General features: G+C 38.5%; 5 protein-coding genes across 6 annotated transcripts in view; 3 read left to right on the forward strand and 2 right to left on the reverse strand.

The window, feature by feature from the left end:
• The first annotated feature begins 9,326 nt into the window (after positions 1–9,326).
• LOC128469226 (hexokinase-1) lies at positions 9,327–34,378 on the forward strand. The gene is made up of 18 exons (XM_053451056.1): positions 9,327–9,717; positions 18,386–18,548; positions 23,472–23,620; positions 25,591–25,710; positions 26,245–26,340; positions 26,456–26,555; positions 26,659–26,842; positions 27,468–27,623; positions 27,751–27,984; positions 28,357–28,661; positions 29,144–29,292; positions 29,640–29,759; positions 30,941–31,036; positions 31,389–31,488; positions 31,913–32,096; positions 32,567–32,722; positions 33,426–33,659; positions 33,876–34,378. The coding sequence occupies exons 1-18, from the start codon at positions 9,655–9,657 to the stop codon at positions 34,018–34,020; spliced, it is 2,754 nt and encodes a 917-aa protein (XP_053307031.1). The 5' UTR covers positions 9,327–9,654; the 3' UTR covers positions 34,021–34,378.
• Positions 34,379–38,318: 3,940 nt separating this feature from the next.
• RUFY2 (RUN and FYVE domain containing 2) lies at positions 38,319–49,364 on the forward strand. The gene is made up of 14 exons (XM_053451063.1): positions 38,319–38,413; positions 39,371–39,484; positions 40,178–40,351; positions 41,201–41,318; positions 41,999–42,100; positions 42,382–42,505; positions 42,739–42,803; positions 43,118–43,183; positions 43,873–43,942; positions 45,278–45,379; positions 45,915–46,028; positions 47,499–47,663; positions 48,310–48,401; positions 49,023–49,364. The coding sequence occupies exons 2-14, from the start codon at positions 39,409–39,411 to the stop codon at positions 49,129–49,131; spliced, it is 1,377 nt and encodes a 458-aa protein (XP_053307038.1). The 5' UTR covers positions 38,319–38,413; positions 39,371–39,408; the 3' UTR covers positions 49,132–49,364.
• A 3,187-nt stretch (positions 49,365–52,551) lies between these two features.
• HNRNPH3 (heterogeneous nuclear ribonucleoprotein H3) lies at positions 52,552–57,734 on the reverse strand. 2 transcript variants are annotated; one of them, XM_053451065.1, is made up of 12 exons: positions 57,601–57,734; positions 56,373–56,461; positions 55,903–56,058; positions 55,674–55,817; positions 55,210–55,348; positions 54,724–54,908; positions 54,380–54,466; positions 54,152–54,261; positions 53,876–54,011; positions 53,700–53,780; positions 53,523–53,612; positions 52,552–52,934 (listed from the first exon to the last, which is right to left on the reverse strand). In XM_053451065.1, exons 2-12 carry the CDS (start codon positions 56,449–56,451, stop codon positions 52,924–52,926), a joined length of 1,218 nt encoding a protein of 405 aa, XP_053307040.1. In that variant the 5' UTR covers positions 56,452–56,461; positions 57,601–57,734; the 3' UTR covers positions 52,552–52,923. The 2 variants fall into 2 exon arrangements, with proteins under 2 accessions (XP_053307040.1, XP_053307039.1); XM_053451064.1 differs by lacking the exon at positions 52,552–52,934 and adding an exon at positions 53,066–53,344.
• A 1,026-nt stretch (positions 57,735–58,760) lies between these two features.
• On the reverse strand, positions 58,761–63,915 carry BLOC1S2 (biogenesis of lysosomal organelles complex 1 subunit 2). Its single transcript, XM_053451069.1, has 6 exons — positions 63,774–63,915; positions 62,579–62,711; positions 61,544–61,660; positions 59,910–60,029; positions 59,003–59,107; positions 58,761–58,915 (listed from the first exon to the last, which is right to left on the reverse strand). Exons 2-6 carry the CDS (start codon positions 62,661–62,663, stop codon positions 58,884–58,886), a joined length of 459 nt encoding a protein of 152 aa, XP_053307044.1. The 5' UTR covers positions 62,664–62,711; positions 63,774–63,915; the 3' UTR covers positions 58,761–58,883.
• Positions 63,916–67,690: 3,775 nt separating this feature from the next.
• The window catches only part of SLC25A16 (solute carrier family 25 member 16), an 11,017-nt gene continuing 6,864 nt past the window's right edge, over positions 67,691–71,843 (forward strand). The window contains exons 1-3 of the mRNA XM_053451067.1: positions 67,691–67,814; positions 70,666–70,758; positions 71,186–71,319. Coding sequence (XP_053307042.1) covers positions 67,721–67,814; positions 70,666–70,758; positions 71,186–71,319 — 321 coding nt within the window. The 5' untranslated portion in view covers positions 67,691–67,720. The remainder of the gene's footprint in view (positions 67,815–70,665; positions 70,759–71,185; positions 71,320–71,843) is intronic.

A 71,843-nucleotide genomic window follows, 5' to 3' on the forward strand; every position in this document is an offset into this window, starting at 1 on the left:
GTTATACATCCTCCATAGCATTTTATCTGGTCAGTAATATGTAAAATGTATGTGTGGCATGGAAAACATGGCTGATGTGGTCACTCTACTTTGAAGGGTATGAGAACCTAAGAAATACTAGTTTACATACTGAAGCTGGTGGAATTGCAGTCTAGTTCACTTTAGTGAACACCCAAGTTTGGTAATTTCATATTGCCATATGATATTTGGATAATCTAATAAATAGGGAAATTGATGGGATGAGTGGCCAAATGTAATCTGGCCACCATAACAATTTACTATCAATAGAGGTACCAACATCTAGACAGGATTAAATTAAATGATTGATTCAGATGAAATTCATTTTGATACTGAGAAAGTGTCACTTGGAGAACCCAAAACAGAATGTGGCACTAAAATCTTTGAATCAAGGTCTTCCAACCGTCCTAAATGAAGTCGATCAGCCATCCTGTCAGCATGTGATTGTCCTGCAGTGAGCCTTCTACATTGACTGGAATTAGGCACCATTACAAATCTCCAATGCTACCCCAGTAACAAAAAACATTCAGGCCTGGTCTAACTCTGTATACACTGGGCATGAATTGTGTTGTTATAAAATGTATTCACAGCGAGGCTGAAATCTGGATAATTTGCAAGGTCATTTATTTTACACAAAAAGAAAATTCCATTCCAAGCAGAGGACTGAACAGCTGAATTGTTAAAGAATGAACTCTGTCAATTCAAAAAGAACACTTCAAGGCAGCTTACAGTGGCAAAATAAAGGTTGTTTGCAGTATGACAAGTGCAGCTGAACAGAGTTTTCCTTAGCGAAGCGGAGATCAGATCTCGCCGGCCTGTCACATGACAGAGAAGGTAAGTCTTCATGTTGCTTTGAGTCAAAACAAAGAGTTCCATTGTTTGGCTTTTTCTCAAATGATGCTGAAATCTCTTCATAATTACTGGGCTGTACTCTCATATCTTGACAGTCTCTTAAGAAATGTTCCAATAGCTCACATAGACTTACTTGGACCCATCTGAAAGACTCTGATTAGCTGCCTTCATCTAAGGAGATCACATGATAATGCCTTCTTGGATGCACGGGAGGTGCCAATAGTGAGGAAATGCAAATTAGAAATAAATAATAAATATAAAATAATTATTTAAGCTTTGTCTTGGGAAAAGAAGAGGGTCTGTTCAAGTCCGGCGGGCATTGCCCTGGCTCAGGCTTAAGGCAGTGACTCCCATAGATACATTGCTGCCTGAGTCTATTTATTGAAGTGTCACATGTATGGCCAACAGTCATTAAAGACGGAGCAAGGATCAGTGGTTTGTTAATATCAAAGTGAGATATTCTGATGTAAGACGGGAGCAAATACCTCAAAGAATCTAGTTTTTTTCTCTTGCAGCATGGGTAATGGGGTTTCTGGAAACTTTTACAAGAATATCACATACTTCTGAGAGTAGGCAGCAAAAGCGTGAGTCTGATGAGCGCTTAAAAACTCAGGCGTACATGTTATACAAGCTCACTTTCATAATATTTCATGTCAGTTTAAATCTCCTATTTTTTAAGGCCACCATTTTATTACGCAGGAGATCATACAGAACAGCTATGTGACTGATACTCAACATACTTAACTGTAAGAGCAGACCTGAATGTTCTATTACTGATGAGTGAATACATTATCATTAACTCTGTGATTTTGTTAAGATGACCATGAAAAGATGTTTTAATAATGCATAACATTTTAAAAGATTTACAGTAAAAGAGATGGAAGCATGCACAATATTTGGCGTAATTACAAAGCATAAGCATTATCTAAATATTTTTATCAAATGCAGTTAAACAAAAATAAAATATATCATTAGTGGAATTCATTAACTGTAAGCCCCATCTCATTAAACATTGTCTTAGTACCATTTAATTCCTAATTACTGAATAATTCTGTATGTGGAATTAACAATCCTGCCAAAAGCAGAACTAAAGTAGGAGATCGTCATGCTTTCATTTGGATACCATGTTTCTATTTCATTAGGTAAAAGTAGGCATTAACGGGAAAACATTTTTACACTGTTTTGGTGCATAGAGATAAAATTCCCACTTCTCATAAAACCAAAACCTTTGTGGGCTTTTGTTTTTATGTCCACTTAAGAGACCCCCCCCCCAAAAGTGCTCAAGGAATGAACTATCGATGGAGGATGGAGATTGTCCTGCATTCAGACAGTCACAAAGAACACCCAGATACACATGGTGTACAAGACTGAAGAAGTTATATTTTCAGTGTCCAGATCTAGTCCTCAACCAACACTCCTTATTATGGTCGGTCTCACATATTACTGGTTTCACGTCCCAGCTATTCATCAATTGGGTTATCACACTTACAGTGTTTTCCTTTTCTACGTTGTGATTAATTTTGACCCTACCAATAAGCACATTTTGTACCATCAAACCGGCAACAGAGCTACCGTAACTCAAGTTAATAGCGTTTTCTAAGCAATGTGTACATTTAACTTATGATTGGAACCATGTTGTTCTGTCATAAAGCTTCTCCTTGGAGTTGTATTCTTGCCAAAGGCTCAGTTGTCTACAGTGCAAGGGAGACAGTTTATGGTCAGTATCAGTCATTTGGAAGACAAACCAGTTATCAAGAACAAAGCACTAAGAATTGTTCGTAAAGTATCTGAGTCTCTTGCAACAGGATAAAAGATCTGGGCAAATAGAACCATATAAAACAAAGCAAGAATATAGTGCATGCCCAGTGAACACCATGCGATAAACACATATCTAAGGCATAAATATTTGAGATTCCCTCACACTATATGCCCATATATTGCTTATCCAACCACTACATCAAAGTTTGGTGAGTCCTGTCTAATTTTTCATGGCCATATTGCTTAAGAAAGAGCTCAATCTGCATTTTAACCCAAATGAGACTCTCAAGCTAGAATAATAATGATAATGAATATACTTTGAAGATACTTTGGTTAGCATACAGTATGGCCATATAGCATGACAAAATCCCCAATATTTGTGCCTTAGATGTTCGGTGTTTTTCTGAATGGTATTCAATGAGCATGCGTTGAATTCTTGCTTTATTTTGTGTACTTATTGGTCATTATTATTCTAGCAGCAACCCGGGAATCCAAATTTTTGTGCCTTTTATGCTTTTTAGAATGGAACCATACAGCCCACTACACTTCCAGAGCATAAAGGTAAATTAGACACAGGAGGTGGGGACCCTTAACCATTTGAAGCATGGGTTTCATTTACACAGTTACCCCTCTAAATAACGTACACACATAGTAATAATATGTATACACATCTGCAATAAAAATTAATGTACAAGACACTCATTTAACTGTAGTAGTTAAGTAAACAGAAAGCAAGCAAACCTACTGTTTTAGCATTAGGAGTCACTAAAGTGAGGTTAACGTCACTTGAGAAGAACGATTAGAAAATGATTTGCATTACCCCACACAGCTGCCGCGTTACTGCTGTCACCCGGCCAAAGTCATTTACTAGAAAGGTCACAAAGCTCACTTGTCATATTCCCCAGGCCGCTAAATTATGCATAATATAAAGTCCAAATTTAGCACCACTTCATGTAACAGCAAACATCTAGCTAATACCATTATTGACTAATATAAGACTTTGACAACATACAGGTGTTTTTTTGTTGTTTATTTTTACATTTGATGCGTCAGCTCATCCTTCTCCAGGATATACTTTTTACCAACAATGACAAAAATAATATATAATGTTTATAATAGCAAACATATGCAATTCTATATAATTTTATATTTAATGTATTTATACATTCATTCATCCTTCAAATGCAGAAGTGAGAAAAAGCACAAGGGGAATTATAAATAAAATCTGATTCCGGTTCTAACCTCGGAAAAAAGTGATATCATCGTAGCAATCAATGAAGGTGTCCGGTCAGAAAGGATGTTCTATCATGACAGGACCAAATTTTAAATGTAACCAAAAATATAGCCAAGTAATAGCGATATTGCCCACCTCAATACAATTTTCCAAAAATATTCAATAGTTCCTTTCCACAGAATACACATTGAGATTGAAGTAGAGAGAAAATCCTCGCATCCTCAATCCTCAAGTGAGACAACTTATTAACTAAGAGGAGACAAATTGTGTTGCAGAGTTGTGCTTCTCAGCCAAGACACAATATTTAAATATCTCTATTTCTAAGTGAAATGTCTTCCATCAATATTCTTCCTGGAAATCATTTGCAATTATCAAGACTGATAATTGATTCATCTACTTCAGAGACATATTTGTGTGGCCCTGGGGATGTCACCAAATGGTGATCTGCCAATACACAGAATTGCATTCACACTTTAAACTGAACTTGTTCTCAATACATCCAGCTCTTACGCAATCGGTTTTAGAGGGGTCAGTGATGAAGAGTGCGAAATATTGGGTTTAATGTGGATAGTTGAAGCAGAGTTGCCTACAAGATGCCAAAAATAAGGTCCCAAAAATGCTACTGTATTTACATTATTAGTTTAACATACAATGAACCATGTGCCAGGCTTTAAAATGAACTATGTCCTCTCTATTAAATAGATAGAAAGCACTGAAAGCACTCCAGTGAGTAATTGTTTAATGTTGAGATACACAATGGTATCATGCTTTTGTGTCTTTTGCATGCTTATTTTGTGCCCAAAAAGTTGGGTTTTTTTTTTTTGCATGAATCGTGGTGCACTAAAAGTCCAATAAACAAGGCATATGGTTAGGCAGGCTGGCCACAAGAGGTAGAGTGTGCCGCATGTGTTTAATATTAATCAGAGGGTTAAAATGTAAAGTGATATCAGAGCAGGAGACTGATGCACAAGTGCACTTATTTTTTTATTAAGTGCCACAGTGAACACTAGATTCCACAATCTTTCTTTTGTCTGAGCCGTACACCCCAAAGAGATATGCGACCCACTTCCTTCCTTCCAAGGCCTCTTGGTCAGTGGTCAGTGTACCTTAAGGAAAGAAAAAGATGCTATTAGTTTCTTTGATGTGCAAAGGGAATTAAGGATTGTGAGGTTTTGGTTTTATTGATTAAGTGGACAACTTGGTTGAAGTTTAGAAACTTGGCTGAAGTTTAGAAAGACAGCAGTGTAGAATTTTTACAGAAGTGGAAAGAGGGAGGATTCCAGAGGGTCCCAACTAAATTAAAGGACACCAAAGGTGAATGCTTGCCAGTATCAGTACCAGTATTGCCACATTATTTTCCAAGGAACTACTAGATTGTTCAGTTCAAGAAAAAACTGAAACCTGGAAACTATATTGAGATGAGAAATCTATGACATTGACCAAAACTCTGGGCTGGGCAACATAGGAAGATGCCAGTGGAAAAGAGCTGGGTATGACATTGCAGTTAACTTCCAAGACATTGGAGTCAATTCTAATTTGGAAAAATTGGTATAGTGACAGATGAATATCTACATTTTAAGAAAAAACACATGCTCTGGTATTGAATTCCAATATATTTAATTTTTATTATTGTACTTTTCATTTATGCCTATATCTAGCTGATTGGTTAGGAATTCTGGAGACATTATCAGATTGGAATTTTGGGAGCAATAATAGACTAGTAAAAGGAATATAGTAGACTGGGGAGTAAAAAACAAGTATATACTTCTATAGGCTGTTACATTACAATTACTAAAAACAGCTAGGCATGGCATTCTAATTCCAAAAATACAGTGTTTAATGAAATAAACTTTCATTTTTATTATGCTTATGGTTATTATTCATCTTTCCATGTGATGGCATTAAACAAGTCTCCTTTATTACATAACAAATCCTTCTCAGGTAATTCTGGTTTTAGTGAATAATCTCAGTTAAATCCTGTGCATTAACTCACCTGCTTGACTTTCATACCTTGGCTTCTAAGAGTGTGTTATTCAAAATTACAATCTACATTAAAGCATCATATTCACATCAAAAGGGTTGAAAAGTAAGAGTTCAGTGAATGTATAAATCAGACACAAATTATTCATATATAGTTGTATAATATGTCAAATATGATATTGCCAAAAGGAAATATGTGTTGTACTCACACATAGCACAGATAGCTTCAGAAAGGAGAAAGGTAAGTGATGTGGACGGATAGTATAGAATAAATAGAAAATGGACAGAGAGATGGGGAGATAATAAGAAAGAAGAAGGATGGGGAAAATAATGAAAAGGGGGAGAGATAATAAGACAAGGGTGAGATAAAGGCAAAGAGGAGAGATGAAATGAAATAGGAGAGAGAAAGAGTGAAATGGGAGAGATATAGAGAAAGTGGAGCTCAAAGAAAAAGAGGAGGGGTACAGAGAAAAGAGAGATAAAGAGAAAGGAGTAGAGGTAAACAGGAAAGGGAGGAGAGATAAAGAGTACCTTGTGCGATAAAAAGAAAGAAAGGAAAGGGAGAATGGGAGAAAGGTGGAAGATAAGGGAGATAAGGAGAAAGGGAGAAGTACATATAGAGGCAGAGAGATAAAAAGGAAGTGAAGAAACAAAAAGAAGAGTAGATTTAAAGAGAAAGCAGGGTAATGGGAAAGGGGAGAGACAGCCAGAAAAGGGATACAGAATGAGACAGTGGTGAAATTATGAGAAAGGGGAGAGAGCAAGTAAGTTTGTGGATGCAAGGCAAGCCAGGATGTGTATATGTAGGGGCAAGAGTAAATGTGCATGTGTTTATGGGAAGACATTTGTAAGGGTAGTGTATATGTGTGTATTCTTTCCATTACGGTTCCTGCTTTGGGCCTAAAGGGTATATAGAACGACTAAAAGGTGCACTGGTGCCAGAATTAGAAGAGAGTGGTCAGACTGAGAGGAGCCCTGTGACTCTGAGAGGAGGCAAATGTGGGTGCAATTTAGGTGCTGGGTAAATCCTGTAGATGTAATCTGGGCAAATCTTGTGTGTATGTGTGCAATCTATCTGCCGGTCCAAGTCCTGTGGATACAATCTAGCTGCTGGTCCAAGTCCTGTGCGTGCACTCTGGGTGCCAGAGGTGTGCAATCTATGATCAATGTCTGCAGTTTAGGTTTTCCATACGTCATTGGATCTATACCTTAAGTGCTGAGTTTGCTCATGTTTTTGTGGTTGATCCTGCAATACTGCAATGTTTATTTGATATATATGTCTGAACTATATGGGGAGGTCTAGCACAATGAAGGAAAGGACAGAGTGTTGTCAGATGGTGGGTCATGTGTATGATGTGCTAGCATGACCCTGCCCCCAAGGGCAAGCACAATAATGCTGCTCAATAATCTTCATGGGTGGCGCTGCAGTCTTGTAAAGTCTTCAGCCAGCTTACCTGGGACAAACAGCTTCCCATGAGATCTTTGCCCCTAAACAGTGGGACTAAGCTTAACAGTTGAGGGGGGACTTAATGTATAGTGACTGATCATGACCACTGACAATGCCTTTTTTTTAACAAACGATTGATCGATAAAGGAGTGGGGCCAAATCAGGAAGGGGTGGATCATAAACAGGAAGAGGTGCAGCCTGGGCAGGAAGGGGCTGGGCAAATTAACTAGATCTCAGGGCCCTAAGGTTTCTTGGTGAAAAGGCAAGCCGTTTGAAACCGGCCTTAATGTATTGTTATTGATATATGTAATATTGCCATGCATACACAACAGGGGAGCAACTAGAAAACACAGAGCCCCAGGGGCCCCCAACTTCAACAGCTGGTCTGTGCCTTCTTTGCCCCTTGCCCCCTTCCAGCATACACTCTGGCACATATACGTAAACACACTTATACAAATTACACATACTCACTCATACTCACTAACACACACTCCATCTCACCCCACTTACACATCCATGCTCACACATAAACGCTTATATATATATATTCTTACACACAAACACCTATACATCTATGCTCTTACACAAAATTACACATCTATGCTCACACACACACACACTTACTTGGCACTTTTGTTGCCAAGGTGTTAGACATTAATGGCTGTGTGTTATACAGGCTGCACACTCACTACTTTACATTGTAGCATGGTGTCATTTCTTCAGTGTTGTCACATGAAAAGATATAATAAAATATTTACAAAAATGTGAGGGGTGTACTCATTTTTGTGAGATACTGTATATAGATCCCACCTTCCACCTGCCCTTGCTTACCTCTCCGATACAAGGGAGCCACTGGTACACAAGGTGTTTGTTAAAATATGATTTCATTTATTTGCTCCATAATATGCCCACAGGATTTATGATTCAATATTGCTTCGAGCCGAAGGATTTTGTGTTATGCCATTGACTATAAAGTGTGGCTAGAAAAAGTCAAATTACGGAATAGTTATTTTGTGTCATTGTTTCTTTTTTGGATTTCTAGAGACAGCAGGACTGGAACCAGACTCCGCATAATGGCTTCAGAGTAAATACACCTGGGGCTATTGTGTTGGTGACCAAAATTGATGGGCGGGGGAAGGGCTGCCGTCTCGCCACAGGCTGTCGTACGTCACCATGACTCTCCACTTTTGTATATCCCAGCCTTAGCAATGCCTCAGGAATTTCCTTAAATAAGTGCTGTACAACACAACTTCCACATCGCATTATTGTCTAACTAAAACGATGCAATAAAACATTGTGTAAATATATCATACATAATATAATGCATATCACATATCATAAACACACACATAGATACATGTAATAATTTGTCTGAAAAAAGACAAAAAAAAAGCTCAAACTTATAAGCATGACTATAGCTGTGTATTTATACAGAATAAATCACCTATGTATAACAATAATGGGATACAATTTGGTATTCATATACATTATATATATATTTATATATATATATATATATATGGTACATTATATCTATATATATACATTATATATAATATATTTGTGCGTATATATATAAATTATATAATATATACTATATATATAACATATATATATATATACACACTACATATATATATATATAGTATATATATATCTATATATACTACACATTTATATATGTATATGATATAATATATATTGTGTAAATATATACTGTGTAGAACATATATACTATATATATATGTAGTATATCTAGTTATATGAGCCCGTTGATTGGCTGGTTATCCGTTCTCTCTGGGTTGGTGTTGCAGGAGGTGATGATGGGTCTGCGGGCATCACGAGGCTCCATAGCTGCATGCAGTACGTGATAAACGTGCTATAATTATATATTTAGTAGACCGATTAAAGCCACCCCCTTCCTCCCCAGAAGCAGGGTCACGTACAGCCCCTTCCTCCAGTCCTTAAGCTCCCGTCCACCACCCCTTGGCTAGCATCTCGTGTTTCCTGGCATACATTAGCACCTCCCGGCTTCATCAGGAGTATGATATAGAGCGTACCCATTCTCCATGTTCGTACATCGCTATCCCCGGACCCCTCCCCGCTATTACTAAACATTAAGATCTCGCACAGCCCCCTACCGATGAAGAATTCCGCTCGCAGATCTCTCACAGATCAGCCAATCCGCAGCCGAGAAGGGGGCTGGATTTAACCATGTCATCGCCCCATGCAGAAAAAAGCCCTTCTGCATCTTCTCGTTTGTAGGACGTACGGAAGGCACAGCCGTCTGCATTAACGGAGTTCTCTGCTCATAGCCGGGTCAGCGTTATCACATCACTGGTATTGGCTGCAGTCAGTCTCCGCAATGATAGCTGCCCAGCTCCTCGCCTACTACTTCACCGAGCTGAAAGATGATCAGATCAAAAAGGTGAGTGCGGAGCCCTGTGAGGGTACGGCAAGCTGCATGCTATATATGTATATATATACACTTTTTTATAGTACATATGTATAGTTATTTACGCGAGTGATCTATTCAGATCGGTTATCGCAGAAAATACAGATGTCTGATCACCCTCGTAAGAATAGTAGATGAAGCGAAGCACAGCCGGCAGTGTCCTTGAGAACAGGATGCGGATGACATTCCGCCTGTGAGACTCGGTGCAGGCCTTTAACAATACCTCACGCATCATATAAACAGGCGGTGCAGCGAACACATGTGTCTCTGTACACACATACTCTATATATACCGGTATATAGAGATATAGATTGATATATGTATAGGCTTTCGATCGCCTTAAACGCTTTGATCTACCGGGCAATGCCTAGCTTGGCACACCCTTCCAGCGCTCAAACGGTTAAACGAGAAGGTTACCTTCTGTGCAAATGGCTCCCCAAACAAATACGTTTCCGATACAGAAGCTCTAAGACGTGGAGTTACCGTAACCCCGGACACTGTGTGAACGAATCGCCCTTCTTCCAGCTCTGCCTTAAGCATTTGTAGTTGACAGATCCTATATTTCATTTATCGATTTAATCCGATAATGTAGATTGTAATGTAGAAGAACATATATATATATGTGTGTGTACATAGCAGACATATATATAACTGTGTGAGTACATACACATATCACAGAGAGATAACATAGTTATTAGTCAATCTGTATCTATCCATATATCCATGTTTAGGGAAGCAGAAAAAATCGTTATATGATAATAAATCGTTCTTCCTACAGCGCCACAGGCTAAAGTATCATTATTTTATGTATGTGTACATTCTGCATATGTGGGTTATTTATAATCGTTTATAGTTATTTTGTTGCAAAATAATATTTATATTTGAATTTATTATTAACACTTGTTCTGGGGCATTCTCCATGGCAGCTGCTTGTATCTCTGGTCATGTCCTGCGAATCCTTCCTGCATACAGAATACCTGATTGATGTGCAGGGACACACCTTGCTGTGGAGGTCTGTGGGTTTCCCTTGTGTGTTGCTGATGCCAGAGGCCTAGCATAAAATGATGGGAACCCCAGCCTCTCCGGGCCCCTAGGACCTGCCCCCCCACCGCATTTCAGTGGTTGTAGGGGTCCTTGCTCATTCAGCATCACACCTGCCCCTCAGCATCACACCTGCCCATTCAGAATCACTCAGCATTATTAAACCGTTCCCTACTCATCCTCCCTTTGGTGAGTTAACAGCATCTAGAATGCGAAGACCTTGAACCATTTGACCTCTAAGCTAATGTTCTGGTTATTACATGGGGGGGGGTCAGACCTCTTGAATAAATAGAGATATATCCTCCGCGTCTTAAATACCTCAATAGAGGTTTGGAACACTTTTCGATGTTGTCTGTTGTTTGCTAACCAATATTACCGTGTAACATATATATATATGACTTGGCTTTACCATTCCACTATGACATATACAGTTGGCTGTTTGAAGATGGAGGTGGAATATGTAAATGCGCCAAATTAAAATTGGACACAAAAATACTGATAATATTGAAATAATATTGAAAAAAATAATAATGTATTAGATATCAGACTGGCACAGTATTTTATTGATATCATGACATTTCAAGTATATCATTATTTGACCAAGAAGCTGGATACTAATAATAAGTATTTATTATTAAAATAAAGCATGGTTATCAAGCAGTAGAGGGCATATAACATTAGCATCACCAATTATTAAGAGGGCGAGCTTAACTAGCATATATCACATATGCTTTCTCATCCTGACCATTTCACCGAGTGTCCTTTTATTCCTTTAGCCAGTTTGTAAGGTTTTCCAGGACCCAATTCATAAAACTTTACTTAGTATTGTTTTTTTGATAAGTTTGACCAGTTAACTGATCATCTTTACGTCTAGAATAGAAAAATTGAATATTAGTGAATTCCTTCGTTATTCAGTTTTAATGCATAGGGTGAAAAGACGAGATATTTTTTTAGTACATATCAGTCAGATAGATTTACTTTTTTACAAAAAGGTGTTTAACTCAGCGTGATGTTATAATTGACCTTTACCGTGTCAATGACATCCACAGAGAAAGTGTAGCCCTGGTGGCTGTAACAGCCTAAAACCAGAAGGACATTATCCAGGAGCAAAAATTCAAATAAATTATATATATATATTCTATCGTGCTGAACGTCTTTTTATTTTATTTGTGGGGAAAAAGGCTAATCTAAATAAGACAAGGCCAAAACCACCAAAAATAACGTCTCTTCTTGTAAATTCTGTTTCTACACTCACTTGATAGTTGTCCATTTTTTCGTTTGTTGTATGGGTGAAGTTTATTACTTTTATTTATTTATTGCTATTTATTAAGTTTACTATTTATGAAGAAATATTTTGAGCTTGAGTACAGTGGCATGCCAGTTCAACGGCTTCAGGCACACAGGCGTATCTTGGCTGGGTGCGATACCTGGGCCAGACCCAAGACAGGACCCCGGTCATCGTCTACCACTTACTCCTGCGGACACAGTCCACCATGCTCAGCGCCAGGATATGACATCATATGTTGGCTCGGTGTATGTGTGTTGCAGAATTGAAATACACCACGATTTCCACAGGTTTAGAGGCATAGTTCCATCCTGTTACTGACATATAATATTTTAAAATTAGCATAATGTACTTTTTTGGGGTTTAGCACTGTTTTTGATTATTCTGTGATGTTTACCATATAACGTATATTCCACTACAGATGTAAATGACTTTTTGTTAAGTAAGACACTATTTTTTTTATATTTCCTCGTATCTTGATAGTGTTGTAAATAATTGATGTTTTAAACGCAGGGGAGTTCAGTTTAACTCGGCAGAAAATTGTGACTTTCGTGTTCTGAGCTGTTCATGCAGCCCTGGACAAGCATAACTTAGAATCGGGGAGGGTCCGTGCGGCTTGTATCGTAAAGTTCTTATCTCACATTCCCATTCTGGTTATTTACACACATGTACATGTTAAGAACAGTTGGTGTATGTCATATGGAATAGAAATTGCAGTTATGTATAAAAAAAAGTGATTGTGCTGCCAAGTATAGAAAGTTGCCTTATCCCCATAGCAACCAATGGAATGTTGAACGGATTAGCTTCTGTGTCTTACCACCTACAAAATGGATGACTATTCATGGTTTTATAAGGTTTTTTTGGTTTTTAACGACCCACTAAATAAAAAAATATAATTTTGCACAGTCATATTTTGGGTCCCTCTGCTCAAACAGAAGATCAAGCTTTTTACAGTAATGAAGTCCTATTTATCTAATGAAGTCCTTTTCTCCATTGAATTTCATGATTCACAAGGTCCCTCTGGGACACTGGAGAATGTATATTGCGCATGCGTTGACACTCTACCGCCCGCTTCCGTTGGGAGGTAGGTATGGAGACGTTATGTTGTTTTCCACATGGCAGGAAAAAAATGGGCAGACTTGATGAGCTGGAAGAAAACCCCAAAAAGCAGAAATGAGTGCAAGGGTTACATTACAGGGAGGGGGAGCAAATGAAGCCGAGGAGTATGGGGTCAAAAGTGACAGCGGTAAAGTTAGGAAGGTTATAAATTAGAAATTCCTAGAATATTAAAATATATTGGGGTGAAAAAGTGAGGCTGGAAGGGCGAGAGGTTAAAAGTTCACCTGGGAGTAATAGTGATAAGGGTGACATAGCTAGGGTTAAATAGAACGGAAAAAAACAAAGTTCTACCCCATTTTAGAAGCATGTTTCTGCCCTCCTTAAGTTTTGGTAGGTAAGGCATGTTGCGGATGTTGATGGAGTTGTACAGGGAGCCCGGCTGCAACCTTAATTAATGGATTAAGTATTGGTAATTGAGGTTAATAGTAAATGTGTTATGGTTATAACTGGTTGGTCTGATGCTTAAAAGGAGCAGCCATTTGGTCATAATGGAGGGTACCGTTGCATGGTCAGCAGTCTCCCTGTAGGTAGCAACGTTGGATCTAATGGGTTAATTCATTAATGTTTCGTGTACTTTGAACCGTTCTGAATAAAACTGTGGCCATTCTATTAAAAAGAAGATTGTGTGGTTTTTGGGGAAAAGCTAGAGGGATGGAAAGGGTAGGATATAGGGAGGTGGACTGAGATGGGGTCCTACATGGTCTACGGTCAGAAGGAGCCTTGCCCATAATCCGCTAGATTACCTCCAGTGAGAGACCCTTGTTTCACTCCATAGCAAGAGTTATTATGTTGCTATTAATTAACGCACAGTTCTTTCCTTCTCCCATCTCACAAATGATCTGTTAAGAGTGTTTGTTGAACAAACCTCAGAGCATGGTTGCCACAGAGATCAAATGCACAAGAGGAGCAGACCTCCTGTTAGAAACTCTTGCGTATACCCCTAATCAATATAGGATTGTCTCTGTATATTCATTGTTAAGAGCATAGTTTTTTTTCATAAAGAAAACACATTGGAGAGTTCCCCAATGGAACAACGGATAAACAGTAGAATATCTCAGTCTTAATCACCCATAGAATTCCATGGAACGGGTGGCATGGGACTTTATTACCATTGCCATAAAGAGTTTGTTGTGTGGTGTTTGAAAAGAAGACCTCAACCACAATATCTTGACTGCCTACAGTAGCCAGTAGTTTTGCAGTTTAAGGAACTTATTGGAACATGAAATACAATTCATTTTTTAAATGAGAAAAAGCATTGCTGCGTACAATAATATATTTAATGCCCAAAAGATTCCCTGGGCTCTTCCCTTTACGTGCCATTACTTTGTAATTTTTGATGAACTATTGGGTTGCACAGTGGGGTTATGGAAGTAAAACGTGTTCTCCTATGGTTTTTTGGTTTATCATTTTGCTCCTCGTAATGCATCTCCATTTAGTACTTAGTGGCTGGATACAGATAACATGAAGGAGGCTTAATTAATTATTACTATTAAAGAGAACTGACATATCTGGCAAATATTTATGATGCAATAATCACCCTTACAAAAAATTACTGCAGTTTTTCTGAAGTAATACTGCAGTTTTTTGGACATGAAAAAACTGCAATATTGCACTTTTACTGCACATTTACTGCAGTTTTACTGCATTTGTACTTCACTGTACTGCAGTATTACTGCACATTTACTGCACTTTTTTATATATTGCAAACCTACAGTTGTACTTCAATGTACTGCAGCTTTATTGCATTTGTACTTACGTACAAAAAAAACTGCAGTAAAACTGCAGTACAGTGAAGTACAAATGCAGTAAAACTGCAGTAAATGTGCAGTAATACTGCAGTAAAAGTGCAGTATCGCAGTGTTTTCATGTCCAAAAAACTGCAGTATTACTTCAGAAAAACTGCAGTAATTTTTTCGTAAGGGCATGTAAAATCAAAATAGTGACTGGTATACTTCTATTGCATAGTTTCTGGGCTTAAATATATTAATATGCTTTGTCAGGAGCCAAGTGTTATTGGGCATAAACCTTAGGTTTATTTTATAACATGGGTAACGTGAATAAAAGATGTATTTACCAAACAGGGAGTTTGCGAGTGAGTTGAGTATTTAAATGACTTCGATATGCATTATGAAGAGCCAACCTGCCAACGTAAAGATTACCGTATGGGTGTTTCTCAAAAGCCATGTCTCTAGTGAATCTATACATTATTTGGAAGCAGCTCGGTTCTTTTTTGTGTGCTGGAGAAGCCTACTGGTCCTTTTTAATTAGTGAAGTTAATGATTCCAGTATAGATTATTCTGCGGGTTATAGACAGATCCAGTGCAGGTTCCATAATGTAAATTATGAATTCGCAGAGAATCAAGACAGATGACCACAAGCCTGGGATAAGGAAATTAAATGTATAATAGAGATTAGTGACCGATCGTGTGTGTTATAGATGATTCCATTGGCTGCTTTAGCGTTTACTATCGTTTATTGTGTACGTTACGGAGTACGCTCAGGCCTTTTTTAGTACCGTTCCCTTTCCTACATGCAGTAACTTTGTTGCTACCAGCAAGATTCTGTTTCCAGTTTTTCCACATTCCTGCCTTTACTCTAATGATTGTTTTGCGCTTGATGCAACAGAGCCTGTATCATATTACCTAATAATTGGCAGGCAGACATGGATCTGGTGTTCAAAATGGTGGAAATCTAGATACACGTAACCTATTGAAATATTAGTATACAAAAACATTATGTTTATTTATTATCTGAATTGACAGTAACAAGCTAGCTAATAATCCTAGAGAAGTTGGATATTTCCCCAAACTCAGGCTTGCTCCAATATCCCTTTCAAATTGCTTTAAAAAGGTTTAGGACTTTTTAAATGAATTAACATAGTAGTAGTGGCACTCGAATTAATGCGCCAGTTGCTGTAAAATGTATTGCAAAATGTTTCGAAATTACTATTTGATACCAACAGTAAAATTAAATGAGGTAAAGGTTTAAAGTATCGTGTGCAGGACATGGATAAACAGAATACACGATGGAATTGGTAATGGATGTTCCTTTGTGTATTTAGCACTTTTTAAAATATCTTCGACATTAGTGGCAATGGATATTAAGGCCTAGCACTAGGCCTAGATGAGCGTAGTTGAATAGTTTTTTAGTTTAGATCTTTTTAAGTAAGTGTGTGTAAAAGCACATGGAAGGCAGTGCTCGTCAAACCTACATTAACTGTAATAAGATATAAGGAGTAGACAAGGATTTCACAACCACCTCTCTGCCGGACACTAGAGTATCTAAAGTTCACCATCCGGACCCAACTTCTCACATGTCATCATCATCCTCAGGCTGATCAGAAAACTTTCAATATAGTTTGGGATCACTCAGTGGAGTTCTTACAGTGGTTCCGTAACAATTTTTGAAGCATGTATCTACAATTTTTAGGCAATTAGGATATTTAGGACCTTTCATTCGTGCTAGGTCCTGCAGGGTTTACAACATTCCAGATGGAGATACAGACAAGATCCATTCATGAACATAATATCTTCAGTTGGTAAAAGTTTAAATATTCTGATATGTTCATAGAAGCATTCTTTCACCTGCAGGCTATCAAATTTGCAGAGAAATCCTCACTTGAATTGGAGTCAAGGATGCGCTAGCTGATGGTCTAATAAAGTTCTCGTTCAGCTGTTGTGAGATCTCCTAATGCGAAATAGCTATTATTTTGGGTTGAACAAACCATAGCAGTCACATAGTTCACTATGATCAAAATACCTCCAGAAGGATATAGATATGTTGGAGAAGGGCTACTAAAATGGTTTATGGATTACAAAATAAACCTTACCAGGACAGGTTAAAGGATCTTAACCTATATAGCCTGGAAAAAAGACGGGACAGGGGGGATATGATAGAAACATTTAAATACTTAAAGGGAATCAACAAAGTAAAGGAAGAAAGTTTATTTAAAAGAAGAAATAAAACCGCAACAAGGGGACACAAGCATAAACTAGAGGGGCAAAGGTTTAATGGTAACATCAGAAAATATTACTTTACGGAAAGGGTAGTGGACGCATGGAATAGCCTCCCAGTGGAAGTGGTAGATGTTAATACAGTAAAGTCATTTAAGCAAGCATGGGATAGGCATAATGCCAAGCTAGATATAGGATAAGGGCAAGTACTAAAGGAGAGTACTCAGAGGTTGGGCAGACTGGATGGGCCTTCTGGCTCTTATCTGCCGTCACTTTCTGTTTCTATGTTACCTCTAGACTGTAAGCTCGTTTGAGCAGAGCCCTCCTTACCTGTTGTCTCTGTAAGTCAATTTGTTATGTTACATACTACTTGTTGTGTCCTGTCTACCCATTGTACAGCGCTACGGAATTTGATGGCGCTATATCAAACAATAAATAATAATAATAAAAAATGGTCTGCTTATCAGATGAACCATGTGTGGGATGTTGATGATACTGGATAATTGAAACAGTGCAGAGTATTTGACTGATGAAGTATTAACGTCCGTGGGAGATTCGATAGAATTCAATTATTTTTAGCATTTACTACGTTAATATTTGATTGTTCCTCCATGAAATCTAAAATGATCTTAAAGATAATTTGTTGTTAGTAATTATGTGCATAATGTTTGTCATCCGTTATCCTGTGAAGACCTGTGTTAGACTGTGTGTGGCTTATCACAAAGTTTTCTAGTAACGTCTTCTATTATCTGTCAGCTCTCATCATTCAGATGAATGGCTATAAATGGCAACAGAGTCTCCGGGATTAGAGGAGTCACCTGTTCTGTTGAGTAATACTTGGACGCTTGTTTATCGTGAATCGGGCTTCGTCCCTAAAGAGCTCCTTTAACCTTTAGTGTAGATTCATTACAAGATTTTGTAAAGATTCATATCGGAACTAAAATTGCCTAATTTGGTAAAGAGTAAGTAAAATAACAATGGAAGTTACCTTTCCTTTCTCGAGTTCCTTGACCTCAGATCTCCAGGGTTTACCCCAGAACCACCATGGCCAGAAGCACTTATGGTGAAGTAAACCTAATGAAAGATTGTCCCATTTGTCTAATTGTTCTGTTTTGGTGTTCTGCCCATAGTAAAGAAATCTATAAGTCTTTTGGTTAATTGTACTTTATTGTCAAATAAGAATTATGGGATTTGTAGAACTAAAATATATTAGCTTCACAATTTTAAATATGTTTGCTTCCAGATTGACAAGTACCTGTATGCCATGCGGCTATCAGACGAAACATTACTGGACATCATGTCCAGATTCAAAAAAGAGATGGAGAATGGACTCTCTAGAGACACAAACCCAACAGCAATTGTCAAGATGCTGCCAACATTTGTAAGATCAATCCCTGATGGAACAGGTTAGTGTACTCTAGAATTAATGGCTTGTTTTATGTTTCATAAGATTTTAGGACCATAGAGGCTCTTCTTCTCCTCATCCTTTGAGCCTCAGTTAGTAATGTTGTTGAGAAATCATGGTTAGTTCAATATAAATCTCCACGGTTACCTTCAAAGGTCAAGTTGCAAATGGAGCCCTGAAGGTATAATTCCTCCATAAAAAACACAATAAGAGACCTTCCTCTAATATATAATCCACAAATTATTACTGAAGACATATATTTAGCAACTCATACATAGGGCATGTTATTACTAACGCCTTATGTGCTTAATTATTTGGAGTAATTGTCCTGTTATAGGGAGTGGATCTTGACCATCTAGGAATATGCCTTCAGAGCTGTGTTTCCTTGCTTTTGGAGGACAACTCTCCTGGGACATTTTTTCTTTTAAACACATAATAATGATGTCTATCTTTTTAAACCTGTGATCATTCTGTTCCAGCCATGATCACTTTTTAATGTAACGCTAAAATATTTTCAACAAATAAATCTAACTAAACATAAACATCATGTAGTCAACGAGACATCCCATTTGTGGGGTTTTTTCTGGTCATGAGCATTACCAAAACACAGTCCAGGGAGTTCACAATATAATCAACAAATGTGTTACTGGTTTGCATTTTTCTTTTCCTGTCGATGGTCAAAGTTATTAAATCTGCAAAGAGCAGCAAACTTCCCCAAAATAGGATACGAGAACCATGTCTGAAAAGGAAGTACGTGGATCTCCTTGTGGAATTTAGTGACCGTAACCTGCCAGATTCCTGCCATTGACCATGTGATTATAAGCGGAAGTAAAACGTAATGACCTAATTCTTTGTTTGAATGACCCACTTTCCGTGTTCACACATAAGCAGACTATAGAAAGGTCCTGTGAACCGGTAACGAATCGCGGTAATCACAGTGAGATTTGTTTTATTGGATCTTTTCTTCATTGTGCCTTTAGTATCAAACATTTCCTGTGCAAAATTTATCCAAATAAATCTGGATTGGCACAATATCAAGTTAAATCACAAAAGTTTATACTATTGTTTTTTTATTTATTTAAAAGGAATTCTTAAGAAACCTAGAAGTTTGCTCTTGATCCGTTGTGTCTGTGATATATCATGGAATATTGCCTGTTTCCTGGGATTTTTTCAGGATAAACAGATTTAACAAAATAAAACTAGACGTACATTTTGCCACATACAAAGTACCCGGTATTACAAAAAATACAATACTTTTTTCCCTAAAAATTAATTTTATTTTAAATAGAATTTTTTTCTCTAAATTGTGTACATGATAACTGCGTGTATCCAAACTTTAGACTGTTACGTATAGTGCTAATAAGGAAGTTCCTTAGAAAAGAGTCTGTGCAATGTTGGTGAATTTTGACAGCATATGTGCATTACGACATCAATTGTGTGCTTTCAAATAGTTATAACGGCATTATAACAAAGTGATTATAAATGGTGGTGCAATAAAAGACATTTGAAACATCGTAATGTAGATGAATACAACAGAAAGTTAAAATCATAACAGATTAACTATTGCATTATAAAAATACAAGAAAAGGGGAGGGCGGAGCTCCCGTACGGGCACACACACAATAGATCAGAACAATTACAATATGTTAGCGCTAGGACTTCCCCAAGCTGTCCCAAAACCCCCGGTCCAGTACCTCGCCCAATAAAACCCTCTAATGGGATGCGCACCTCTCAGCACTTGAAGGCAATACCACTCCGTGGTGCTAAATGCTTTAAATAATCACAGCCGCGTAGCTGTATGAATGGTCGTCACATATGGCTCTTTGTGAAGAATGGATTCTTGCCAATACATCCGAAATGTGATTTGTATACTAGAGAGTGCCATCTGCAGCAACGGTGGCTGCGGCGACAATATAGCATGTTTAAAAAACAGCTGATAAACTAAGAAGAAGGGTCCTTGCCGTGTTAATAGGTTGGTTACCCAAAAATATGCCAAAGACTGCCCATATGTTGGTAAATTTTGATTTAGCAAAACAATGCATCCAGTATAAAGCTCTGCTTTTTAATGTAAGGTAACCAGACCAGCTGTTTTTTCAGAGACCATGAGACGAATACATTTCACGTGATGCTAATCAGCACATAGAAATTGCTGCCCTGTACTGTGTGTGATGTATAAACTCACAAGATACTTGGGATCTCCCCAGCAGCTCTCGCTCCTCTAGGGTAGGGGCTTTGTTGGAGACAGAGGGGGGGAGGGGTATTCCAGGATCATCTTAAGTGGTCAGCTAATATTATGGGGGGGCATAGCCAAATGTCTCTTCATTGACTAGAGAAAGAAGAAAGTGACCCCGAGACCCAGGGATGCAGAACATTACCAAGAGACTCAGAGCCAAACCCAGAATGTTCCCAGATATAGGAACGCTCCCAAACGCTACTGAACAGCACATTACATGTGCCAGTCAGCAAAATGTATAGATGTCCTGGGAAAATGGCCGATGTGGCCACCCTAGAAGCATCAGCATTTGTCTTGAGTCTGTAGAGTTGTAAATGTTGGGGAATCCCGTTGCCAACGTGCATTAACTTTCTATGCCTGTCTGTCAACTTTTCTATGGCTTTTGTTTTGTGTTGCATTATTTGTCTTGTGTCCTGTGTTTCTCGTTATCACTCTATCTTCCCCGTCTCTGCCTCTCTTATCATGCGACTGTCTCTAAAAAGGTTCCCATTTCCAGACAGATGTCTGGGTAAACATTGCAAAAATGGCTGCTGTGATATAATGCAGATACTGCCACTGTCCCTTTAACAGACGGATCGAGACATACTTGGCCCGTCTGTTTAATGTGGGTGTATTGAGGTTAGCCTTTATACTGGAAAAGTCAGGGATTAAGACTGGTGTAAACTTTCACAGAAGGGGAGACGATTTGCCAGCTGGGTTTATTAAATTGCCCCTCTCTGTTCGGAGATGGATTGGTTGTTGTGTTTTCACATTGCCGATGGGAACACTATGTCTAGAGCCTTTAAATGTGTTAGCGTGAACAGAATCAGACCAAGGGACACAATTTCCCCAGATAGTAAGATGACGGATCTCTAGGCAGTAACTTTGCATACAAACAAATTGCATTTATTGACCCGTTAAGGACATTGGGCGGTCCCTAAACCCATTGAAAACAATGCATTTTGAGCCCGTACATGTACTGGCTTTGTCATTAAGGAGTTAACGTTGTTCTACACAACACACAAGTAACTGAGGACAAACTGCAGCACAACCTAGGTAGACACTGCTTGTACAAGCAGTTTGTTAGTGTGTTTGCAGCACAATCTCATCAGAGCAGCGCAGGTGGATCAGCCAGCGCCTGCCTCTCTGACTGGTGCTGATTAAACACAAAAACATCGAATTTGATAAGAACCATCTAACCGATGAAGTCTGCCCATTTTCCTGCTATAAAGTCGCGTTACGGTAATTAAAGAGCTTTATTATGGATCAGAAACACTGCACTACTTGGAGGAACCGAGAAACTCAAGTCTATAAGACCTTATTATAACACGGGCTCCGCAGATACCCTTTTACTGGGTATCCCCACATTTGGAATATTTCCGTAGTCAATATGCTATTGAATATTTTTTTAACTGATAGGTTATATTCTAAATGATATAGTGATATGTCCATATGGTGGGCATATTCCAGCAGTGTTTGTGTATACGCATGTTACGCTGGAGCTAAATGGATATTATACCCAGGTCGGCGTGGCATTTAGAGACGAGGTATTTCTACTCTCTGGTTTCTCATTCTATAATTAGGCAGTCTGCAACGACAGCTGAGACACCGGCTGGTTAAAAATACAACGTGCTAACAAAATGAGGAGGCGCATAAAAACTCCTGGTATAGCGAATACACCCATAAATTAGCTACCAACATCGGAAACATGAAAACATTAAATAAAAAAAACAACACAATGTAGATGTTATATATAAAGAGAAGCTCTGGTGCCAAGTATCAAGCGGACAAATTTGCAGTATCATTCAGTTGGTTGCTATGGCGACTGCAAGACATCTACCAGATCAGGACGACTTTTAATACATTTCTGAGAAATGTCCCATTTAATCCGCGTTAATGAAAATAGGGTGACGGTTTTTGTATTACGTTCACATAATGTATCTGGTAAATCCGTGACACATACACAGGAGCGGCATGAAGCGCGTGTCAGCTCTCTGCCAGACATTAATAATGAACCTCTGTTTAATTGCCTGATTGTAGTGTTAAATCACATTATACTTGAAGCCGTGGATTTGTTGCCCTGTACCTCAGTGGAATTAAGTGATGTTTGAATGTTTACTTTTGGCGTTAGGAGTGCATCTACGGAGGCAATCATGCTTACAGACAGAACATCTGTTCCGGTGTTTGCTTTGTGAATACAGGACATGTCTGCAGTTGACGTTAACAAGCAGGATCCTCCTAAAGCTTCATTATTGAAGAATTCCGATGCCACGTGCCAATCTCCTGGACTTATTTTATTTAAATAAAATGCCATGGGCCGTATTTATCAAAGCAAAAAATGCAGCATTTCTTTTAATAAGTGCTTAATACGGAGCAATTAGCAGAAGCCTTATTTGCTTTCTGTTGAGCATTTAGGTTTAGCACTTTGCATCAGAATTGCCTTTATAAATCAAGGACAATATGTTAACTTCACAGGTTCTGGATCTCTGTAGATCATCCGTTACGGCCGCCATCTTTGTTATTAGAAGCTATGGATTGGCCAATCACAATCTATGGTATAGACACGATTAATCTATGGATGCCACCTAAGTAATAACACCCGTTTATAAGTATCACATCCTGCTGCAGAAACCTAACTTGATCACAGTTGGAACCACTTGTTATCCACCAAGTGTTGTCATTTTTCTACAACAAATATTGTTTATTTAACAGAAAAGGGAGATTTCATCGCACTGGATCTGGGTGGATCCCATTTTCGCATTCTGCGGGTGAAGGTGTCCCACGAGAAGAAGCAGACGGTTCAGATGGAGAGCGAGATTTACGACACACCCGAGGACATTATCCATGGAAGCGGCACAAGGGTAATTATACACTTTGTAGAAATATTTTTAACATTTAATTTCACAAACGTGTTAATTGTACTGATTATCATACTGTATATATGTATCTATTTCTTATTTATTGCCAATGGGATTTCAGAACTACTGTACAGTATTTACTATTTAGATGAACAGTATGTGATCTCATTACAACAAGGGTGATGCTAACAGCAGAATTATACCATTGTACAGAGCTGCAGAATTAAGACTTGCCTGCCAGTTGGCAGACCCAAGGGAGGTGGACAGATCAGTTGAATGAGGGCTTGCCCACCAAATAACAGATGTCACAGACCTAGGAGAGGTGGACATATTGGGTGGACGATGGCTTTCTCATCGATTGACAGACCCAGGGGAGGACACAACTGACCAGCAAACTAAAGAGTTTAAGAAAAGGGCAATTGTAGCAACACCTGCAACTTTTAGACTGTAGCATGTCAAAGGCGACATATGGCCTACAAGAATAGTAAATAGGATGTTCTTGTGGACACTGCTCTGTTTGCTCAAGAAGATAACATTTCCGCCAGCAGAAAGAACAAGTTCTCATTTCCCCATATTTACAGAAGCTCTCTAACATTCCAAGCTAATAAACTCTAGGCTACCATTTTATTCGTATCCCTCTTTAGATTTAACCACACAATAATACGTTTTATTTCACATGACATTTAAAGAGACATTCCAACCATCATACACACTTACATACATATACATATGATAGCTGAAAGGTCCATTTAAAGTTATATGTGGCCCCTTTGGCAAATAAATTAATGATATTTCTATTGCCACATTTAGCCCTAAAAGTGTTCATCAGATTGCAAATGTTTAGGCAGGTGTGAAATAATCAAATAAATATTTGGTGGGGCCACCCTTTGCCTTCAACAACTCAGCAGATTCCAACATCTTGAGGAACTAGCCTCAGTTGCTTCTCTCTCTTCATGTAAAGCTGGGCAGACTCAATCATGTTGAGATCAGGGCTTTGTGGGGGCCAAACCATCACTTCTAGGACTCTTTGTTCTTCTCTATGCTGTAGATAGTTCTTATGACTTTGGCTGTATGTTTGAGGTGGTTTGGGGCCAGTCAGATTCATTCAAAAGCGAATGTACCTAAAGCTCACGCGTCTGTAAAACTATGTATGCACAAAGATTATCCTTCTTGTGCATATGCAGGTTTTAGTTGTAATAGGAGATTTTTATCTACATTATCACTGTAGATACAAACTAAAGGCTTCTTAACAATCTTCATTACTATCGAAACAAGTGATCTTCAAGTTATATGTTCTGGTCCATCAGAGGAAATCCCCACTGTCATGTTTTATCAGTAGCTAAATTTAGGATAACTCAAAGGAACTCATCATTAACTTGGAGGAGAGAATGCTTGGTGGATTCACCACGTGTTGAGCATCTACTGCAGCCAGACCATTGTTGCAGGTTCAGTCCCCGTTGATTTGTGACTGAGCTCACAAGCCCAGTTTGCAGGAAACTTGTAGCTATGGAGTTGCCACAAGTTTCACATATATCAACGCAACTTTCCGGGGGCAGATTTAGCAAAAGCACCACAGTGAGTTTCTTCAACAATAGTTGGCTTTTCTGAATTTGGGGTTAATTATTTTTGTTAGTTTGGTCACACGACCTGTTCTTTTGTGACTTAACCCTTATGTGTATAGAAGTAAAGGGGGCTGCCGCTGTATATCAGTGTTTTAAATGAAGGGACTGTTCAGCCTCTGGGAAATACGCATTTCCAATTGACAGCAGGTAGCTTGTCTAAGAGCTGCTGGAACTATAATTTCTATCAACCCAAATATATTAATTTACAGTTGGATGTTAACCTTTGGTCTGTGGTGGATAGAACAAGAAAATCCCTGTTTTTATCTATGAGACATGTATAAAAGAATTAGTATTTTGTGTCTGCTGAGAGTATCATTTTAACCATTAACATGTTTACTTGCCATTAAACAGCTCTTTGATCATGTTGCTGAATGTCTTGGAGACTTCATGGAAAAGAAACAGATCAAAGATAAAAAGCTACCGGTTGGATTTACCTTTTCCTTCCCTTGTTCGCAATCCAAATTAGATGAGGTAAGTTATTAAAAATACCCGTTAACCTGTTCCTGCCTGTTAAGTTTCCAGTCTAATTCTAATGAATCAAGCCAATGTTTACACAAGGTATATGGGCTGAATTGGAAGAGTTGCTGAGGATGGAAACCTACTGCCTCCTGTGCATTTAATATAACAGTCCTGGTTCTGATTCTTAAATCAGTTTGTGTATTAGAAGTGCATTTTATATCTTTACCATGGGATCAGCTATCTTAACCTGTTTATTATTTATCCCTTTCTTCCTAATGTATTGCTTCCTTTCGGGTTAAGTTGTTCTTCACGTTTTAAGGAAGTCAATTGGATTCATTTTTCTTTATTTATGTTAAAATGATTTAGATTAAATAACACAGGAGTCCATGGAATTATGAGTTATTGGCTTCAAAGTTGAAACAAAATATCTACAGTATCTATATCTATAACACACTATTACTTTGCTTTTTGTATAACTGTGTCAAATATTCTGTCCGCTTCTTTATATATTTAGATTAATCTGAAGTTTGTATTTGCGTAATTCAGGGTATTTTGTTAACCTGGACCAAAAGATTTAAAGCCAGCGGAGTGGAAGGGATGGACGTTGTCAAATTGCTAAACAAGGCCATCAAAAAACGAGGGGTAAGTAATTCTCAGTTTAAGAAATGTTAGTGTTCTCTTGTTTGCTTTTGCCTTACAGATAATCAGAATTGTGTAACCTTTTTATAATGCTATTATCCAACTTTGGTTTGTCTAGGACTATGATGCGGATATAATGGCTGTTGTGAATGACACTGTTGGAACAATGATGACTTGTGGGTTTGATGACCAGCGCTGCGAAGTTGGCATTATCATAGGTAATGTGACATGTTAGTCTATGCACTTTTGGTATATATATATGAATAGTGATATTTTTTAGGTTTTAAATGATATTGAACTTACGGTGACTTTTCTTCTAAGGAACTGGAACAAATGCCTGCTACATGGAAGAATTGAGACACATGGATTTAGTTGAAGGGGATGAGGGGCGTATGTGCATAAACACAGAGTGGGGAGCTTTTGGTGATGATGGGTCCTTGGAGGATATTAGGACAGAGTTTGATAGAGAGATTGACAGAGGATCACTGAATCCAGGAAAACAGCTGTAAGTATTGTCATTTTTATTGTTGCCTTACACATATGTCATGTAGGTACCATAAACAGAAAAGTCATTCAGTTGCTCAGAACAGAGGCCAACGGTGCACCATCACACTCCTAACCCATCATAGGGAAGTATTTTCTGCGCCATATCAGATACTCAACATGTGCTACATGACACAGAAGGATTGAGAGCTTTAGATGGACATTACCAAGCTTAGTAGACAAGCAAGCTGTGCAACAGACTCTAATTTGACACTTAAACCCATGCACATTTCTCCTTGTGTGGGATGACACGTCATTGTGTGGCCCGCATACACTATTCTGATGTCACTGCTAATTTCAGCCGTTCTAATACAGGCAATTTCTTAGGCTGTCACTTCATTTAAATCGATGAAGCACTTTTGATGGTACCTGAGTTTTCAGCAGTAGCTGACCCTCCATCTGCCCATGCCAGATTATCTCTTATCCCATCCTAAACAAGATGTGTCCTAATGAGTAATACTAAGACTAAGTAAAAAAAAAAACAGTGTAACATTTGTCTAGATACTGACTGTTTTGTGCATTTTGTATTCAATTATTTTCATTTTGTTCAAACGTTGTGTAACTTGATCAATGTTTTCTCTGGTTAGCTTTGAGAAGATGGTGAGCGGCATGTACATGGGGGAACTTGTCAGACTCATCTTGGTAAAAATGGGCAAAGAGGGACTTCTGTTTGAAGGCAGGATCACCCCAGAACTCCTTACCAGAGGGAAATTTGAGACTAAACATGTATCTGCCATTGAAAAGTAAGTGATTTTTCAACACAAATGACGATTATAGCTGTTAACTTTACGGTATTAGTGAATTATTTCTGGGATGGGTTTGGGCATTCTTTGGTACCAGTAATAATATTGCTAATATGTTTTATTCCAGGAGTAAAGAAGGTCTAAGCAAAGCCAAAGAAATATTGACCAGACTTGGGGTGGAACCGTCCCATGAAGACTGTGTAGCGGTGCAACATGTGTGTACAATTGTCTCTTTCCGATCAGCTAATCTGATCGCGGCTACCTTAGGAGGAATTCTGGCTCGTCTACGAGACAATAAAGGGGTCCCCAGGCTGCGTACAACTGTGGGGGTTGATGGATCTCTATACAAGATGCACCCACAGTAAGAAATCCTGTTATTGTATAACTCATAATGTCAAAGATGACCAAGTAAGGAAGAAATCTCTGGTGGTATAGAACGTTTTAGGAAATTGTCAGAAGACTATAGGAGACTAAAATTGTCACCATGGATTAGTAAAAAAACCTAAGATCATTTATGGAAGTATACAATATAGATGTCGGGGATTGGGTATAAATTAACAGAAAAGTAAGGGGTATCTGCAATGCTTCCCTGCCATTGGTAGGTCATAGTTATGCTTTGGACACATTATATACATGAAAGAACTAATAATTTTAAATATACTTGGTTTTGATGCCATGGAGAGTACCACTGATGTTTTTGAATAATTTTTTTACTTATTTCTTTTTTTCTCAGGTATGCCAGACGCTTGCATAAGACGGTAAGACGTTTGGTTCCCGATTCGGATGTGAGGTTTCTACTGTCCGAGAGCGGTAGCGGGAAGGGGGCCGCCATGGTGACGGCTGTGGCGTATAGGCTGGCCGAGCAGCGCAGGCAGATCGATGAGACGTTGGAAGAGTTCAGTCTGACCCATGAACAGCTGCTCGAGGTGAAGAGGAGGATGAGAATTGAAATTGAGAGTGGACTTAAGAAAAAGACCCATGAAATTGCCAAAGTTAAAATGTTACCTACGTTTGTTCGGAGCACGCCAGATGGCACAGGTAGATATTATTATTATTATTATTATCGCTGTTAAATTACACAATCAAAATGTCTTTGTGGGAATTAATGATAAATCATTTTAAAGATTTGACTTACAGTTTAAGCCTTTTAATGATGCATGAAAAGCCATCAAAGCTCTTAATAACAGCTTCAAGTTTAATAAGCCTATATATTTCATTATCGTATCTCTTATATCTCAGTATTTGTAGAGTAGAGAAGTTATATCCGAATCATTGTCAAATCTAATCAATATGTACATTAAAACATTTGAAAACATATGTAGTATGTAAAAATAAAGTATTAATTCATCAGTAGAACACAAGTAGAATAAAATGGCCTTTAAGTAATAACTTCTACAACAAGTTAAGTTGGAAAAAAATGGGCATGTGTAATGAATGAGCAGTCAAATCAATATTAAAAGGTTGTGTACGTTTATTGCAGTCATGTATAACACTCATCTGTGCTTCATTTATTATTTCAGAAAACGGGGACTTCTTGGCTTTGGACCTGGGAGGAACAAACTTTCGAGTTTTGCTTGTCAAGATTCGAAGCGGTAAAAGAAGGATGGTGGAGATGCATAATAAAATCTATGCCATCCCTGTAGATGTTATGCAGGGGACAGGGGAAGAGGTAATGTATTTATTAATGTTTTTATATTACAGCAAGATATAGTAACATAAAAAGTGTCATGTCTGATATAATCATGCATGTTACAATGAGCTTTCTGATCTCCAAGTAAGAATAGCCAGAGGGTTCTATCCTGGGACAGTTTTGTCCAGTTTTATAACTCTGCGGGATGTTTACTATCGCAGGTTTTATAAAGGCAATGCCTTTAGGGGGTCATTGAGAAGACAGAGCAGATAAGATCTGCAACCCTCAGGCATGAAAGTAAACAGTTACACAGTCAACTTGTTTAATTCTATGTTCATTTCTATTTTTATACTTTACCTGCATCATTAATTTGTTTGTTTTTTTAGCTTTTCGATCACATTGTTCACTGTATATCTGATTTCCTGGATTATATGGGCATTAAAGGAGCACGGCTTCCCCTGGGATTCACCTTCTCATTCCCCTGCAAGCAGACCAGCCTGGATGCCGTAAGTACCGACATACTCTGCTTAGTGGCGTCTGTAGTTTCTGAAAGGGTTCAGCGTGATGATGCCTGTTCACATAGGAATGGAATTGAATCCGTGGAATAATTGCACTGGATGTACTAAACTCCGAGCTGTCGTTCCAGCAATGAAATAGTTAAGAGGTCTCCTTAAGACACTGTGAAACAAAAAGCTAGTTTGGTTCCACGCAGATTGTCAGCCATTCAGAAGCTCTGTACATCAGTTTTGCATGAAAAAAATGGCTTAGTAAACAATGTAAGACTATGTACAACAGGATACGTTCCATACAATTTTGGTAATAGATTATCTGTTCCATAAAAAGTCCTATTTTTAGTTCTTTATTAATCACAACTGATTGACCTCCTCCTTTGATGAAAGCAGATTGATTCTTGAAGTCCAAGAAGAGTGGGGTGATGAGAAAAGTGGTGAATCCAGGACAAGATACTTTAGATGTTTCCCACATGCACTCTGTTTATGCTATAAGCCGATAACTACTAAAAGAAATACGCTATATGGACAAAAGTATTGGGACACCTGATCATTACACCAACAGGGTGTAATGGCATTGTACTTTCATGACATTGTGACTTTTATGACATTGTATTCTAAATACATAGACATTAATATGTAGTTACTCCCCCCTTGCCGTTATAACACATTCTACTCTTCTGGGAAGGCTTTCAGCAAGATTTTGGAGTGTTTCTGTGGGAGTTTTTGCACGTTTATCCAGTAGAGCATTTGTGAGGTCAGGCACTGGTGTTGGACGAGAAGGCCTGGCTCACAATCTCCATTCCAGTTCACCCCAAAGGTGTTGGATGGGGTTGTGGTCAGGGCTCTGTGCGGCCGGTCAAGTTCTTCCCCGCTAAACTCATCCAACCATGTCTCTGTGGACCTTACATTGTGCTCTGGGGCACAGTCATGCTGGAATAGAAAAGGGTCTTCTCCAAACTGTTCCTACAAAGTTGAAAGATTAGCTGTGTCCAAAATGTCTTGATATGTCCTCAATACTTTTGTCCGTATATCCCTATGTATCCCCATGTATCCTTAAAATATCATAGCGATACCTAAAACTAAAATCACTAGCTGCTGGTAGCTAAAAATTTAGGAGGACTTCCACTATTGTTACCCTTAAATGAGCTCACCCTAAAGTTGCTTTCTGTATGCAGGGTATCCTGCTAACCTGGACCAAAGGCTTCAAGGCTACAGATTGCGAGGGAGAAGACGTGGTAAATCTTCTACGAGAGGGAATTAAAAGGCGAGAGGTAAGATCTTGAAACAATATATAATATGATATTGTTAGTTTTGATGTTATTGTTAATTTCCACTCTCCCCTATTGCAATAGGGCTACAGAACCTGCTAGTACTCTATAGCACAAGTGTAGATTTTACTAAGATCTTGAATCAGATAGAAGCACAAAAGATAAAAACATTTCAGCTCTTAGGTCTTGATTTGTGTCGGTGTCGTGTTTTTTTGCTATTAAGGTTGAAAAATTCAGCTCGAAGACTTTTTATCCATCACCTTTTAATGAAATCAAGTTCACATCTCCTATTTTTTTTTTAAACCGAAAATTTAAATGATCGGAAGTTAATAACATTTAATAATAACTTTTTAAGGAATTTGATCTGGATGTAGTTGCTATAGTGAATGACACTGTCGGAACAATGATGACATGCGCCTATGAAGATCCAAACTGTGAAATTGGCCTTATTGTGGGTAAGTGAACACTTTATAATTTCACACTCAACAAGTTACTGCCACGTATTCTGGGTACTAACTGGACAGCTGGAAGAATTTATACATTTATTTACAAAAATAAGTATTTTTTTAGTGTTGTATGCATTGTACTCAGTTTCATTTCAACACAAACACATTTGAATAGACAATGAGATGTATCCTTAAATGAGAGCTTTCCTACGACCAGTAAATTGTAGTTTTCTTTGAAAATCCCATCAATCATCTTGAAAACAGTGCACTAATTTATAGCCCTTGAGTTAATGGCAGGAATTACCTCCAACTTGAGTCCCATAAATCCTAATGTATTTGTTTACTTGTACTGTGTCTACCAATGCACTCAATGGAACCGCGTGCCATTATACTGCTTTATTACAGCAGCGGTTAATGTTGTGTTTCCCTGTAGGCACTGGCAGCAACGCGTGCTACATGGAGGAGACCAAGAACATAGAAATGGTGGAAGGAGATCAAGGAAGAATGTGTGTCAATATGGAATGGGGGGCATTTGGTGACAACGGATGTTTGGATGATATTCGCACGGTTTATGACAAGGCTGTTGATGAATTGTCATTAAATTCAGGAAAACAAAGGTATCTAAACGAAACCAAGAGCACATTCTTGCCCCTTTTTATGGGACCTCCGATCCGTAATTCCAGGCATCCGGTCAATGTCCCTGCTTAAAATCAAAACATAACATCATCAGCAACATCATAGAAATCATTAATTAATGAATTAATAATTGATTAATTGTAATCATTTATCGTCTTGTAAAAAGAATTGGAGTTGTCTTGCACTCAAATACCTAATGTATCATTGACTGGTGATTTAAGTATAAAAGACAAAAGCAGTCAGTATATTTTACACATTTTAATTGTTCAAAATCATAGAGCAAAAATGTTGCTCCTTCATCAATATTTGGTTCCATATGCGTGACCTCTAAAGGTTTTTAAGTCCATTGCTAAAAGCAGGCTGTGTCTTTAACCCATGTCTCATGATTATTAATCCTTTACCCTCAATTTGTATCCCGTTCTCGTCTCATCTATTCCGTCTTTGTCTGCAGATATGAGAAAATGATCAGTGGAATGTATCTGGGTGAAATTGTTCGTAACATTTTAATGGACTTCACAAAACGAGGATTTTTGTTCAGAGGCCAGATTTCAGAGGCATTAAAAACTAGAGGAATCTTTGAGACCAAATTCCTTTCACAAATTGAGAGGTACGTAGTCATTTGTTTTGGATCTTTTAATGTCATGTTAAATATTATGTTACTGTTGTGTTCCTGGGGTGAGTTACCCGAGCTTTAGATCCATTGAAGGGGTTTTAGCTAGATCCGTTCTACGGCTTTAAGCCAAGAGTTCCTCATTGCAGGATTAGTGAAAGAAAATATCGTGGTCAGCATCCAGTCTCAGCTAATTGGCTGAGATGACCGCCAACAACAATACCCAATTCTCTGTAAATTCAAGCAGGAAATAAATAATAAGTTCTTTCAGCGATGCAAAAGTTATTTTTTAACATGTAATCGCTCTGTAAAACATTTTTAGATATAACCATGTATTCATCTAGCCTACCGTATCTACCTACAGACTTGGTCATTAGAGAAAAAACATTGCAGAATAATACAGATAAGAAATTGTGGGAAAAAAAACAGAAAAATCTGATAGCTCTGTGTTGTATTCCAGCTTGTTACTGGATAGATCAAAATATCCCCTCTTATTCAGTCTAAATAAGATACACATCTGGCTCACAGTGGTAATAGCGTATTTTTTTAAATGATGAATTGTAGCCAACCAAAAGTTCTTGGTAAAATAAATACAGAGTTTGCTTTACATTAGAAAAATGGTATTAGATTTTATATTTTATAAATTTGACAAGAGTATTGGGACCTTTGGAGTTCACGCATGTGATGCTTTGTTTTACAGTGACAGATTAGCTTTGCTTCAAGTAAGGGCAATCCTTCAGCAACTTGGTCTGAACAGCACCTGCGATGACAGTATAATTGTAAAGGAGGTCTGCGGAGTTGTATCAAGGAGGGCAGCTCAGTTGTGTGGTGCAGGAATGGCCGCCGTTGTGGATAAGATACGAGAGAACAGAGGTTTAGATCATTTGGATGTCACAGTTGGAGTAGATGGAACTCTGTACAAATTACATCCACAGTAAGTACCGAATGATTTTCCTTTTGATAATATATACACCTTAAAGACATTGGGCTCAGTTCAATGACCCATCCAAAAACTAGACTTTTTAAGACTATCTAGGTCTTCTTCTTGAGGCATATTATACTGAAGAAGTGGCTTAGATAATTCTCTCTTTCTATGGCTAACACGGTACAACTCTATACCAGTTATTTACAAATAATCTTCTCTTCACAGCTTCTCCAGGATCATGCACCAAACCGTTACCGACCTTGCCCCAAAATGCAACGTGTCGTTTCTCCTCTCAGAAGATGGCAGTGGGAAAGGAGCGGCTCTTATCACCGCTGTGGGCTGCAGACTCCGTGATGCTGAACCAAACTAAACCCTGAACATCTTCACTCTTTTATTTTTTTTCCTGCCTTTTTTCAGCACTTTCATTTCAAGCAGTAACGGTAAAAAGGCTGATGGCTACTCTGTCCATAGGAAAGCAAACAGGGAAGCTGGACAGACACACGGGAAGTGTCAGCTCCGGTATAATACTGTTACTGGACTGCTGTCCTCACCAATCCCCAGCTAACACAACACCTTCAAAGGTCATCAGTATTTGTTTATAATTTATTCTGTTGTTTTATACCTTATGTATCAGTTTGATCAGAAACACGTAGAAGGTCATATTTAATTTTATCAGCATTGTAGTTCATTGTTAACTCGAAAATTAGCTCCCACCAAGCCATACATCGAGTGATCAGAGTATGCGAACAATTTATTTAATCTGAATGTATTAAATTAAAGGATAATAAACTTAAAGAAGGTCTAGAGGACACAGAAAACAGGGCTGTCCAACTCCAGGCTACAGTTTCATTTTTTAGATTAATCCTTTTCATAGGAAATCCAATAAAAACGAATTGGTTGAAGGCTCTTCTGCCCATGTTATTCTATGGAATAATTATAAAGAAAGTATCTCATACAGCATATACAAATAGAACATAGAATGTATAAGTTAAAGAAAGAAAATCCAAAGTCTCCACTTGTGTTTCACAGTCAATTAGTTGATTACGTGTTAATTACAGGTCTTGGATACAATAACTACCCTGTGGGTCTGGGTCGGATCGGTTGAATCTAGTGCCAGAGGCATCATTCATTGCTAGTATGGATAGTGTTGTGTTAATCGTATGTATCTATTCCACAAGTATGTTATGTTTTTAATGTCTGGAAGAAAACTCAACTGCTTTAGTTCTGACAAACCCTCTTGGTTGTGCCGCATTGTATTGCAGCATCCAAGAGTAGAAGGTTTGAACACTTTGATATAAATATTATGTTGCACTGTGATTGAATGTGTTGAGATAAGTGTGAATTTCAGTTTTTAATGTCTAATACAAAGCAATGGCTAACAAATGTTCAAGTCGGGAAAAAAGCATCTTTGCCAGCATAGGATCACTAATGTTATTTATCAATTTAATAAACTTTTCCAATGTGTGTTACTTCTTTTGTGTGCTTCATTTAATTTATTTTAGGCTTATAAATCAAAATCCTGTAGAGGTTGGTGATCTGGCCCACGAGGGCTGATAATGACACTAACGTGCGTTAAGACATGCAGGCAGAGAAGGAGAAGACGGCCCTTGGGAACTGAAGATCACACGCAAGCCATATTAATTAAATAAATGCAATGATTAATTATGGCCAGCATCTGTAAAGCATGTTAACCTGTAAAGAGTACCCAACGACTGTTAAATTTAAACCCAGACACATAGCAAACCTAATTTTGGAATAAAGAAACATTTCTACAAAGGCTACCTTTGTTACCATAGAAACGCTTCCTTTTCCTGTCTTACACCTACACCATGTCACTAATTAGAGAAAGCATTGAATAGTTGTTTGACCAATGCAATCGGCAATGCCTTTTCGGAAGGTATAGTAGTGACTGTTAAAGAATATTGAATATTTGGTTATGGATTCAGTTGCACCAAGATTAATAAAGTTATCACGTCTAGCTCTCCGACATATAAAATCGAATCAGTATTGCATTCACTGCAAAGCACTTTAAAAACAGAATTTTGTATTTTTGCACACTCTAAACAAATTAGAAAATTAGACCACCGTCTTATTTTCCTTCTCCGGCCGCTTCTACTGAAGTAGTATGCATGCGCAGCGGCATGTCAGCCCATCATAATATCAGCAGACTGCCAAAAAAAAAAAGGATATAGGAAGTGTCACATTGTTTGCTGCATTGTCTGCCCCCTCCCAGCTATTTTCTGCTTGTACGTGATATACTTAAAGCCAGTCATCTCCAACACTGGCTCTGCAAACCCATTGATTTCAATGAGAGAGCTTTCACGCCACTTACTGACTTCTTTGAGCAGCCAGTGAGTGGCGAGCAGCCATGGAGGAGGTGTGTGGCTGCAGCTCCAGATATGCAGCTTCTACTTCAAGTAAGCGAATATGTTATTAAAAACATATTAAAGTATTCACCAAGTACTTTAATATGCATTCATCTTTAGCATGACTGTTAGGGACAGTAAATAAATGTGTGTTTTTATGAAAGTATACAATGCTACCAGTGTTCTGGAACTAACACATAATTCACACTTTGAAGATGAAGCAAGAACTATGCATTGCATCCAAGACTTAACTCAGAAGCAAGAAGCAAGCTTAACTCACATACACGCTTAGAGGTGTATTCACTAAACCAGGAGTTTAAGGCTGAGCTGGCTGCCATTAATGCATTGTTAATATGAGACACTCCTGAATAATTTATGCATATAACTGTACTTTGTAAGTACTTTCAAATGCATTAATTCAATCTGAAAAAAATGCCATAGTGAGAAGCCAATAAATGGCAGGGACGGTCTACTACTGAAATCAATGGAACTTACAAGACATGCACACTGGTGCCTCTTGCTAGATCCCTACCGTTACTAGCTGAGCCAGCGCTGGAGCTCACTGGAGGTACGTTTATAATGCACCAGAGCAAGAGAAGCTCATGGATAGCCCTTTAAGTGAAGTTGGTGTGCTGAAATTCTGAACTCATCTCTTGGTTTTGTGGATACACCTCTCAGTGTATTCCTATCAGATTTGTCAGGGCCACTGAGCCTCTTGGATGCTTCAGAAGTGCAACAGATATTTATCCCCAGAGCTGTAGAAATAATGATGTGTATTTTGCAATATAACACATAATGAAACGTGTGACTCTAGTTCAACACATTAACACAAGTAGCAAACATGTAAATCTTACAAAATGTGACTAGATCTTCCGTTACATATGTATTCAGCATTAATTAAATATCCCACAAAGTGCAAGACAAACCTATAAGCCGGTAAGCATGTTAACAAGCGTTATATTGCAGTTATCTGTGGTGTGCTTGTGGTAGGGGGTCTGTCCCAGGTGCCACTCATCAGCTTCCTGCTTCCCCTGGGCAGGAAAAGAGAATTTCCACACACAGTGTGTGCCCACGTTGGGCAGCTGTCGGGCCACATAGACATCGGTGTGGACCCAGTTCTGCTCAGCCTGCCCCTGGACCAGAGAAATCTGCTGGTGAGGTAAGGAGGTGCAGGAGGGTGAATGGGTGAGTGAATTGTCACAGGCAGTCTGTTTAAGGGGCAGAGGTGGCACATGCAGGCTGTTTAGGGGCCAGAGATGGCACGGGCAGGCTGTTTAAGGGGCATATATGGCACAAGCCGGCTGTTTAACGCAGAGATGTCACAGGCAGTCTGTTTAAGGGGCAGAGGTGGCACATGCAAGCTGTTTAGGGACCAGAGATGGCACAGGCAGGCTGTTTAGGGGCAGAGATGGCACAGACAGGCTGTTAAGGGGCATATATGGCACAAGCAGGCTGTTAAGGAGAAGTGGTGCCACTTGTAGGGTGTTTAGGGTCAGAGGTAGAATAGGCAGGTTGTTTGGAGGGCAGGGATGGGACAGACAGCCTGTTTGGGGGTACTGATAAGATGCTTGGGGCAAAGCTGGCCCAGGCAAGCTATTTGGGGGCAAAGGTGGCAGTGGCAAAAGGTGCTTGTGGAGTTGCGGTGCCCTGGGGCAATTTTCGCACCATGGCCCTGTGGTTTCTGGTTACACCCAAGGTAGGCTGTCTCATTTAAACGTTGCTCAATTGGTACTAAGGGGCCCAAAGTGTGCCAAGAAAATGTCCCCCACAGCATTATACCACCAGTCTGAACTACCATTAACATTATAGACTCATCATGTCTTTGTCAGTGGGCAAACCTACAAAATCAGCAGGGGGTCAAATATTTTTTTCCTTCACTGTATATATACCGTACATATTATATAGCCAGGATCCACAGAAAAACACTTTTGCTAGGTAGTCCCTAAATATATATGGCTCTTTGCTGTTCACGAAACGTTAGCCTGGTATATTTTATTTTAACAAATAATCCACAGCCAGGATGATACAGTAGACAGTTTTTTGCCCTAAATATATACATGTCACACACCTCATACGAACACACATTCCCTGATACATGTCACATTCGTGTTCAGCTGCTATTGTGTCTGTCCAGCCCCGGCACGCACAGTTATCCCGCAGGAGAGAGATCGATTCGTTCCTTCAGCACCCTGGACAGCCGCCCATTTCCCTGACATCACGTTGGAATCACTGGGTAATCTCATTCTAATGCGCACGCCTGCTATTCTCGAAGCTGCGCAGAATGAGCAATGGACGGCTGTGGCTGGGTTGAGCGCATGCGCAGTTTATACAATCTCTGGGCGAACTCCCAACAAGCAGCAGGAAGGTGGCGACTGATAGCCGGCTGTGTGAACTAAGGTAGGGTGCCCCGGAAGACTTTTGGCTTAATGGGGTGGGGGGGTCAATGGACGTCCAGGCTGTGTCATATGTTAAGAGAACACGGGACCTTCTAATACTATCCATCCGATGTCGTATGTCTACGATTACTTGAATCTGTGTTCCATATAATTAATATAAGGGTATCTTAAAGGAATAGGTTGTAACCCCCCCCCCCAGAAAACACTCGGTGGAGTTTAGGATGTAAGGGCGCGGCCATCCGTTTTCTAGCGGAAGATCTGAGGGAGAGGTAACCCGGTTAGCAACGGTAACCTAGGCAACCCCATGTTTAAGACGAACTTGGGCTTACTCAGAGGTATAAGGTTCATTCAGATTAAATCTGAAAGGTGTGTTAAATAAATAGAGCACAAACCAACCAGATTTATTTATTACAAATAGAAAGTGTCCTGTTTTCATGATATGACATCATCCACATTCTCCCACATGCACTTATTCATTCATCTTATCGTTTTAAACATTCCTATACATAAAGGAGGCATTTAACAAAGTGCAGCAGGTCATAACCTAAAGGTGTAGATGTAATGTAAGGAAGTTTTACTTTACTGAGAGGGAGGTAGATACGTGGAAAAGCCTCCTAGCAGAAGTGGCACTTGCTAGTACAGTGAGGGAATGTAAACATGCGCGGAAATCTAAGACAAAACTTTTATATCAGAAGACTATGGGCAGACTAGATGGTTCGTATGTGTTCTCAGGATCGTCCTGCTTCACTAAGAAGCGGAAAAGGCCTTTGAGTGCTGCAAAGCTATGTATTGAAATCAGCCGTGTGTGAAATGCATTGGCCCACATATAAGCCCTTCCTAGCTGAACATGGACAGCTACATCTATAATCCTGTGTGTGGGGGGGGGGGGTTAGAAGCCTAGTGTCATTGTCTTGGTGGTGTTCTCTGGTCTGTAGATGTGCACTTATATGAATTACAGGTTACGGTGCAGAAGCATCCTTGCCACCCTCCAACACCATGGCCCAGTATGGAGCACAGAGAAGCCCGGCAAGCTGGGTCTCCCACATTACGGCAGCTGTCGTGTCTCAGCCAGGTTTGTAAAATGGTTTCGTTTTACTGCTTTTTTACTGACAGAATTCCAGAATATCTGGGTTTTTTTAAACAGCTAACACCGAGTTTTAGGAAATAAAACCAAATACTCTGGATCCAGAAATTAACAATATCCAATAATATATTTTCCTGTTTTGGTTTTATCTGTGATAGAAAACAGCCTAATGCTTTATATATATATATATCCAATCTATGGAACTGAAACACTAGCAATCATCCATTCTTCACTTACCCAACGCAGCCAGTTACATTAAGGCTGTTGATGTTAGGATGTTATTATGAGCCGGGGACGGGGGGAGGGTAGCACATCGACTAACCTTGATGACCACTCTCTGAGGACATTGATCAAGGAATGCTTTTCCCTTTTGTGATGTCTCTACAGACAGCTCCATAATACACAAAAACTGTATCTGCCTGAATGCGGCGTGAATAGCACAAACCATGCACTTTGTCCTCATAACATTGCACCCCCCCGTCTGCCTCCACTGAAAGCAGGAAGCATACTTAGGTACACTTCATTCGCCTGCTCGTAGCATTCCTCTTAAAGCCACCTTTAATTATCTATCTATCTAGAGATATGTATATACTGTGTATATATCTAGTACAGTTAGATCTACCTACTTTAATATGCAGAAGGTTTATGCTGCATTTTAAACGCCGTTGCTTTGCTTTCCAGCTGCGAGAGACCCAGCTGTGGTTGAACGGGCAAATTTGCTGAACATGGCAAAGCTCAGTATAAAAGGACTCATTGAATCAGCTTTGGGCTTTGGCCGTACCCTAGACACAGATTACCCTCCATTACAGCAGTTCTTTGTTGTTATGGAACATTGCCTCAAGCATGGCCTTAAAGGTATATACCATCTGTATTGGTGCGGGATTATGTGTTTAGCGCCTTAATATTTAATAAAAATGTGGCATCTTTTATGCATAAACATACGATGGGGTAATGTGTTTATATCATCATTTTGAGAAAGGATGTAAAAAAACTATAGAATATTGGTGGAGTTTTATAAGATTGAAAATTATTGTAATATTAATATGGTTTATGATGTTCTGGAATAGATCAGTAGCAGTTAGCTTTTTGTCATGTTCATAGCTATAGATTATATTTAATCTCCATTTCCATGTATAACCATCTGGTTACCAGATCTTAACCCCTTAAGGACAATGAGTTGTCCTTAAACCCATTAAAAACAATACATTGTGAGCAAGTACATGTACAGGCTTTGTAATGAAGGGGTTAAATTACTATTTATTTGCTTACATGAGGTTTCAGGAAATGTGGTCGAGCTTTTCCCAAGCTGAAACTTGCCAGTCTGCGAACATAGTGGGAATCTAGGACTGGCGTTTATTCACTAAAGGGAATTTAACCATTTATTATGAAGGGCCAACACTCACAAACTTCTTCTGTAAGAAGGGGTGAGCTGGCCCTGTATAATGATTAATTCAACGTATAAGGAGACTAAAGCATTCTCGGTGATTTATCTGTAAATACATTATACAGGGCCAGTCTAGCTTTCCCTGCAGTGGAAGCTAACTGGGGTTGGCCCTTCATAATGTATAGTGAAGTAGGGAACTCTTCTGCAAATTCTCCTATCAAGTTTTCCCCTTAGTGAATAAACCTCATATGTGTTTAGATAAGAGGCCATTACAAGTGGAATAAAGAAATGACTAGAATTTTATACATATATTTTTTCAGTGCGAAAATCATTTCTTAGTTGTAACAAAACAATATGGGGACCTCTGGAGATTGTGGAGAAATTGTGTCCTGAAGCAGAAGAAGTTGCTGCTAGTGTAAGAGACTTACCGGGACTAAGGTATATTTATATGCTGACAGTGGTATAGTTTAAAGAACAAATATGTTAATATATGATTTGTGTAAAATGTATGGAAAAAATTATATATTCTTTCATTTTACCAATGAAACAAAACTGTAGTGGCCTTTTGTCCATGATGTCCATAAAGTAGTGGGTCTTGAGGTATTTTTTGAAGGACCGAAGGCAGGGGGACACGCAGATAAGCCGGGGAAGGGCATTCCAGAGGATAGGGGCAGCCCTTGAGAAATCTTTTAAGTGTGTAAAATCAGAGCTAGAAATCAGAGAGGAGGACCGAAGGAGATCATTGGATGAGTGGAGAGACCGGTTAGGAGCGTATTTAGAGATGAGTGAGGAGAAGTAGAGAGGGGAACCGCTATTTAGGGCTTTGAAAGTAAAAGTCAGGACTTTTAAATGAATCCTGAAGCGCACAGGCAACCAGTGAAGAGACTGACAGAGGGGAGAGGTGTTAGTACAGCGATGGGATCGAGATAAATCTGGTAGCAGCGTTCATATAATCCTAAATAGAATTCTGCATTATTTTTACCCAAGTTTGGCTTTTGCATCCATAACAATGTACCTATGGCACTTCATATGCTACCAAATGGTAACTTCAGAGGATTCTTATCCAACTGCTAGCATTAGTACATACCTGACACTGTTATCATCTTGTTTCTTTGTAGAACACCACTTGGCCGTGCCAGAGCTTGGTTGAGATTGTCAATGATGCAGAAAAAGCTAGCAGATTATCTGCGTTGCCTAATTTTGCGCAGGGATCTCCTGAGGTTTGTAACTCAGTATTTCAGTGTTGTAAGTGATGTTTTTTTATATATATATATACAATAGAGGGCTTTAGCAAGAATCTCCAGAAGCATTTTGCTGTTTGCTGCAGGGAACCAGAATACAAAATATCAAACCAATGCTAATAAATAAAAGTTTGAATAAAAATGTATTACATGAATTAAATAAAAAAAAATTATACCAACTGTCTACCTTTAATTAGTTAACCAATATATATATTATAAAAACATTTGCTTTATTTACTTTACTCTATTTTTTTCAATAGTGAATTTTATGAAAATTATGCCGTAATGATGGAGGAAGAAGGCACGGTTATTGTTGGCCTCTTGGTTGGATTGAACGTCATTGATGCTAACCTTTGTGTGAAAGGAGAAGACTTGGATGCACAAGTACGTTTCTTTTGCTTTATGAGAGAAATATTGGCACTATAGAAAAGCCTAAGATGTATATGCTTGTTCTGTGCATTGAGACATCTTGTGCTGTAATAGCACATATATTTTAAGACCTCAAGAGTAGTCAACAGCTGTCCAGTTGGGGACAGTGGTGATGCTTTTGGATGCATTCTTGGAAATAGCACTCAAAATTGTGTATAATTATCAAAATTATACATTTATATTTTTAGGTTGGAGTAATTGATTTTTCCATATATCTTAAATCAGAAGAAGATGATATTTCCAAGGAAGGAAGGTAGATACTATTTTTCTTTTACATTTTGTTGCTGTGATTATATATTTAAATTAGAAAATAGTGTTTTTTTACAGTTTATCTTCCTAGTACTAATGCTGATGCAGATTCCTTTTATTTGAACAATAAAATGTTTACTATAGGTTGCGTACAGCATGAGTCTGAGTTAGATAAGAAGCAGGGGAGATAATAACAGAAAGAGACACCAAAAAAGAAAAACGCTTGCATTTACCGCACCAGCACAATATAGAATAATCGAACCGCTGACAAACTTTAGTAACACCCAGTTAATGTCCAATAATATTTTTCTGTTCTAGGAGTGTACAAATTTCTGCAATTTTGGACCAGAAGAACTACGTTGAAGAACTCAACAGACAACTGAAGTAAGTAGTAACTGTACCAATTGCATCCTTATTCTAAATCCATCATTAAATATTTGCGTAATGGATTAAAACAATAAAATCAGTACTTAAGATAAACTTTTATAAATTTGCAACATTACAATGTTAAATCACATTAGGGAAAAATAAATTGAATTCCATGGGTGGGATAAACATACTGCTTTTAGGAGGTTCTACCCTTATGTATTTTGTTTCTTGAACTAATAATGCCTTATTAGAACTGTTTAGTAGCTTCAATAGGTAATTTTGACCATATTGGTGATCTAGGTCTGTGCTGGAGCATGATAGATTGCTCACGATGTTTTAGCACTAAAATCGGTGGTTTTCCGGATGGTCATAATAAATAACTGACATTTTTTTTAGTATTTGGTTGCCTATTTTCTGTGTGCTTTCTAAATTGTTAAACCATTTACACTTGGGACGATAGAATGTCAGTGCCAAATTGTGTAAATCTATACATTGATATTATTGTATCTCTACACCATATTTTACTCATAGTGAAAGTGAAATCTGCTATCCCTGCCTGCCTCAATGTAACCTAAAATAATAATTGTCAATTCAGTTTAGCATGCACTACGCATCTAGATAACAGACATTTGGCTACTGTTTTGGCCTGGGAAGACGTGTTTTATTTTTATTTTTTTGTGTGCTATTTTATACTTTTATTTTAGCGCTACTGTGGGTGGTCTCCATACGCGAATTGATACCCTGGAAAAGTCCAACACAAAACTGATCGAGGAGGTACTGTCCTTTTTATGCTTTTTTATTCTTTTTTGTAAAAAAAAAAAAAAAAAGAAATTGTTAGTAAATACTTTAATATAAAGATCAACTGGGTCACCTTTGGTCCCTTTAGGGAGTCCCTTTACAGTGGTTGCACTCAAATTGCTGGCCACAATAAATCAATTACCGCCTGGGGAAAAAAATGGAAATGTAATCTAGTTTTTAGTTGGGAATTGTATTTAGAGTCTATTAATCAAAATGTCTTAAATCTGCTCCACTTTTTAGATTAATTTAATGCAATACAAATCTGCCCCGAGGGTTATTTGCTCCCTGGAATATTTTGGGAATACAAACTAGACCTGTACTTTTTGTATTTTGAATGATGAAATCCCTGCAGTTGTTTTGTTGCATGCTGACCATGTTTATAGATTACCGTATTTCCCCATGTATAAGACGCTCCCATGTATGTAATTTTGGGGCTCGAAATTTGAAAACATTTTTATTACATAAAGTTATTGAACTCAAGTTTTATTCATCATAAAATTCATCCTCATCACCCTCATCACTCCCATCTATTAACTGCCCCTAAATTAACCCTAAAGACCCCATCAACCATAACTGCCCCTAAATTAACCCTAAAGGCCCCATCAACCATGACTGCCCCTAAATAAACCCTAAACACCCCATTAACCATAACTGCCCCTAAATTAACCCTAAACACCCCATTAACCATAACTGCTCCTAAATTAACCCCCACCTCCCCTAACTTTCAGCAGCCCAAATATTAATTAGATGAGTTGCTGAGCAGTGTGGACGCTATAAGGAAGGGGGTGGGGCCAATCATCAGTGTGACTGCAGAGAGGGACTGGGAAGAAGAAAGCATTGGGGCCAATCATCAGTGTGACTGCAGGGAGGGACTGGGAAGAAGAAAGGGTTGGGGCCAATCATCAGAGTGACTGCAGGGAGGGACTGGGAAGAAGAAAGCATTGGGGCCAATCATCAGTGTGACTGCAGGGAGGGACTGGGAAGAAGAAAGGGTTGGGGCAAATCATCAGAGTGACTGCAGGGAGGGACTGGGAAGAAGAAAGCATTGGGGCCAATCATCAGTGTGACTGCAGGGAGGGACTGGGAAGAAGAAAGGGTTGGGGCCAATCATCAGAGTGACTGCAGGGAGGGACTGTAAGTAGTAACTGCAATCTACAACCACTGTATAAGACGCACCTAGTTTTTAGACCCCGCATTTTTTGAAAAAGGTGCGTCTTATACATGGGGAAATACAGTATATGCGTTTCTTCCTGAAATTCTTTGTATTTGTACTTATGTTCATATGCTTATTTCCGGATTGTATACTTTTAGTTGGCAATAGCGAAGAATAACATTATTAAACTTCAAGAGGAAAATCATCAGTTAAGGAATGAAAATGCATTGATTTTAATGAGGGCTCACCAACAACTGCAGGTATATACTTGAAATAAATTTGCAAAATTATCATATATTTATGTTTCACAAGTCAATCTGTGAAAGCGGCGCAAATAGATACTCTTAAAAGCACAAAACCTAAGGGATCGGTATATACGGGTCTAGGCTGGTAGGTCCAGAAGTAAGAAACCCTATGCAGGTACAGACGGCCCTGTTGGGCAATCAGGTTCCTCCATGGGCCAGTTCCGTGGGAGATCTGTAATCTGGCCCATTTACACTCTGGAGGACTGTAACCCTTTATTGTCTGCTTTACCACATGAGGAGGAGGATGGGATATAACGCTTAGCAAAGGGCATGACAAATGTGGAAATAATACCTGGGCCAGACCTAGGGTAGCACCAACGGGTGTATTAATCAGTGAAAGTGCATGTAAAGAAACTGTATTAAAGGAATCCTGTTTGAAAATAGAGCTAAATCATACATCGCTTAACATTTTATCAGATTCAGAAAAAATATACACAAAAAATCTTTAGCTTGACAGAATAATAAGATATGTGACTTTACATTTTTGAAGGCTACCAAAGCCAGCATTGAGGCAGAACAATTGTATAGACAATCAAGACTTGGCCCGGGTGAAATGTACACCGAAGCTTGTTCACAAGATCATGAAGAGTTGCAGATGCAGCACGTGAGTTCCCTATTGTGGTTGGCATGAAAAGGGATTGATACTATGTATTAGGCAGAACGAGGGCTTCGGTTAAATGCCTGGCTATATGTCAGTTGGATGAGTATGGATATACAGCTGGCTGTATATACAGGATATATACCCTCTGGCTCAGACACTTCCCCCTCTTCAGTGTTTTGGTCTTCACATATGATTGTGAAGGCTTTTCTTATGTGTTGGGTCAATCCATTTCGGCTTGCATTTGGCTTCAGGGTCAGGCACAACTCTTGCTATTGACAGTTCATCAATCACAATGATCCACATTCTGGCATTTATTTAACGGGGAGCAATTAGCAATGAGAAACCATGGGTTACTTGTGTTAATATTACTTAATAGTCCATTCAGTTATTCAGATTTATAATTTCCAGCTCTACCAAAGGCCTGGCTAGGATACTTCATGACGTTTTCCCATTTCCCAGGGCATTCTGTGAATATTGCTTTGGAATACTACTGTCTGCCAGAGTATTGTCGGGAGTTGTCTGGTAGACTCAGCATATGCCTCTATCACTAGAGGCTGTTTAAACCCATGCTGTGTCTTTGTAAAGCTATTTTCATACCTATCATGTATTTACATTAGTGTAACAATGAAAATAGAAATAATTTGGAATGTGGGATTTTTGTCTATTGACTAAACAGTGAGTGTTCGCACATAACAATCGACGGACATACACTCAACTGAAGGTGAGTTAAGTTGAAAAAGCCACTTGTGGATTCAGTAATCCTTTCTAATGAAAGTTGACATGCAAATATCACCTTTTAGGGGCCAACCAGCAACAATGATTGATGCCCCAGAGTTCTCATCTTCAGCCCAAGGAAAAGTGGCATAAAAATAAAATAGAAAGCTTGACGCTTATAAAAACTAACAGAGCTCACCACTTACCTGGTTGGATGGAGGTTAAAAACCAGACAAACACCAAAGGCATTTCTGTGCCCCCCATTCTTTGACCATTAGGATGGGGTTTTGGCAGCATTAACCCTTTGGAGGAGCACAAACCCCATTCTGTATCTCTCCCTCCTTTCCTATCCAATTGGATGGAGAGGGAGTGAGTTAAAAAAACCATCTCACCCTACCTACCTTAAGTGTGGGGGATGGGTTCAATCCAAGGCCCGTTTTGGGTACATCATTTTGTTTCACAATATATTGTTATTTTATTTTTTGGTTGGCCCTCAGGGTAAGGTAAGATAAAACAAAGAGCTAAAAAGATCATATTTCAGCAAAAAAAGGTATTTCAGTGGTTACTGGTGCTAAGGAGTACCTTGTCACTTCATTCTTTTATTGCGGACTGTGGGCTAATTACTTGAAGTGTAAAAGATGCTGTATTAGAGATAAGAGATAAGTTTTTTTTTGCTAATGATTGGGGGGAGATGAGTGTTACTGTTTCCTAAGTACTTTTTTGGCAATGTTTAATTTACCTGTTTGTTCTCTTTTACAGGGTGCAGAAAGCGAACTTGAACCTTTGGAAATGCAACATGAAATTGAACTTGCAATGAAGTTGCTAGAGAAAGACATTCACGAGAAACAAGATACCCTCTTTGGATTGAAAGAACAACTAGAAGAAGTAAAGGCAATAAAACATGAGATGTACCAAAAAATGCAGGTATCAGAGCCGACACAGTGTAAATGAGATCTCCCCAACCGTCCATTAAGTAAGGTGCCTGATCTGCCCCCGGTTTTGAAACTGAGGGTCTGTCTTCCCCCCAGACCCATCGCCTCAGGCCTTGGCCAGTACCAGAATGCACTAAATGTACACAGTGATTGATACTTCATTCAAGCGGATACATTATCAGAATATTATATAGGTAGATGATCAGCTCTATTAAAGTACAAACAAAAAGTGTATTTAAAGCCAAGGAAAAATCATAGCGGCAAGGTTAGGCAACACCTTTACTGCTCGGACCGTCTCAGTCAGTTAATTCTGGTCTTGTCATACCCCTTGAATATATGCATTGTATTAAGCGCTGCGTAAAGGCGCTATATAAATAAAAGATACTAATAGTAATAATATTCTATGTCCTTACAACCTGACTTGTTAGCAGTCCAGAATACTACAGCATATTGCCATTCTGGAATCTGTTTCTAAGGTTTATAATGCACTCAGTATATCTTAATTATTAATTTCTAATTTTTAATCCAGATTCAGCTGTTTCAAACAGATATAGTTATATTCCGTTATAACAGTACTATTTAATTTACGAATGTAATGTAAAATATTTGCATTTCATTATTTTTTTTCTTTCTGGAAGCGTTCTGAAGAAGACATCAAAGGAAGTAATGTTATCGATAGATTGGGAGAAAAACACAGTCAGCTGACTGCCAGAACCCATCTGGGACACAGGTAGGTTTTTAGACGTAGGAAATTATTAGATTATTACTTTGCTGCTAAGGGGGTTTCCTGAAGTTTAGCTGATCCAGCTGTCCTTAGAAGAATATTTTCTAGAGTCCATTATCAGTAAATAAAAGGATGACAAGACCTGCTTTACATTTTAAATCAGAATACTGCGCAGCATTTGGGTGAGAAGTTGGCAGAGATTCTTGTAACCTGCCAAACAAATATTTCAGTGTGGATTTCAGGTATTGGAAGGGGCACACATATACCCTCCATGTCTATGTGTCACTTTAGGTCACTTCTATACTGCGCTTCAAAATGCATTCTAGAGATTAGTTGAGGATTTTCTGAGATGTGTGCGGAATCTCATTTAATCAAGTGGGATTAAAAATAATAATATTAATATTAATAAATAATAATAAAAATAAGAGTGGTATTATATGTTGTGTAAGAGGTTTTTTTTTTTTTTTAAAGAATCTAGAACTTATCATTTGGTTGCATCATTAAACATATTGACCTGAACATTCAGCTGTGTTAAATAACAATGACATTTTTCTTTCCCCCTCTTTTTTTGTTAATTTACCCTTTTTTGTGTTTTCCTTTCGTGATTTGTTTACTTCACCAATACAGTGATAAAGATCTGATGTATAAGACTAGAAGCATTACTATGTCCTATATAAAGGGTGCTGGAACAGACCCTGCCCCACAATATAAACTGATTAAAGATATATCTTTCTAACATTATTTATCTATATACAGTACAATTTACGAGCACAGGTGATATCTAGTTTGCAACTAAATTGGCATCGAAATAAATACGAAATCTCATGATTTTTCCTAAACATAATAAAAAGCACATATATTATTCACGGATGTTAGGTACTTATATATATGCCATATAATTAACGGCAAATTTAAACAATTTAAGTTGTATATTTCCAGGTGGTAGTAAAAGGTATTTTTCAAACTCTACGTAGTTTTCTTTTTTTATATTCTTTTTCCTTTGCCCATTGTACGTATGTCCTTTGTTTTTTTTTTCTTTCTTTTTTTTGTTATTTTTTCCAAGATTGGTTTACTTTTATGGCAGATTACAAAAGACGTCTTACGAAACAGAGACGTGAGAAGAGAAAATGAAGAGCTGGTGGCTTCTGAAAATGGAAATTGACGATGAACCGTAAGCCGATTCCTATTATGATGGTAACAAAGAGCTTTGGGACAGTTGTGTTTTAATTTTTGTGTTTTTCTGTTTAGCATTCATGCCATGTTAAAAGAAGATTTATTTATCAGATATGATACCTTTGATTAGGCCTATATAGAAAAAGATGTTTTGGGACCTCAAATGTTTCTTCTTCCGATGGAATGCCGGACCAAGTAGTGGAGAGTCTTTAATACACACTAATAAAGATATATATTGATGATCAAAGTTTTCCTTTCCTTCCAAGTAAAGCGTTATTTCTGGAAGAAGTACTAAACTCTGAATGGCTTGGCACTTTAGGTTAAACTAGGTACAGACTCCTTCGGTCCTCCTATGTATGACTGATAATAAACAAAACCACCACCCATGAACGGGAAATGGTACTTCATCCACCTTAACTTCATGTTTTTTGAATTTATGATTATTCTTAACCATTAAGCTGCATTTAGGGCAAACAGAGTGGTTCAGCCAGGCTGAAAAGCTGAGATGGCCTTAAAGGAAATTGTTATAGTTTCCATCTGCCATTAAATAGTCCCTTTTAAACCAAGCACCTTCAGTTGAAGTTGGGTAGTTGAAGGTCCCATCAAATCAATCCTGAGAACTCAGCTGTCAAAGTATTGTCTTTAGCAGCTGGATATCCTGGTTTACAGAATACCCTGTGACATATCTTGGAAATTATCACCTCTTGGTCCTTAGCCGATAGACCTACATAGCGTAATAAAAATATACTCAAATTCTACGTATGTATCTTGAAATATAGTCACAGAGTAAAGGCTAGATGAATCGAGACACATACACTACCGGTTTACAAATTATTTTTAAAAGGGTGATTTCCAAAAGCTTCCTAAATTGCAGCACAAGTATCTCCAATACGAGTTCAACAAAGCTAGAGTAGCTAAACCATTGCTGATTGCTGATACCGTTAGGCAGCGGTACATCCTACAAGTTATCGCTGCGAGTGTGCTGTTTAGTGTATTTGGGAGTATTTAAAGGCGGTGGTGACTGTTTCCCTTTAAGCCCTTAAGGACTGGGCTGTTCTTTCACGGCCAAGGCAGTTTTAACATCTTTTGCTTGTGTTTAGCTGTAATTTTCTTTTTTCTTTCATTAACCGTACCCACAAGTTATATATAAGGTTTTTTTCCCCAAGAAGGGCTTTCCTTTTTTCGGATACCATTTTTTTGATCATATCTAATTTACTATTTTAAAAAAATAATAAACTAAGGTGAAAAAAAATAAAAAAAAACCTCATTTGAAAAATCTCATCTACAAAAGCTAAAAACCCGCTTAATAGATTCTGTTTCTCCCGAGTTTAGAAATACCCAATGGGTTTTTTTGTTGTTGTTTGTTATAGGGCAATAAGTACAAGTAGCATTTTGCTATTTCAAAACCATTTTTCTTATCTGGTCATTCAGCTCCATGTGATATTTGGGACATTGTAAAGACTGGCCAATTCAATTTACACCCAAGCCATATATTTTTAAAGACATTCCAAATGCTATTTTAACACTTTCCATACACTAATTCTACTACCAGCCTTTGTCAAACTTTGTGGTAGTTATTGTAATTCAGGTATAAATGTGAAGCTCCTGGTGTATGTCACTGTCAAACACTCCAATATGTGTTCAGCAACATCTGCTGTGTACAGCGATACTCCCAATGCATGGATTTGCCAGGTTGTTTTGGGAGGTAAGATGCCAGATGGGGGAAGTGCGCATTTTTCTTCAACTTGGAGCTGACATCAGGTCCTTCTTTCCCCATGTCCTATTTGGGACACTGTTGCTGGCTAGTTTAATTCACAATAGTATTTAAAATAGCGGTGTTTAAACTCATTACATGCGCTAATGTCAGTTGGTGGTAGTCATGTTTTGTGTGTTTTGTTCAGCAACAACCCCTGAGTACAGTGATACTACCCAGTCAGCACCTATACCCTTTTTAGAACATATTGGAACACGACCAATTCACTTTAACCCATCAAACCATAAAAAAAAAAAATTTTTAAAATAAAAACTAGACACTCAGTGGGTATTTTATCTTTCCATGCCAGGATTTCTCAGACAACAGTGCTAATTTTAGCACTTGCAATCTAAGTTAAACGTTTAACACATTTTATTGGAACTGTATGGTTCCTCTGCTGGTGACTTCACTGCATAATTGTTTTTAAACGTTACCAAACTTTTATTTAAAACTATTTTAAATGTTATATTTTACTAACCACGTCTGGGTCTGGAAAATCTTGCAGGAGGCAAAATCTCTTGCAGAGATGGAAAAACAGGTAATGACAGATGACATGTCTGGCATGTCATTGATCGTTAGACTTAGATTGGCAATTACTGCCAACTTAGCTAGTCATTCTTTTCCCAACAGTGAGTTTAAAACCTAGGCCATCAGAGTACCATGGAGACTGTGGTGAAAACCACTGCTTACTAAGAGACTTAATTTTAAACATGAAGCTGACCCTTCTGGTGTCTGTCACCATTATGAGGTGACCACTTTGACATGGTGCAACATGTATAAATGTGAAAAATAGACCTTTACATACCTCTGAAGCCTATTTTGTCACACACCAAAGAGACAGGTATTCCTGACTATGACCAGATGCAACAGCAAAGTTTCTTTAGTTAAAGCCCACCCAGGAAGAGGGCCACTGTTCGCTGGGGAGAGTTTTGGATAATATGGACTAAAGTGGGTAAGATAATGAAGTAGGGTAGGTAAACTAACTAAACCTTACTTCTGGAAGTTTCATCTACCATATCAGATGTTACCAAGATACATGAATTGTTGGGGGGCGTACGAGGAATCACGATATAAGCACCTAACATGTCATAGGCCCATAATTGAACTGAAGCATGCAGTAACCCATTACATTGAGAAGAGTGATGTGTACACAGTGGCTGGCTATATAATAAATAGCCAGATTTAAGCATTTTATGATAAAGTCTTCACTTAAATAAAAAGCACCACTAGTAGTTCATGCCAAATTTCATTTTGTAGAGCAAATCTGTACAAGTTTTCTAAAAGTGAACATGTAAAAAAAAAAAAAAAAATCTGTACAAAATACTTTGTCCAGTAGGTTATGTTGTGTTATAATTTTCAGTTAAGAATGCCAGTCACAACATCGATATAATTTTTGATAACGCAATTACATAGTGTAGATATTTTTTTTTAACCATGTGTGGTATGATTGAGTGACACACTTGGTTTGAAAGCCAGAACAAATATTGGCAACAAAAGAGAAATAAAAAAAGTTGGTAACTTCATTAAAACTGCAAACCCCACATCCTTTGTGGAACAGCCTCAGGCATGAATAAGGGAGGGGGGTTCATCTTCATGTGACAGTCACAGAGTTTCTGAAAAAGAAACTGAAACTTAATCCGAGTCAGAAAAAATAAATAAATAAAAAAAAGTCCCCTACTAAAGCTGCATGCTCTCCGCACAAGCCTGTCCCTTAGCTTAGTTTATAGGCATAAAGAGAGACATATTTGGATAATAAAAAATTTATTCAAAGTCAACTTTTGCATTTGAACAAATTAAAGCCTACAGGTAACAATGCTCACTGTACTTTGCTCACTAAAAATTTAAGAACATTTTTCTCAAGTCCATACAAACAGCTCAACACAAAAAGATTAACTAAGAAACTGAATTCTTCGATTTTCTCTAGTCAAATGAAATCTTTACTAGTACATTCCACGCCATCCAGCTGCACTCATGCTATCGTGCTGCCCATAGTAGCCCCCACTGTTTCCAGTATTGCCCCTACCTGCAAAGAAAAGCATATTTCATGATGCTTTGATCAGACAGTCACACAGAACTTCTGGAGTTCTGAACAGGTCTCATTTAAACACCTGAGCTGACTGCACCCACAACCCATGCCATAACTCCTAAGATACACTATCGTTCTCTAAAGCAAACCTAGCAAATTACAGTTTTATACTTACCATAGCCACCTAAACCATCAGGATTTGCATAACAACCACTGTAGTTGCCGGTCATGCCCATTCTACCAACCGCACCATAGCCAGTGTTATCTGTGGACAAAAAAAAAATGCATATTTTGTTAGTAACAACAACTGCGGATTGGCTGTAATATAAACACTACAGGGCATGACACTTACCCAGTGCTTCCCTGCTGTAACACCCCATTCCTGTCCCACCGCCTGCCGTTGAATTGAGGAACAATTCAATATATCTATGTTCTGAAAAATAAATCAAACACCGATTTAAACCACACACACTACAATAAATTTAAGTACTTGTAATTATGAAATGGAGCATTGATGCTAGAACTTACGCATGTTATTTTTGTCTTTAGACATAGCTGCTACTGCGTCCTCATGCGTTGCAAATTCTACATCAGCTTCTCCTGTCGCTCTTCCGTCTGCTCCAATGTCTATGTGAACTCTGATTGGAGCCAGTGGGGAGAAGAACTGCGTAAAAAAAAGTTAATTTAAGAGCCATGTTTAAGCCTCTGTTATATATATTAAAAAATTGCACGTTCTAGTAAATGCGTCGTACCATGTGAGAAAACATCTATATAGCACATTTAATGAAGATTTCAGATACCTACATTAACAATGTCACTTTCTGTGGCACGGAAGGGTAGTCCTCTCATATGAACAAAGTGCCCACTATGAAACCCTGTAGTTGCATCACCAGCACTGTAAGCTTGCGGAATACCTAGGATATTAAACAAAAATGCGTAACCCTACATTTGCACAAGACATTTCCACATCGTTAACTTTTGAGGAAGTACCTCAGATTAGAACAAAAGAAAGGTTGAGGCGATAACACTTACCTCTACTCTCTCTGAGTCTATCGTCAAAACCATCTGTGCCATAGCCATAGTTGTTATAACCACCAAAATCATCAAAACCACCGTAACCTGAAAGAAATACAGGTCACATAGGTGAGCATTTTAGAAACCATTAACACTTTTTCATCTTTACAGATTATATTCACGAGAGCTGTATTTTAAGGTCATCTGCATTTGTAGTTTGATACAGACACATCTATGCAATTCAGAACACTTTACACCAAGTGCAAGTATTCCTTCATGGGCACAGAGAAAGCGAGGCCTTAATTATTACATTTTACAAGCAATATGCAGTATTGTATTTTTCTTACAACATGTATACATACCACCACCATATCCACCACCTCCTCCACGCATACGATCGTAAATATTGCCACGTCCAGCACCATAGTACGCTCCGCGGCCTCCCATTGGTCTGTCATAAGGTCCAGGACGCTGACCCATTACTCTCCTTGGAGGATCATAAGATGTGCGGATTTCGCTTCGGCTACTTTTAAAGATCTCAATATATCTACATGAAAGTTTCAAAGGGAGACTGTCAGGAACTATGCGTAATACAAAAATCATAAAAAAGTCTTATTTACACGCTTTACAGAAAAAGACAGTACAAATTATATTATGCAGTTTTAACAATTTGAAGAAAGAAAATAAAAAAGCAATCCCCAAAGAAAGCATTCGAAGACAAAGTAAATTCCACATTGCATTGTTTTCGTTGACCAGGAAACAGGCAGTTTAAAAACATACCCTCCACCCACCAATATGGAGCCCAAAAATAAAAGACAGAATCACCATCCCAGTCTGTCCATCCCCACCTGTGCCCTATTCTTTCCTTGTGTTTCCCCAGAGCATTTTCTGCTATCTCCTTTGAAGCAAACTGCACGAAGGCCTCCCCTGTGCTTCTCCCCTGGTAGTCGACCGTCAATGTTATCCCATTTGGCACGATTCTCAACCCTTTAACCCAAGGACAAATAACCCCATCAGGGGAACAGTGTTAAAGGCTGAAACATTCCCAACTCATCAATACTGACAACTTTAAAGATTCCCATCACCTACTAGCTGGAACAAAGAATAAATTTAATAACTTCACCCGCCACCCCACAACTTCCCCACATTTAAAACATTCACTACTTTAACTACATTCTCAATACTAGATCCACATATTTCAGGCCCCAATCCCACTTGCATTTATAAAACAAACAGCCTACTAATCATGAAAAGAAATGGCATTGGCATGTTGTATACATAAGTAGGACAGAAATTTTGAGCCTAAATATACCTGAGAAGAACTGTACAATTTCTTCCTTGCTGCACCCAAATGGCAGCCCCCGAAGCCGCACAGTTCCGTCAGAGGCGCTATCAACATCGCCTGCACTGTTGTGTTTTAAAACCCACTCCATTTCTGTGTTGTTTGACTTGAATACTGCAAAACACCGTCAAATTGTTCATATTAACATATGAAGTATAAGGAAGTTAAAAATGCTACACAGCACGAAGCGACAAGTTACCTTCAATGTATCTGTGTCCCATGTATTTTCTGTCTTTCTCCAAAGCTTTTTTGAGATCATCTTCGGACTCCAACATAATAAAGGCCTCACCGCTGGGCCTTCCTTCTTTGGAAGTGGTGAAATGAATACCACCAACGCCCTCAACAATGGTGCATTCTACAGTTTTAAAAGGAGATTTGCAGACAAAAGATTTAAATACAAATATTTCAAACAAGGATCGGTACTGCGTGAATTAAAAAAAAAAGATTAAATACTTCTATAATGCACTGCAGCTTCAAAACCTATATAAATTACAAAGATTCCCAACATCCTCTGGAAGGAGGAATCCAATAGCTGCACTGCAGTATGTTTGCTTAGTCTCTACAAAACACCCAATATTTTAACACTTGCAATTATATGAATCCAGCAAAAAAAAAAAAAAAAGAAAACAAAAAAAAACACTGCAGTAAAGTTTTTCAGGTAAAACTTACCTGAAAAAAACTCGAGAACTTCCTCTCGTGTGCAAGACCAAGGTAAGCCGCGAACCCTTACAATGTATTCATCAGACATTCTTTTAGTTCTGTGAAGGGAAAAGGTAAACACTCATCCATCTTATTATCAGGAGCAGATAAAACCCCAAACAAACGACAGACAAAACATGTAAAGGATCAGTAAAGAGTTTGTATACTGTATATGAAATTGGGGTGTACTAATAAGATATATCCTGTCCTATCGCTGCTGCAAACACTCAACGCAAGAAAACATTTATAATCCCCAATAATATCAGGGTAAAAAGGGGGGTCAGGGTTCAACGTTGTAAAAGTACCCCTATCACATGACACATGGTTTAACCCTGCTGATCACCTTTCAAAAACTAATTAAAAAAACTTTTTAAATGAAGTCAGCCTTTATAGCGGCTACTTTGTTCCAATGGCCTGTCCAGCTCAGGGTAGTGTGGGCAAAACACACCAAGAGGTGGCAGATAGAGGACTCGCCCTCATGGAAACGGATGCCATCTACATTTTCTTCTGGTTCGCAATTCCCCCGTTACTTGTTGCCAAGGCTACCTTGGCAATCACAACAATGTATTTTGCCAAGTAATATGGCTTTTTAAATACGGCTGAGGCAATATACAGATGCGGTAAACGTAACAAGGCGGAATGCTTCCAAATCATATCAACCGCCAAAACGGGAGGGGTATAAATGCACCGGGCACGCAGTCCAACAAACCTGTTACAATTCTACGTTACGGTGTTTGAACGCGCCCGGACTAAATGCATTTCCGACCGCACTGCATGCACAGCTCGCAGGGTGAGCTGCTATTCCTCCTTTCGAACCGATTTAAAGCTCAGGTTTAACAAAAGGTATACGTTCTAGAGCTAAACGTTGGGGAAACACACAAGGCTTAACACCTGCAGCGCGTAGACTCTGCTCCACGGCATGCCTGGTCGGGGTTATACACACCGAAGCGACCCACCTACAAGCTGATTAAGGCCGACGTACCTAAACAGGGCCTAAAAGATACCGCGCATTGAGTGAAGCGTTTCGCCGGGCCTAATAAGTACAATTAGGCCAGAAGCTCATACAAAATGGCGACTGAAGCATACGCCACCAGGCCGCAAAATACAGGCGGTTTTGCCGCTCTCTGACTAAAACACGTATCGCCAGCAGCTCCGCGAATATCCCGGTCGCTTCGCTCTGCCGCGGGGCTCTACTTACCTGGATTTCGGACACACAGTACGGGTAAGGTGTTAAAGACTGAGCGTTTAGCGGCGACTCCTTTCATACACAACTCGTGGGTTCCAACGCATGCGACGTGATGGCGTCACTGCAGCGTAGCGGCAAAGGTGCTTTGGAACCTCGGGATACGATGCCAGGGCGGGAACGCCAGAGAGGAAGTGACGTATGCCTAAGGGACAATTTTCGCAAGTTCCTGTTTTCTTCATGTTTGTTACTGGCTGTGAAGGGATTCCTGACCATGTAATGGTTTTAGTAACTCATGATAACAATAATCACTACTGAACAAATCCATAGCAATGTAAGGCGTTCATATATAAAAATTGTATTAACATAAATAGTATTGCGTGTAAATTTGGTAATTGGAAATACCATTTCCCCATTTATTTTTCACATTGATTTTACACATCGATTAGATGCGGCGCTTGAATGGGTTACTGGCTGCTGCCATTTTACTAGCGGGCAACACCAAGCAATATCCAGGCGCGGGAATTGAGAGCAAATAATTCACACCCAGTCATTGTAGCCTGCGTAACATCTTAACAGGATATCACATGGAGAGATGGTAATTAAAGGGATAGTTTAATGTCCCTGAAAGCCATACCAAAGAAGAATGCATATACTTGCAAGTACTTTGAGTACAATTTGCAATCTTCAAAGGTTAAAAAAAATACAACCACTTAACTTGGGGAAAAGCTGCAGCTCCCTGTCTCCTCGGTTGTCAGACAATTCTCGCCACTGATTGGCTGCAAAATCCCCCCACGTATTTCCATGTGGGGGCACCATGTCAATTAAAAGGACCTCTCAGCCATCACATGCATTAATGTGTATATGATGCCTCGAGTGTCCTTTTAAGCTTCGTACAGAGCATCTAACATAGAAACAACGAGAAAGCGGATGCAATTGACTTACTGTTCCTTAAAGTAACCATACTGATTTGAACATATAAATGTCCTTCGATTTTAGGCTACAAAATATAAATTGAAAGCAAGTATGTCCAGTAAGAATGACATGCCACGGACAATGTATAGTTGTTTTCAGACCAATACTGTATATAGGCTATTTATCTATAACCTAAAAGAAAAAAAAGTTTTGTCTTTATTTGAACTACTTTCCTAATAAAATATATATGATAAGCCAATCGCAGAGTCACTTGATTATTGTCAATAAGCCTATATTTATTCATACATAATAAAAAGCATTGCAGAGTCGTTACTAAGTTGAATATCATTCACTGAAACAAGTGCAGTTCCAGAAGCCGTCTTTCACCGCTTCTCTAGTTTCTTGAACTTCGCCTCTGTAGGAGAAATGAAAATTATTAGGAAAAATTCAAATTTTCTATTATACCATACAATACAAAAATAGCTACAGGTAATGTACCCACCTAACCGCTTCGAATAAGCATCTAGTTTGTATGCCGCGTTTTCCAGTGAAGCAACTTGTTCTTCGATCTGATTTATTTGTTCCAGATACGGCTGGAGACTTGCATCTGTAAAATAGTCAACACGTTTATGTGTGCTGTAAACAAATAACATTCCAAAGATGGAATATATCTGACAAATTTCATTATTAACCACATTTTATTGAATTTTGAAATAATTTAGGAATACTTTAGGTCATGTTCATGATGTCATTGGCTTCAGAACCAACCTTGTATGGGATATGTAGCATGCTATACGATGATCTAGGTCATATACATTAATCTAGGTCTCCATGAGAAAAATACTGTTAAGATGGGCGTTAAAGAAGCAGTAAATATTAGCTTCCTTTATAAACAGCAATTCTGATGCAGCAGGTCTTTTCACCATAGCAACCTGTTATTTTTTTCTGATGATTAGACCATTGCTTTTGTTACTGTAGAGACAGACTGTTCATGAAACTTTGCAACGGAATTACCCTCTATTAATACACCCCGCATCATCTCTATCTTATCCGTATCCTTTACATGTTCAGTCATTCCGACTTTGAAGCTGGAAGGGCTAATGGACTAGAAATTGAAATATTTAGCAATCTATATTTTGTTTTTGACACTCTTTAACAATCAGAGCCAAAACTACAAAAGGTCTCATATTAACAAAAATGTTCATTTAAAAAAAAAACAAAGGAAAAAAGCCTTTGGTTAATATACATTTGTATACGTTTGAGTCTCAAATATCATATTGGTCAATCTATTTTACAATAACCTTAGAAAAGGTGTAGAAGGAGTATATAGCCAGGTTTGTAAACCAACGGTGAAATACTTTTGACTTCCATCAGTTTTCAGAAATTGCTTTTGCTTCTAGTATACTCACATTTTTTGTTCAAATCCTTGAGATTTCGACTAATATTTGCTGCAATGTCTTTCATTTCCATGTACTTCAAAGAGGTTAATTTGTTCATATTTTCCAAGAGTTTGTAGTCTTCACTGGTGGCTGGAAAAATAAATATTATACATGTTGGACTTTGTGTGCTATCTTTATGACAGGTATCTAGCTTTTGTATAAATAATGCAGCAAAGTTACAGAATGTTTAATTTCACCAAATTTTCAATGTTTTATTAATCACAGCTACCACCTGACCATAGTGGTGTTAATATTCAAATTAAGTATTGATGACCATTAGCACGTGTCTGGTCTAATTGTTTAATCATAACCTAACTGTATGCCAACAAAATCCCAGACTTTGGGTAAAAATTCCTAAAAGAATTGATGCTGTTTTGAAAAGGGTGATTGATTGATTTAGATTTGTCTTCTGTTTACGTTGCATTTGTATTTTTTCACGCCTGCCTAAAACTATCGCACCGTACATCATGATTAGCGAGGCAAAATTTTACACAATTGAGGAATTATTTCTTGGAATGGGTAGGGAATCAAATGGCAACTGGCAAGATATTTCTCTCCACCTAATGTATCGGTTTGTCTTCGTCTGTCAATTCTTGTCTTGTCATACCCCTTGAATATATGAATTGTAAGAAGAGCTGCGTAAATTGTTGGCGCTATATAAATAAAAGATAATAATAATAATATTTCTTTTCGTGATTTGCCTACACAAGTGTTACATTCAGCATAATAGGAACTGCACCTTTAAAGAAATACAGGTGTTAGTTTCCATTACAGCAAAAGATCACCACAGCGTTCTAAAACACAATCATTAAAACACATTGCTTTTAACCACCAGATGTTTTGTTCTGGTTTATATCATGCTGGGGGTTGTTGTTGATGGCTTTACAAATCTGGTCTCGTCATGATAGCAAGTAATGAAACCACCTTGCTGATTGGACCAATATATTAGTTGTTATGGCGATAACACAACATCCCAAACTCTGCCCCCAAATCCCTTTGTACACATATGCTGTTTTGTTAAAAAGGCGAGCTTTTCCTGCAAGAGAACTTGAGATTTGAATGAATACCTGAAATGCGGTATGTAAACTACCAGATTGCAATGCCTCGTACATGGCAAAGGACACATTCTATTCAAAAACAGGATCTGATTAACATCACTAAACCCCAAGTCGATACAACCTCTTTCAGAGTTAACACCACCAGAAAAGACGCAAGTTAATTAACATGTACTTCCAAACATAGCTGTCTCGGTTATTGTATTGATTTGATTACAGTAAACAGTTAAAAACTTGTCTTATCATTTGCATATAAATGAAAAATTAACTTATATGTTTAATTTTTCTGGATTTACATCTTCTGACGCAATCCCCTGGTAACAATTGCTTACAACACCTTCGCAAATACAACTATAATGTAAGTAGATGTAAATACTGTAGACCATTAGATTCCAGGTGGGCTCCAGCAGGGGAACCCTGATTTACACAGATCTAGACCGTACACAGAAGACTTGTTAGGATTCCCTAAGCAATATAATGAAATCAAGTACATCCATCCATTCCAGTTCCTAAAATTATGTCCAAAGGTGTAAGAAAGGTTATACTCACTTATGAGTTCTCCTGTGAGATAACAGGACATTTTACTGAACATGTCTCTACATAGCTCATTGATATCCGCTTCTGGTGGTTCGACAGCTTCTTCTGCTGTTTCAACTGTTGCGTCTTCTAAAATTGACAATGTAAACACGCCTTTTGATTAATTCAGTGGCATTTACATATAAGACACTAAATGGTGTACGAACATATAGCCTAATCAACCTATGAATGCATTTGGTTTCATGGCAATAGAATCTGAAGTTGGGTAATATCATGTTATACTATGGTTACCACAAGATATGTTCCTTTAATACGCATTAAATTGACCAAACTATTGTAGAAACCTTTTTGATGTCACAGAGTTCTGGAAATATTTAACTGAAAATGTTCCCAGTTAGACTTTTTTTTGCTTTCCTCAGTACAAGAATGAGTAAAGAGTAAAACAAAAATCCAAGGAAGAGATAAAATCATATTCATGCAAAGCATTCTTTGTTTATATGGGACCTTGATAATAAACATGGCTGGTGCTAAATACAAGAGGAAAGCAAATTGGACAGGAAAACAAAACTGTGTGTGTACTATTGTAACACTGAAGAAGACCGTAATGACAATGAAGTCATAAACAACATTTTAAACAGTGATTGGCAAGTGAATGAAGAACCAAGTGGTTATGAGCTACAAGAAATCTTAATGGACTTTAGTGGCGTGATAAAATATATTATTATAACACATATTTAATTTTGTTCCATTAATAAAATTAATTCTGCTCTCAGTCTATATGCCTATACACAAGGTTAGGCCAAAAAGTTAAGCAACATGGGGAGGGGGCATTAGGCTAAAGACAGAAAAGAACAAATACTCAAAATTGTGAACAGGACAACTTTGCAGCATCACATTAATATGTCCTTCCTCATTAATACTGTACTGGAAAGGATCTGTTACGATGGCTAAACAAAATCTTAAACAACAAATAGAACATCTGTTCTTATTTCACAATGGTTGTCTTTCTGGTGGTAGATTGATGGCATTAACCAGAAACGCGCTAACCTTGAGATGCAGCAGGCTGAGATGTAGTAGGAAGGGCTGGTTGCTCATCTGAAGGTGGTTTCTCTGGTCCACCTATTTCAGCCATAGTTCCAAGCGATGCCAGGAGGCGCTCCGTTGGTCTGATAATGATAATCTGGGAATAAGTTAATGTAACTGTTACAATGAATTGAAAATAATAATAAAAAAAACAAACAACTTTCATTTCAACTTTTGGTGTCCCTGTGTCACAGTTAAATTAAAAAAAAACCCTCCTGTATATGAATTTGAATAGATATACAACATGTCACTTTGTCAAGAGCGGCTTTGTTAGGGGGACTTATTTACGACGTTTGATTTGAAAGGATGTGATGTCATTATTTACTGATTTGGCGCCATCATAATTCAGTATGTTGTACACTGGGGTAAAGAGGACATAACAAGTAGTGTATATCATAAAAATCTGGACTTACAGAAACAAAAGGTATGGAGGGCCTCGGTCAAAGAGTGTAATTTTTTTTCACAGGTCTGTTCCAAAAATTGACCTCTATAAAATCCCTCAAAGTCTTCTTGAGCTAAGCTGTACTTCTCAGCAGAGCTGCTTTGCTTCAGTCCTTCAGTCAAGCTGGTGAAACATTAGCCTAGTGTACCACGGCCACTGAAGGATACGCTTGGAGCGCATATGAACTGGGGGCGTAGACGTTTACATACAATACATATTTCCGGTAAACGGAGAATAAAAAGATTGGATTTAACATTAGTGGATCATTTATTAATTCTCAGAATCCATTACATTAGTCATGACATAGAATGAAAAGCTTCCATACATTAGTCATGACATAGAATGAAAAGCTTCCATACATTAGTCATGACATAGAATGAAAAGCTTCCATACATTAGTCATGACATAGAATGAAAAGCTTCCATACATTAGTCATGACATGCTTAACTCAGTAGGACCCCAGATCTGCTGTCCTGGGTCTTAGAACCACAGAATATGACATCTGGTCTGCCTTATTCAGTGGCAGGGACACTCATATTAAAGCCAATGTGTTAAAAGGCGCAGATATCATTAAATGAGAGCAGAGAATATAGGAATCTGCGCATGGACCGTAATTAATGTAAAAAAAAACAGAGCCAAGGAGAAATATTACACGTTTCCGCATAGTACACGCTCCACAGAAGAAATAAACATATATATACCGGCTATTTATCTCACCTGACAGAGGTTACTTCCGTGTTTACATCCCCACTTCAAAACCACGAGCCCCTAGTACCGTATCACATGACCAGTCGCATATTTTACGTCACATCATCTCTCGACGCTTACCACAGCGTATGGAAGATGTGGCGGCCATCTTTGTATCTGTCAGAGGTGCTAGACTTTCGCAAAGTCAAGTATGGCGGCCGTCCACACAGTTTACCCCGTTGGAAACATATAGTATATGACTGTTGAGCTTTATGGTTTGCAATGAGAAGCTGGGCTTAATTACCGCCTGAGTAATGCAACCCACCATCTGAAATAAGGCAGCGTATACCGAGGTGACCCGCTTCCAGTACTGTCACTTTAAGATCAGCTGTGCCGGGTCAGTGCCCCATAAGGACACAGAATACCGCTGGCCTCGTCATTTCCTGTCTATCGCTATTGCAGGCTCCGGGTAAGACATGTGCATGATCTGAAATGGCTTATAGGTTTTATTTATGAATGAATAAATACACTGTCTGTGACAGAAACAAGTTATTGTGCCGATAGGAAGCCGTTATGCGTGTACTGTACGTTACAGGGGCTACGGGTATGTGCCTTCATTTGCATACATAGCTTATGTCATAGGCAGAGGTAGATATGAATTATTAATAATATAGGTAATATGTATATAAGGGATCTGCTAAAGCGGATCACTGGATGTGGAACTTGGCGTGCTGATATATAAATGTATGAAATATAACTAACTAACTGGAATATTCTCATTTTCTGCTTTCACTTTATTTTAAAAGACTGATCTAATTTGCATAATAAATATACTGTATGCTCCGTGGTATGGTATTGTACCATCACGTATCCTAGTACCCAGTCCTTGCCTACCCTTGGCCCCTTCTCAAGGAGATGAGGTGGTAATGGTTTTGTGATCATGTGAGTTTTTTATTTATATATGATGTGTGTGTATATGTGTGTATATATATATATATATATGTATATATATATATATATATATATATATATATATATATATATATATATATAATGTGTGTGTGTTTAAGTAATAAACTTCAATAGAGATTGGCAAATCAACCTGAATTACAGAACTAAATGTGTGAAAAATAACTTCATTCCTAAATCATGTGACCTTCAATTAACCCATCTGACAAGTCACCAAGGGTTTGATTTATTGACCCATCAGTACTTTGCGAACATCTTTCATCCAGCTCTTAATAGTTGACAAATCAAATAAATAATTTTTTTTGGGGGGGGGGGCATTGCCAACAGATATATTATTTGTAGTCATGCTACTGATTCTAGTGAGCTTCTGCTGTGGCAACAGTTGGCGTTAACGTAAATAAAATGGTCTAGATGTGGAAACTGCGTATGCTGTAATTACACTTGGGATGTGCATTTTAAGCAGTTATCGGTCACTTTTTTGGATTTTTCTTCCGTGAGTTTATTTGCCTGCTTGTAGCTATGATTTTATATAATCAGCTGGGGTGGGACGCAGACCAGGATAGAAAAGGGAAAAAAGGACAAGGTCCCTGTTAAATACAATTTATTTGTAAATTATAAAAATATCAGGTTAAGATCACAAAAAAACACAAGCTGATAAAATTATATATAATCTGCAAACCTAAGTAAAATTGAGAAAAACCTGTGTTGGGAATCTAAATTGAGCAGCAATGCACCTGACGCATTTTGCCCTGTGGGGGCTTCTCTAGAGGTAAAGTTGGAAAAAAAATGAGAATGAGAACAATGAGATTTTTTTTGTGACACTTTAAGCAGTGAAAAGTGCCTTATTTTTTATACTTATGCTGAAACCTCAGCAGGGATGTTTTCTGTGTTGCTGGTATCGCAGTTGGATGTTAAAAGCCCACGAGGCCAATTACATAGTTCAGTCTTTACAAGTAGGAACTGCGTCTCTCCTGAGGATTGTGTGTCAAGCCACCAACTCAGCGAGTGCAAATGCAGCTATTACCTCCGATTTCATCTTCATTTTCAGCAAAAATCCAGATTTTAGACTTGTCATTGAATTAAGTCTCATGTCGCTGGACATGAGCAGCATCTCGGAAATAAGAGTCCTTCTGGTACTAAAGGAAGTCCACCGATGACTTCTAGAACAACAGGGAGAGAATGTCCCCACGCTCACAGGTTGATCAGTGCAGGTCTTTCAGAGTTATGCTATTATAATTTTATATAGCGCCATCAAATTCTGTAGTGCTGTACAATGGGTAAAGATCTTGAAATGCGTTTTGTAAAAAGAAACAGTATTTTCTTTTCAAATTGACCTGGAGAAGTGAGATTTGTCTGCTACATTTAGATTAACTGTATAAATAGAACAGTTGAAGCCGCACTTATTGAACCTTGAAGGAGGGCACCAAGTTCTTTGTGGCCGCTGTATCTGTGTAGGTGACGTCCACACGAAGCAACGTAAACAAGTAATGTCGGGCGGCATTCACAATCTGGGTGCCATAGTAGGGCGCCTACCGGTATAACCGGTTACAGAGTTTCAAGAAGTAACGATTATCACTCAGCACTCCATAATGTAGTGTCCTTTAGTTCACCGTAAGTGACAACGTTTCGATCCTACACAGGGGTCTTATTCAAGCCATAAAGAAGTGAAACATGTATCCTCCTCAAAATAAGTGGTAAAATATTATGTGATATTTTAAATGCGATATTTAGTTTTTACTTATGTTAATGTGCTTGTGTAATCCTATAAACATTGGTGAGACAACCCAAAATATAAAGATATGTTTTATTTAACATAGCAAATGTATTCTCGGGCAGATCCAGGTCACAGTCCAAATCTGAGCACTCGCTGTTTCTCAATTCCGACCGATTGAACGTACGCAAACATGGCACCAATGTTACTGTGATGGAGGGATGCCAGATACAGTAACCTTTCAGACTGGTAACATTACGGCACAATGTGTAGGTCCCCCCCCCCAAACCGTTTTGTGTAAAGGTAGCATGACAAGCTTTTGTAAATACTTTTAACGGAGTAATTGTTACCTAAAGCCAAGGTAATTGGGTAACAAGTGTTTCTTTTTAACCTTGGCCCCTGCCTTATGTCATCCTTATCAGAGAAAACCGGGGCAGATAAGGGTGAGGTTTCCAGTGTTGTGTCCTGTTTGTGCAAATTGGCTGCACACAGAGAGATAAAAAGCCACAGTAAGTCCAACACGTATGAATTGGGAAAACAAAAACACATATGGTTACAGCATGGTGACACAAACAAAAGAAGCCACGACATTCCCAAGGAGCCAAAGATTTTAATATAAAAGGGCCCGTGTCGAAGGATCAGCCACAGAACGGGACCAATAAAACCACGTCCTCCCGTGTCTTTCCTCGCAACCCGCATCTCTGGCCGACAACTCCTCGAGAACCCGCATGCTCGCGACCCATTCTCCAAAGGAAGGGGGATCAGAGCCTTGGCCTCGTTTAACAAATGTCTGACCAGCTTTAGTGCATTTTTGATTACGTACACAAATCATGCAAAGGGTTCTTTATGGCTGCACCCTCTATACTTGGATGGATGCGAGCACCAAGGGAGTGCAGGTGTAAGATGGCAAGATGCAGCGGATGAAGAACACGTCAAATGCACCGAAAAGGGAAAGGATGCCAGTTTACGTCAGTGTTGGGTAGAGGATGACGCTTGGTCCAGGAATTGTAGTGTAATAAAGACTGCATAGTTAACACTGACAAATCGGCTGAAGTACAGATTTCATTTATAACAAAGAAGAAGATTATATGTAATTTATTCATTTTCATTTGGATCGATCATTTTTCTACTCTTCACTGAAGGTTGATTGACAGCATTATTAAAATGAGTTAATCTGTGTTTAAAATGGCATGAAACTGCTTTCATTCTACAATCATACTGAAATAGCGTTTGTTTTACATGGTTTTCCTTTCCTTCACAGTTCTTTTAGAGAAATCGTCCCTCCCTGACTTAGAAGATGACTTCTGAAGCCACCATCACCACGTCCAGTACTGGAATTCCTAAAGCAGGCTATAGGGACTACTACTGGCTGCGTTCGTTCGTAGCGGGAGGTAATTCAGCGCAAACATTATTGTTAAGTCATAAGACCGTGTTCGGAAAAGTATAGGTGAAATTGTAATTCTTCCATAAGGTGGTCCTAACGCTTTTCTCAAATGCTTGAATTTTACAGTTCAGCCCACTATGTAAATCCATGGGGGAAAAAATGTATAGATGACCTTTTTAGGGGAATAGATTTTGTGATTATAAGTAGTGCATGCGTAGTTTAACCCCTTAATGACAATTGCCGGTCCTGGCACGGCACGGAAAAGCATGTGCTTTACGACAATTGACGTGCCAGGACCGGCACGTCTTTAAACGGGTGCAGAAAGCGATCTACTATCGCTTTCTGCACCCAAAAAGCGTTGCTGAATGCCTCGACCTCGAGGCATTCAGCAACGCCGCGATCGGCACGAAGGGGCCATCTCTGGCCCCTCCACGGGGCGTCAACATCCGCCATACTTTGTATGGCGGCGGACGCCCATTTTAAAAGCGTTTAGGAGGCGATCGACGATCGCCTCCTAAACTTAAATGGTGTCGCTGGAATGCCTCGATCAGGAGGCATCCAGCGACACCAAACACTAACCTTTCGATGGGCTGTGACCGCTCCGGAGAGCGGTCACAGCCGCAGCTGCCGGCAATCTTCGCCATCAAGGAAGATGGCCGCCGTCCTGTAACAGGAACCACAAATTTTAAAAGTTCGCTAGATGGTCCAGACCATCTAGAGAACTTTGGCTCCACTTGCAGGTTGAATACAGGTACTGCATTCACCATGCAAGTCAATGGAGCCCAGCTTTCTAATCACAGTGTGATTAGTAAAAATAAATTAAAAAATAAAATAAAATTAATAATAATTAGAAAAAAATAGTAAAAAAACAGTAAAATGTAAAAATCATTTCCCACTGATGTCACTATCAGGGGAACCTCCAAGTTGAAAAAAAATGTTACATTTTTTTAAAAAAAAAATAAAAAAAAAAATATATATATATAAAAAATATATTTTTGTGAGCAAGTCCTAAAATTAGCATATTAGCTTAAAACAATTCTCGCACGGAAAGAGTTAAAATACTGGCATATTAAATGCCCGTGGGGTGTCTACTTTTAAAAAATGTATGATTTGATGGGGTAAATTGAATGGGCCAGGTTCAACAACGTCCCAATTAACACGGGGGGAAGGATGGCCACACATCTAATTTCCAATTAGAAAAATGCACACGTACCAAATGTGGCCTTTTAGTTCCCCCAAAAAATGACACACCCATGCATGTGGGGTATCACTGCACTCAGGAGATGTTGCTGAACACATTATGGGGTGTCGTGTGACAGCGGCATATACCAGGAGCTGTAAATTCATACATAAAGTAGGTGTGTGGGGGAAAAATACACACACAAAAATATTACTGCAAACTTTGAAAAAATGCTGGTGGTAAAATGTGTGCATGCAAAGAGTTAAAATACCAGCATTTAAAATACCCTGTGGTGTCTAGTTTTGAAAAATATATGGTTTTGTTGGGCACACTGAAATGGCCTGGCTCAAAGATGTACCAAATAGGGCATGGGCAGTGGATCCCAAATGCCAAAGTTCAACATTGAAAAAAGCGCATGCCCCAAATGTGGCCCTTTTGCCCCAAAACAGCCAGGCAAAATCATTCATGTGAGGTATCGCTGTACTCAGGAGATGTTGCTGAACACATATTGGGGTGTTTTGTGATAGTGACATATACGAGAACATTTTAATTCATACCTGAATTAAAATGTGTGTGGAAAACCAAATGCAAACAAATGACTACCACAAAGTTTGACAAAGACTGGTGGTAGATATGGTGCATGGAAAGAGTTAAAATACTAGCATTTGAAATACCCTGGGGTGTCTAGTTTTCAAAAATATATGGGTTTATTGGGCACACTGAAATGGCCCGGCTCAAAGATGTACCAAATAGGGCATGGGCAGTGGATCCCCAAACGCCAAAGTTCAACATTGAAAAATGCGCATGCCCCAAATGTGGCCCTTTTGCCCCCAAACAGCCAGACAAAATCATTCATGTGGGGTATCGCTGCGCTCAGGAGATGTTGCTGAACACATATTGGTGTGTTTTGTGATAGTGACATAAACGAGAACATTTTAATTCATACCTGAAGTAAAATGTGTATGACAAAACAAATGCAAAAAAATGACTACCATAAAGTTTGACAAAGACTGGTGGTAGATATGGTGCATGGAAAGAGTTAAAATACTAGCATTTGGAATACCCTGGGCTGTCTAGTTTTCAAAAATATATGACTTGATGGGGTAAATTGCATTGGCCGGGTTCAAAGATACCCGAAATGGCACAAGGGGGGAAGAATTACCAGATTTGGAAAAAATGGCTTTGAAATAGCAAAACGCTACCTGTACTTATTGCCCCATAATGGGTAGAAAAAAGCAAAAAAACATAAAAACATTGGGTATTTCTAAACTCAGGACAAATAGTAGAATCTATTTAGCAGGTTTTTTCATTACCTTTTATAGATGAGTAAAAGATTTTTCAACTAAAAGTTAGAAACAGTCATTTTTTTCTAAATTTTTCACCATATTTTATAATTTTTTTAATAGTAAATAATATGATAAAATCAAAACAATGTCATCTAAAGAAAGCCCTTCTTGTCCTGAAAAAAACAATATCTAATGTGTGTGGGTTCAGTAAACGGGAAAGAAGAAAATTACAGCTAAACACAAGCAGCGCAGAAATGTTAAAAAGGCCATTGTCACAAAGGGTACAAAAAGTAAAATCAGCCTTTGTCTCGAAGGGGTTAAAGATCTTGTCCAAGGATGGGAATATATATGATACGTTTACTAAAACATATGTCGTACTTGTGTTTTATTAGGTGTTGCAAGCTGTTGCGCAAAAACAACCATAGCGCCTTTAGACAGGATTAAGATTTTGCTTCAAGCTCAGAACATCCATTACAGACACTTGGGTAAGTAGTAGGGACAAGCATTTGCAGCAGAGAGCTGGCATCATTGAATATTATGTGACCCCACTTTGCTTCCACCAACCATAGCTGTTCGGCCCGAGTCATCTTGACGGTTAGCGTTTGGCGCTGATAAAACTAGACATGCTGTGCGCTCAACAAATATGAACCAGCACAGCAGCCCTCTGTCCTTTATTCCTAATGGCTTATTCAGGCCTAGGTATAGCAGCCATATAGTTGTTTTTTTTTTAAACTATGTTTTAAAACAATTTACCTCCAATTGTTTTAGCTTTGTGTTTTATCCCCCCCACACTAAATTTAGTCCTATGAGGTTGCAAATCAAGTTTTTTGTAACTACATCTAATATCGCATTACATTTTGTAATAAGCTCACACTCTCCTCTTTTCTCTCTTCTCCTATGTTCTTTTTATAGGGGTGCTATCCACAGTATTTGCAGTCAGAAAGAAGGAAGGTTTTATTGGGCTGTATAAAGGGAATGGGGCAATGATGGTCAGGATATTTCCTTACGGTGCTATCCAGTTTATGGCGTTTGACAAGTACAAAAAGGTATGTATTCGTGCTGACTGCTCCGTCTCCTCGAGCTTTGTTCGCTTTTTACCTCTGTGAATAACTACCATGGTAGTACGTGCACCATTTTTAAATTGGTTCCATTGAATTATAAAAAAAAAAATAATTAACCCCATAACACCAGGTATAAATATGCATTTGTATGCAGTACGGATGCTAAACTTAGAGCTTTAAGGGACACTTCAGCGATCATAAGCAATTTAATACGTATGAAAACTTTGTGGTCCCTTGGAAATGCATGGAGGAAACACATCTCACTAGCAGTCAGCTCCAGCGGTGGGTTAGTGGGGGTTCCAGGAGTGGGGTGGCTTCTCTGCGCATGTGCAGAAAGTGCACCTATTTTGCGATGGGAGCTTTCTTGCCACTGATTGATTGCATGAAGCTGCCATGTGAAACCACAGAGGAAGCATTATGCTGCAGCTTCTCCTGAAGGTAAAGTCTTTTTATCATTTAGGTTTAGTGAATGCATATGAAAGTACCTACAAAGTACTTTAATAGACTTT

The sequence above is a fragment of the Spea bombifrons genome, chromosome 11, assembly GCF_027358695.1.
Source record: "Spea bombifrons isolate aSpeBom1 chromosome 11, aSpeBom1.2.pri, whole genome shotgun sequence".
Lineage (NCBI taxonomy): Eukaryota > Metazoa > Chordata > Amphibia > Anura > Pelobatidae > Spea > Spea bombifrons.

Bases quoted from the DNA above. Each gene is read 5' to 3' on its own strand.
- BLOC1S2 (XM_053451069.1), bottom strand. From the start codon at position 62,663: ATGGCTGAAATAGGTGGACCAGAGAAACCACCTTCAGATGAGCAACCA. The intron at 60,030-61,543 runs GTGAGTATAACC...TTATTTTTCCAG, and splicing joins TCTCACAGGAGAACTCATAA to CCACCAGTGAAGACTACAAA. The intron at 58,916-59,002 runs GTGGGTACATTA...TTTCTCCTACAG, and splicing joins TGCTTATTCGAAGCGGTTAG to AGGCGAAGTTCAAGAAACTA.
- HNRNPH3 (XM_053451064.1), bottom strand. From the start codon at position 56,451: ATGTCTGATGAATACATTGTAAGGGTTCGCGGCTTACCTTGGTCTTGC. The intron at 55,349-55,673 runs GTATATTTAGGC...CTTGGGTTAAAG, and splicing joins AATTGTACAGTTCTTCTCAG to GGTTGAGAATCGTGCCAAAT. The intron at 54,909-55,209 runs GTGGGGATGGAC...ACTTTCATGTAG, and splicing joins AAGGAAAGAATAGGGCACAG to ATATATTGAGATCTTTAAAA.
- LOC128469226 (XM_053451056.1), top strand. From the start codon at position 9,655: ATGATAGCTGCCCAGCTCCTCGCCTACTACTTCACCGAGCTGAAAGAT. The intron at 26,843-27,467 runs GTAAGTATTGTC...TTCTCTGGTTAG, and splicing joins CTGAATCCAGGAAAACAGCT to CTTTGAGAAGATGGTGAGCG. The intron at 32,097-32,566 runs GTATCTAAACGA...CTTTGTCTGCAG, and splicing joins TTAAATTCAGGAAAACAAAG to ATATGAGAAAATGATCAGTG.
- RUFY2 (XM_053451063.1), top strand. From the start codon at position 39,409: ATGGCCCAGTATGGAGCACAGAGAAGCCCGGCAAGCTGGGTCTCCCAC. The intron at 43,943-45,277 runs GTACTGTCCTTT...GTATACTTTTAG, and splicing joins ACACAAAACTGATCGAGGAG to TTGGCAATAGCGAAGAATAA. The intron at 47,664-48,309 runs GTATCAGAGCCG...TCTTTCTGGAAG, and splicing joins AGATGTACCAAAAAATGCAG to CGTTCTGAAGAAGACATCAA.